Here is a 72,089-nt window from a genome sequence, read left to right as displayed (position 1 = left end):
TACTAAGCACTTACTATAAAAAGAATAAAGTGGTACTTACTAAAAATAAACTACTTCTATATATAGTAAAATAAAGTAGTTTTATTAAATCAACTAGTTCAACTACTAATTAATTAAGCACATTCTAACCGTTATCGCGGAGTGGGTATATCGACAATGACATACCCGATAAAAAATAAGAAGAGGAAGAAGAAGAAAAAAAAAGAGGAGAAGAAGAAAGGAATAGAGAAGGAGATCGAAGAAAAAAATAAAAAAAAGAGCAGAAGAAGGAATAGAGGAGAAGAAGATTCTTCTCCTCTATTCCTTCTTCTTCTCCTCTTTTTTTCTTCTTTTTCATCTTCTTATTTATTTCTCCTCTTGTTCGTATTCTTCTTCTTCTTCTCCTTCTTCCTCTTCTTATTTTCCTTTTTTCTCCCATTTTTCTTCTAAATATGAACATATACATAAATGACTTTGATCATACACAATTTTCCTATACATACAGAATATGAACATATACATAAATTGACAAAGAAAATTCTATGAACAAAAAAATCATAAAAATTCTATGAACAAAAATACAACAGAAAAAAAATCATAAAAATTCTATGAACAAAATTACAACAGAAAAAATCATAAAAATTCTATGAAAAAATTGACATATTCTTTGCATATGAACATACAAACATTTGCATATTCAACAATAATATCACCAAAAAATCTAAACTACACATCTAAATTAATACAACTAAATTACAACAACTAAATTAACTACACATCTAAACTACACATCCAAATTAATACAACTAAATTACAACATCTATATATAGGGGCGCGGCGGCACGGCGGCAGCGGCGACGGTCATTACAGGGAGGAGGAGGAGGGGATCGGCGGGCAGCGCTCACAGGGTGCGCGGCGATGGCGACGAGGAGGCAGGGCCGGCGGCGTCGGGGCAGGGGTGGCGCAGGGCGGCGCGGGACGGCGTCGGGGCGGCACGTCGGAGGCAGGGCGACGACGGCGAGACAAGAGGGCAGCCTCGCAGCGTCGCGGCGGGGGAATGAGGAACTGAACGAAAAATTTACAAGTTCTGCTTATATAGACGAGGCATTGGAACCGGTTCATGGCACCAACCGGGACCAATGCCCCTTTAGTCCCGGTTGGTGCCACCAGCCGGGACCAAAGGTCAGTTTTCAGCAGCCCAAAAGGCGGGAAGCGGCTGCGTTTGGTCCCGGTTCGTGGCACCAACCGGTACCAAAGGGAGGCATTCGTACCGGTTTGTGCCACGAATCGGTTCCAATGCCCCCTTTAGTCCCGGTTGGTGGCACCAACCTGGACCAAAGGCCTCGTTCTGCCTGTGCCCAAATGTTTAGTCCCACCTTGCTAGCTGAGAGGGGCGCGCAGTGGTTTATAAGCCCCACTACCGCACCCCTCTCGAGCTCCTCTCCATTGCAGGCTTTCGGGCCTAATTGACACTGGTATGCCCGATGGGCTTACAGGGCCTTCTGCGGGCCTGAATCCTGGCCCATGGATGGGTTTCTAGTCGTATTCAGACCGTGGAGGCCGAGTAGTTGGCATATTTTTTATTTTTTCCCTGTTTTTTTGTTTTATTTTTTGCTTTATTTATTTTGTTTTGTTTCTACTTACAAAAAAACGTATTTTATTTTATTTTATTTTGTTTCTAATTACTTACTTATTATGTAATTTGGTATTAACGTTTCTAACAAAAAAGTTCTTTATGAAAATTCTTTTTGCTTTTAATGATTTTGAACAGAAAATACTTTGATAATTTTAGTTGCATCAATTTTATATGTAATTTTAGTTTCAATAATACTAGAGGTTGCTTATAATGTTTTGAACAGAAAATACTTTGATAATTTTAGTTTCATAAATTTTATTTATGTTATTAAAGTTTATTTTATTTTATTTTGTTTCTACTTATATATTTTATTAAAGTTTATATCATTTTGTTTCTAATTACTTATTTAATTTAATTTATGATAATTCTTTTTGCTATTAAAGTTTGTAACAAAAAAGTTCTTTATGAAAATTCTATATAATTTTAGTTGAATAAATTCTATATAATTTTAGTTTCAATAATACTAGAGGTTTATAAAATGCAACATTCAAAGCATTTCAACAAAATGGACAATCTGTTTCGAGATATCAGGGTTTCATACGGAAACTCGTTTGTTACAACATGCATTTCAAATGAACTAGGAAAAGGTTGAAAGTTGGCATGGTATCATCATAATAGTTGTGGACGGAAAATCTTCACTTTTTCTTCGCTTGTGTGCTTTTCTTATTGCGCCATAACCATGGATAATCTTCATCGTCTATCAGGATGCTTGGGTCAGCCTTGACTTTAAAGGGAGGAATTTCATGAAACTTTTCATAATCTTTGGACATGTCTGTCTTGCCCTCCACTCCCACGATGTCCCTTTTTCCTGAAAGAACTATGTGGCGCTTTGGCTCATCATATGATGTATTCGCTTCCTTATCTTTTCTTTTTCTCGGTTTGGTAGACATGTCCTTCACATAGATAACCTGTGCCACATCATTGGCTAGGACGAATGGTTCGTCGGTGTACCCAAGATTGTTCAGATCCACTGTTGTCATTCCGTACTGTGGGTCTACCTGTACCCCGCCTCCTGACAGATTGACCCATTTGCAGTTAAACAAAGGGACCTTAAAATCATGTCCATAGTCAAGTTCCCATATGTCCACTATGTAACCATAATATGTGTTCTTTCCCCTCTCGGTTGCTGCATCAAAGCGGACACCGCTGTTTTGGTTGGTGCTCTTTTGATCTTGGGCGATCGTGTAAAATGTATTCCCATTTATCTCGTATCCTTTGTAAGTCAATACAATCGAAGATGGTCCCCTGGAAAACAAGTACAACTCATCACAAACAGTGTTGTCACCTCTGAGACGTGTTTCCAACCAACTGCTGAAAGTCATGATGTGTTCACATGTAATCCAGTCATCACACTGCTCCAGGTGTTTGGAGCACGGACTATTCATCGACATACGGGGTCACTAAGGTAGAGTTCTCTAGAACTGTGTAGTGTGCTTGAGACCAAGAATGCATGTCCCTGCATATTATTGAGTCCGCTCCTAGCGTGCCTTTTCCAGTCAGTCTCCCATCATACTGCGATTTAGGGAGATCTATCTTCTTAAGGCCAGGAATGAAGACAACACAAAACCCAATGACATCCTCTGTTTGATGGCCCATGGAGATGCTTCCTTCTGTCCTAGCATGGTTACGGGCATATTTCTTAAGGACTCCCATGAACCTCTCAAAGGGGAACATATTGTGTAGAAATACGAGGCCCAGAATGAAAATCTCGTCGACTAGATGAACTAGAACGTGTGTCATGATATTGAAGAAGGATGGTGGGAACACCAGCTCGAAACTGACAAGACATTGCACCACATCACTCCTTAGCCTTGGTATGATTTCTGGATTGATCACCTTCTGAGAGATTGCATTGAGGAATGCACATAGCTTCACAATGGCTAATCGGACGTTTTCCGGTAGAAGCCCCCTCAATGCAACCGGAAGCAGTTGCGTCATAAGCACGTGGCAGTCATGAGACTTTAGGTTCTGGAACTTTTTCTCTGGCATATTTATTATTCCCTTTATATTCGACGAGAAGCCAGTCGGGACCTTCATACTGAGCAGGCATTCAAAAAAGATTTCCTTCTCTTCTTTGGTAAGAGCGTAGCTGGCAGGACCTTCATACTGCTTTGGAGGCATGCCGTCTTTTTCGTGCAAATGTTGCAGGTCCTCCCGTGCCTCAGGTGTATCTTTTGTCTTCCCATACACGCCCAAGAATCCTAACAGGTTCACGCAAAGGTTCTTCGTCACATGCATCACGTTGATTGAAGAGCGTACATCTAGCTCTTTCCAGTAGGGTAGGTCCCAAAATATAGATTTCTTCTTCCACATGGGTGCGCATCCCTCAGCGTCATTTGGAACAGCTAGTCCGTCGGGACCCTTTCCAAATAGTACGTGTAAATCAGAGACCATATCAAGTACGTGATCACCGGTACGCATGGCGGGCTTCTTCCGGTGATCTACCTCGCCTTTGAAATGCTTGCCTTTCTTTCGACATTGATGGTTGGTCGGGAGAAATCGACGATGGCCCAGGTACACATTGTTCCTGCATCTGTCCAGGTATATACTTTCGGTGTCAGCTAAACAGTGCGTGCATGCGTGGTATCCCTTGTTTGTCTGTCCTGAAAGGTTACTGAGAGCGGGCCAATCGTTGATGGTTACAAACAGCAACGCATGTAGGTTAAATTCCACCTGTTTGTGCTCATCCCACGCACGTACACCGTTTCCATTCCACAGCTGTAAAAGTTCTTCAACTAGTGGCCTTAGGTACACATCAATGTCATTGCCGGGTTGCTTAGGGCCTTGGATGAGAATTGGCATCATAATGAACTTCCGCTTCATGCACATCCAAGGAGGAAGGTTATACATACATAGAGTCACAGGCCAGGTGTTGTGATTGCTGCTCTGCTCCCCGAAAGGATTAATGCCATCCGCTCTTAAACCAAACCATACGTTCCTTGGGTCACCTGCAAACTGAGCCCAGTACTTTCTCTTGATTTTTTTCCACTGCGGCCCGTCAGCGGGTGCTCTCAACTTCCTATCTTTCTTACGGTCCTCACTGTGCCATCGCATCAACTTGGCATGCTCTTTGTTTCTGAACAGTCGTTTCAACCATGGTATTTTAGGAGCATACCACATCACCTTCGCAGGAACCCTCTTCCTGCAGAGCTCGCCCTCAACATCACCAGGGTCATCTCGTCTGCTCTTATACCGCAATGCACCGCATACCGGGCATGTGTTCAAATCCTTGTACGCACCGCGGTAGAGGATGCAGTCATTAGGGCATGCATGTATCTTCTCCACCTCCAATCCTAGAGGGCATATGACCTTCTTTGTTGCGTATGTACTGTCGGGCAATTCCATATCCTTTGGAAGCTTCTTCTTCAATATTTTCAGTAGCTTCTCAAATCCTTTGTCAGGCACAGCATTCTCTGCCTTCCACTGCAGCAATTCCAGTAGAGTAACGAGCTTTGTGTTGCCATCTTCACAATTGGGGTACAACCCTTTTTTGTGATCCTCAAACATGCGATCGAACTTTAGCTTCTCCTTTTCACTTTCGCACTTTTCCCTTGCATCAACAATGACCCGGCGGAGATCATCATCGGGCACATCGTCTGGTTCCTCTTGATCTTCAGCTTCCTCTTGATCTTCAGCTTCCCCCGTTGCAGCATCACTGTATTCAGGGGGCACATAGTTGTCATCGTCCTCTTCTTCTTCGTTGTCTTCCATCATAACCCCTATTTCTCCGTGCTTCGTCCAAACATTATAGTGTGGCATGAAACCCTTATAAAGCAGGTGGGTATGAAGGATTTTCTTGTCGGAGTAAGACCTCGTATTCCCACAATCAGGGCATGGACAACACATAAAACCATTCTACTTGTTTGCCTCAGCCACTTCGAGAAATTTACGCATGCCCTTAATGTACTTGGAGGTGTGTCTGTCACCGTACATCCATTGCCGGTTCATCTGCATGCATTATATATAATTATGTGTGTCAAAAGCAAGAAAATTAGACGAGTATCTATGTAAAGTAAGATTTTTTTTCTTTCAAAAAGAAGATAAGAACAAGAGGCTCACCACGGTTGTGCTGGCGACGAGATCGGCGCGGGCGATCGACGGCGGTGAAGACGAGGACGGGATGTGATAGACTGCTAAACCTACACAAATCTCAGAAAAAATGGAGCTCCGAGGTCGAGCTTCGAGAGGAGAAAGCTTAACTAATGTGGCTCGGGCATTTCATCGAACACCTCACATGCATAAGAGGTGAGCTAGAGAACCCAAATGCCCTTCCTCGCCGGCCCCCTGGGCTCACGAACCGCTGTCTCGGCCAGTAGCAGCCGCCGACCATGGATTTCTCCCATCCCCGGTCACATCCTTCATGCAAAGAGCATCGCAGAGCAGCCGCCAACAGCGTCGGGTAGCGCATAAATAGGCGGCCCCAGATCCAGGTGAATCCAACCGGCAGAGCGACGCTGGTAGGCACCTTGACGCCGAGGGCACCAGTGAAGACCACCGGTGAGGCACCCCCAGCAGGAAAAGCCACGACCAGCGGCAGCCAACCGAGGGAGAAATGGGAGGTGGAGGGCTCCATGGCAGGAGCCACGACGCCACCTTCGTTGGCGAGCGCACGCAGAAGCACGACGATGACAGAACAGGGGGTGGAGGAGGAGGAAGACGCGGCGCACAGCAGTAGACGGTAATGAGTGGTTGAGGGTGGAAGGCGTCGGAGGCCGGCGAGAAGATGCCAAGCAGGGGGGCGGGGGCGCAGTGCCCAGCCACGAGGCAACTGCGGATGGATCCTCCGCCGACACAGCCACCAGGGGCCGGGCGCGACAGCCGCCCGAGGCGCCGGAAGCCCGCAGCAGCGGCAGACCGGGCGGATCTGAAGGGGGGCGGGGCAGATCTGCAGGTGGGACGCCAGATCCAGCGGGGGCCGACGGAGATGGTTTCCAGGTGGAGAGGGGCCGCGAGACGAGGCGCAGGCGCGCGGGGGATGGATCCCGCCACCACCAGCCGTCGCCAGGCTTTGCCCGACGTCGTTTGCCGGTGGCGGCGGGATGTGGTGGCTGGCGAGCTACCTGTGGCGAGGTTGGTGGGGGCGCCCGCCCGAGTCGCCTTCGAGAAGACGGCGCGGGGGTGGGGGGGCACGAAAGTGTTACATTGGGAACAAAAATTTAAAGTTGGTGTTAGATAGGGAAGAAACATTTTTCCAGTGTTAAATAGGGAAATAAATTTAAAACAGTGTTAAATAAGGAATTCTTTCCTCTTTCATCTGCTGGATACCCACCAAGTGCTAGTAAACAACAACATGCTACACTTAAAATACAGTAATATTTGTGGACAAATTAAAAAAATGGAAGAACAAAGAAATAGATGTAATATTTTCATCAATTACATGCTTAAAATGTAGTATCTGTTTATATATGCATTTTGTTGTTTACACAACAGAGAGAAGCAATGGTTACGCAGTACACTTCTGCACTGAACCATCAAGTATTGGAGGATGATAAAAGGCCAAAATAGAGACTTCACAGTTTCATCACTAGGTGATGGCTTTCGGCAAGAAGCTATTTTTTTTTCTTCAGAAAAATGTTATTAGGAAAACAGAGTAATTGCCACTTACAGAAAAGAGAAAATATTAAACTATCCATCCAATAAACAACCAGCCACACTGAAGCACTGCAACTCCATCAGTAACACTTGCAACATATCCAAGAAATATCTCTCTCCAGAAAATAATAGATTGAATAAAACAGTATTAGAGAACAGAGGTATTATATATTAACCATGGGCTCACGGGTATGAAAGTGGCTCTTAACAAAAGATCATAGCAGTACACGAGTGTGCCATGGATGAGCAGAGCAACCCAACCATGTCCAAGCTTGATGGTTTCTTTTGTAATGAGGATTGGGACATCACTTTTGACAAGCATATCCTCCATGCCCTATCATCGTCCCTCTCGGATCATTGCCCGCTTCTGTTAGCTAACGATGATGGACCAAGACGCCCGAAGACTTTTCGCTTCGAGAACTTCTGGACAAGCATGCCCGGCTTCCAGCAAACCGTCCAGGAGGCTTGGAACGAGCCCTCCACGCACTCTGAAGCATACCAAAGGCTCTTCCACAAGCTAAAGCGCACTACCCAAAGACTACGGGCCTGGAGCAAGACCCTCTTCTCCCTGGACAAAGTCCAGCTACACATGGCCCTGGAGATTATCTTACGCCTTGATGAGGCCCAAGACCTGCGAGAGCTTAGTGCGGAGGAGGCGGACCTTCGGAAAAGACTGAAAAGAAGAGTGGTCGGGCTGGCTGTGTTGGAAAGAGCGAGAAAGAAGCAGAACTCGCGGATATCGAATATCAAAGAGGGGGATGCAAACACCCGTTACTTCCATCTTCGGATCAACGGGAGGCGTCGGAAGAACCTTATCCGTCGACTCAAACATGGAAATGGCTGGGTGACTAGTCATGAGCATAAAAGCAACATTTTCTAGACGCATTTCGCCAACATTATCAAGAAGGGCTCGCCACGCCCAAAAACGATGAACTGGGGCGCCTTCCCTCCTACGGTCCATGACCTCTCCGACCTTGGGGTGCCCATAACAGAGGATGAGGTCATGGATGCTCTCTCTGCCCTTCCTGGAGACAAGGCCCCGGCCGGATGGCTTCACTGGGAAATTCTTCAAGGTTTGTTGGGACACTATCAAAGAGGATGTCATGCTTGTGATTAACAAGTTCTCAGATCTGCATGCGGAAAACTTCCACTGGCTCAACTCGGCGAATATCGCCCTCATCCCCAAGAAGGATGGCGCTGAAGACATCTCGGACTTCAGACCCATCAGCCTGATACATGCTGTTGCAAAGCTCATTGCCAAAGTCCTTGCTACTCGGCTGGCCCGCCACATGAACAATATCGCCTCCATTGTGCAAAGCGCTTTCATTAAAACGAGAAGCATCCACAACAACTTTCTGTACGTTTGGAACTTGGCCAGGAAATTCCATCGCAAAAAACTCCTATGCTCCTCTTCAAGATGGATATTAAGAAGGCTTTCGACTCGGTCAAGTGGGATTACCTTATGGAACTGCTGGCCCACCATGGCTTCCCAAGTCGGTTCAGAGGGTGGGTCCCGGCCCTCCTATCCACGGCCTCCTCCAGAGTTCTGCTAAATGGTATTGCCGGTGATCCAATCAAGCATGGATGTGGCCTTCGGCAGGGTGACCCCCTCTCGCCCCTGCTCTTCGTGCTCCCTATTGACCCGCTGCACCGCATCCTGGAAAAGGCTACCACCCAGGGCCACCTTCATCCGCTTGGCAGCCACTTCACGGGCATTAGAGCTTCACTATATGCCGACAACGCGGCGGTTTTCTATGCCCCTCTCAAGGAGGATGTTAGTTTCATTACCAACACGCTCTCCTCCTTCGGTGAATCAACCGGCCTCGTCACCAACTGTGCGAAGAGCTTGGTTGCCCCTATCCAGTGCGAAGGCCTGGACCTTGACGACATTCTGCAGTATTTCCTGGCATGCCGATCATCCTTCCTAGTCCGCTACTTAGGCCTTCCGCTTGCGATTCGGTGGCTTAAGAGGATCCATTTGCAGCACCACGAAGACAAAGTGGCCGGGAAGCTTGCACCGTGGAGAGGGAGACATGTGGCTATTGCTGGCCGTATGACCTTGGCTAAAGCGGTCCTCACGGCTGTGGCCATCTACCATATCACTCCGCTGGACCTCCCGGTGGAGGTGCTACAGAAGCTAGATAGCCTGCGAAGAGCCTACCTCTGGGAGGGAACGGACTCTGTGTCCGGCGGCAAGTGCAAAATTAACTGGGAGCAAGTTTGCAGACCCAAGCATTTTGGGGGCCTGGGAATTCTCAATCTGAAAAAGTTCGCCACCGCGCTCCGTCTTAGATGGCTTTGGCTGGAGTGGGATGACCCGCCAAGGGTTTGGTGCAGTACAGAGATCCCTTGTGGCAAGGAAGATTGCGACATTTTTGCAGCCGCCACCAAGGTCACTATTGGTGATGGCACAAAAGCCAAATTCTGGGAGTCACCTTGGTTGGATGGCGTCCTCCCCAAAGACATTGCCCCAAAAAATTTTGAGCTATCAAGGAAAAAGTGCATCACTGTTGCCTCGGCCATCAGAGACGATAACTGGGTCAGCTTGATTGATATAAGCGCGGGACTATCTCTGGATCATCTTGAACAATTTTTCGCTCTATGGAGCAAGCTATTGCCCATCAACCTACAGCCTGGTGTCTTGGACACCATCCTATGGAAGCTCTCCAATGATGTGTTAGAGTTGTGTCGAATATAGTGTACAAAGTAGGTTACAATTGGACTTGTAGTTGTATTGTGTTTAGATAGGATATGGAGTCGTGTCCTAGTAGGACACTTGTATCCTAGGCCTCTCATATATAGCGGGGCTAGACACACGATGTAACCTATGCCAACATAATAGCACCGGAACGCAGGGGAAGCCGGCGGCTTGTGCCGGTGTCCAGGGCGACCGGGTGCGGTATTGTAGCGGTGTCATGGGGAGGAGCACCCATAGTCAGGCCCCGGGGATGTAGCCTTATTAGTGAACCTCGTTAACAAATCTCGGTATCGTGCTCGTGTGATTGCTTGGTCCTCGAATGGTCGATGGTATGCCTCGAATTTATTCTAACAAGTGGTATCAGAGCTAGGTTGTCCGGAGGTTGTGGTGTGTTGATCTAGAGGAAAGATTGTTCGAGAGTTGGGCGAGTACGACGGCAGTAGATTGGATCAATCCGATCGGGAGTAACTCGATGGCGGCTGCAAGCGGGTCACGCACGAACCAGGAGGTGTCGCTGGGTCGAGGCGCGGTCGAGCAAACCGCAACAGCAGGAGTTGTCGGTCTCTTGGAGTCGACCAGATCGATTGAGATGCGGCGGCAGGAGCCTGTCAGGTGTGCTTGCGCGAGCAATCCAGCAAGTAGTCGGGCCAACGGGCCAGGAGTACGCACGCATGGGCGGAGGCCCCAAGTGTGTTCCGCTGCACTCATGGGTAGAGTCCAGCAATCCGGGCATGCAGGTGACCTATGCAGGCTGCATTGAAAGGCCCTGATGCGTGGAGCTGCAGTGAAGATTTGTTTTGGAAACAAAAGGAGACCGAGTCTCCATAGTACACGGACAGGCAGGCAAATCAGTCAGCGGCAAAGATCCGTCAAGCGCGTCCATCAGAAGTACTACTTGCGTAGCCGTTGCAAGGCAAAGGCAACTAGCCAGCATTAAAAATTTGTGTCAAGGGAGCTATGTGGAAAGCTTAAATTATTTTTTTACTGGTTCGGTCATACAAAGAACCATGACGCCAATGGATACTTGGTTTGAGGTGGAGAAGTTCAACGGGACAGAAAACCTTGGGTTATGACAGACAAGGGTGGAAAATTTGTTGGCACAACAGAGATGCTTGAAGGCGTTGCTGGAAGTCATGTCAACTGAGATGGAATTACGTAATGGATGGAAATTCGTGAAAGATGATTTGGGAGCCTTGAGCGTGTTGTTGCAGTCGGACAAGTTCGGCTGGGTCGGACTAGATAGTCTGACGGATCGACGTGAGTCGGTTGGTACAGAAGACGGTGGTGGGATCGGCGGCGATGACATAGGACCGTAATGTTGATGGTGACCGACTTCTGGGGTGTGGAAACATGTGGCGTGGGCCTGAAGGCTTGTGTGGCTTCGACAAGACTATGGCGCAGGGTTGATTCAAGGTGGTGTATACACGGAGCTTGAAGTCGATGAGGCACAGGGGTGGATTGATCATCTACCATGAAGTCATGTTGAAGGTGGAGCTGGATTGAGGGGCTACGGTGTAAGGATCCAGAGAATCGAAGCCTATTCAGCGGGAAAAGCGAGTGACATGCAGTTCGGACTGGAGCCCAGTGGTCTGATGGAAGCGTGAAACTCGTCATCGGTCGGTGATGATCGGTGGTACTCTGCAGTGGGGTTGAGTGGTGTGGGTTTGCGACCCTTGAGACTCGACCTGGACAACGGAGGCTCGACGCGGTAATAGCGGCGAGGCGTGCGGTATGCACGAGACATGGAGACGGGCCAGGGCTCTGGTGGTCACACATGTGGTGAGGCAACTGCGAATTTGACTTGGGATGACTACAAGCAATGGTGAAATTCTTTCAAGTTTCAGACAGACGGTCAAGAAAGGAGCGGTGATCTTGAATTCAGGTAACTCTTATGTGTGACACCCAATATGTGAGTTGTCCATTTTCACGCAGGTCAATGACCAGTGTGTGATGGCGTTGGACTGATACTCTGAAAGTTGGGAGCACAAACTAGAGTAACAAGGAACTTAATTTTGCTCGAATGTTGACTGTGGTCATGAAAAGAAGGGACTACAAGTTGCAGGTGGAGTCATATGGGGTCTTTGGAGTAGCAGCGGTACTCATGGGGTAAGCTCAAGGCCAATGTACATGGAAGTTTGACGCATGGACAAATTCAAGGTGGTGGAGAATATTCGCCAAGGTGGAGTTTGTTAGAGTTGTGTCGAATATAGTGTACAAAGTAGGTTACAGTTGGACTTGTAGTTTTATTGTGTTTAGATAGGATATGGAGTCGTGTCTTAGTAGGACACTTGTATCCTAGGCCTCTCATATATAGCGGGGCTAGACACACGATGTAACCTATGCCAACATAATAGCACCGGAACGCAGGGGAAGCCGGCGGCTTGTGCCGGTGTCCAGGGCGACCGGGTGCGGTATTGTAGCGGTGTCATGGGGAGGAGCGCCCATAGTCAGGCCCCGGGGATGTAGCCATATTGATGAACCTCGTTAACAAATCTCGGTATCGTGCTCGTGTGATTGCTTGGTCCTCAAATGATCGATGGTATGCCTCGGATTTATTCTAACATGATGGATGCTACTCCGCCAAGACGGCCTACTTGGCGCAATTCGCTGGCCTTGTTCAGTCCAACTTACAAACTATTGTCTGGAAGGCTTGGGGCCCCCCAAAATGCAATTTTTTTGCATGGTTGGTAACACAAAATAGGATCTGGACGGCGGACCGACTTCAACGCCGTGGGTGGCCAAACTGCGACCGTTGCCCGCTTTGCAACCAAGTTCAAGAATCCGCGGCACACCTCCTGTTCAAGTGTCGCTTCTCCATCCGAGTTTGGAAGGAGGTTCTTGCATGGCTGCACCTTGAGGTTGACATCGCCCTTTGGATGAACTATGCCACTGTGAGATCTTGGTGGGAGGAGGTCCTCGCCAACAACGCGCAACCACGGAAAGCCTTGGCCTCAATCCTCCATCTTGTTAGCTGGGAGATTTGGAAGGAGCGAAATGCACGCGTGTTCAGGACCAAGGCGGCACCGGTCGCAGTGATCGTGCAGATGATTAAGGAGGAGGCTTCTATCTGGGCTCTTGCAGGAGCCAGGCATTTGCGTAACTTGATGCCGCGAGAGTAGACCTTTGCCCCTTTTCCGCTTTTGCGGGGCTGTGTTGTAACAAACTCTTCTCCTTATTCAATGAAAATGGCAAATGTTTTTCCTCGTCTCAAAAAAAAGTAGTGTATATTTGAACGTTTACTTAGAAACAGAACATACTCCCTCTCTTCCTAAATATAGGTCTTTAGAGATTCCAACGCGGACCACATACAGAGCAAAAAAGAGTGAATCTACACTCTACAATATGTCTATATACATCCATATGTGGTCCTTATTAAAATCTCTAGAAAGACTTATTATTTAGGAACGGAGGGAGTAATATGCATAAATATACAGGCACAGAAGTTGTTCTTGATGGACGATTACAACAGTACATAGCTATTTCTTCTAGGGATAGCATGACATAGGCACAAAAGTGGTATTTGCTAAACCTTTGAACTTCATAGTGTTACACGAGCAGCAAGCTTGTGAAGGAGTACCCTAACTGGAACGCTTTTTAATATCGATGTACATGGTCCATAGGCCAGGTGTTGCTTCATTGGACAGTGTCCATGGATCTGCAAGGCTTAGTGGCAGCTGTTTGATTCTCAGATGGCAAGGAATGTATGTCATCTTTGTGCACCAGACTGAACACTTGACTGTAATTTATTTTCCATGTGGTCGACGGCTGTCTCTGGGTACTGTGGTGTGCGCTTTTATACTATACTAAAGGAGCTAACAATGTATTGTTCTATTATTTTTGGTGTGCACAGGCTGCAACACGGTGTCTCCAGTTTAGCTGATTTTGTGACAGTGTATGCGGCGGATCCAAACTATGGTGTCCATGGCTCGATCATGACTTAACTGGTGGTTATCTCTGTGGACAGTAAGTGTTGCAGCGTTGTTAACAATGTGTGTTCTGCAGCCAGCCGTGTAACCGAGAGCAGAAATGCTGATTCAGTGAGCTTTCGTCAGCATTCCTGACCCTTACGCAGACAAATGAAGTATCATCAAGTGAGGCATGTACGCTCTCTAGTGTGCTGAGAGGGGATCCTCCTCATGGAGTTAATATGACCATCTGAGAAAACTTGGAAATAAGTTGTTTGTCTAGTCATTTGAAAGAGATGAAGCATTCTGCTGAAACTTGAGTTGATGTTGTTGCCTGGCTATTCACAATGAATTCATTTATACGCCCTGTAAATGCCAAGCAACAGTGATGATGTGGTTTCTAGCCCATGAGTGGCGTTTGGTGCGTTGAGGCGTTTCTACCTGACACTGATGGAGAGTGCAACTGGAAGCAGGAGTCGAACCGTGTGCCTCGGGGGGAATAGTTGCAGCGTCCAATTATCATGCTAGGGCTTTGGAAGCCCTTCACCATGTAACTTGTTACCTACATGGTCCGGCGATCAAGGTACGGGGGTGCTCTCTTCTTTCATCAGGTGCATGCATGATGCTACGACGACGTGTGGTTTTGGTAAACAGTCGTACCAGTGTGGTCATGGTGACTACTCCCTCCGTTCCCAAATACTTGTCTTTCTAGGCATTTTAAATGGACTCAACATACGGATGTATGTAGACATATTTTAAAGTGTAGATTCACTCATTTTGCGCCGTATGTAGTCACCTGTTGAAATCTCTAGAAAGACAAGTATTTAGGAACGGAGGGAGTACATTTTACCCCCCTCTGAGAGGGAGCACCCTTCCTCTTTCCTATCATATCTATGTCTCTACTCCCACTCCTTGCTAGTGCCCTTGTGGCATTCGCTAACATTGGGCTAGAAGTATTCATGAAACCTCCCATTCCTAATTGTACACCTAGGCGTAACTCATCGAGCAACGCAAAAGAGTGTGTGTCTCAGTCCTCGCTCGATGTATAGTTATGTAGGAGGAGCGTTTTGAAATAATATATAGTCTAGAGATAGAAGCAAAGGTGGTGGGTGTAATGCAATATGATTGCCACTCATCAATAAAAGATACACATCAAATCACACGAGATTTGAGATTATCCACGGCTGTGACAAGTATAATTACGATCACAAGGGTGAGAACAGATGTTCGAGTTACTTTCACTTCTCGGCCATAAAAATAATATTTACATTAAAGAACATGATTTAATTTACAAGTTATGTGACTCAAGTTAGTCGAATCTTTTTTTTCCTATGAATTAATGAGCTTTATTGATAAAAGTAATTAAGGTTACAATCACACTAAAAAGTTTCAACAAGGAAGGAGTTTTCCATGTAGTTGATAAAGCTTCCCCTCAGCTCATCAACTACATGGAGAACTCCATCAATACTAGTTCTTGATAAATCAGTAGATTCCACAACTTAGGGGCTGTTTGGATTGTGACTATCTTTGCCATATGTTTCCATTTGATTTTTGCCACACTTGCTACACTTGCCTTAGTTGAGTTGCTTAAATTGTTAGCCACACTTTGGCTTGCCTAAGGGAATCTTGCCACACTTTTTATGTCTATGACAATGTGGGGTTTACTGCTCATAAAAAAAATCATTGCCTTAGATATGGCTAAAACCAAACACCTACCTAACTTGGTCAAACTTGCCTAAGATTAGGTGTGGCAAAGTGTTGCAAGTTGTGGTTGGGAACCAAACGGCTACTTAATAACCTGTTGGGCGTCGCTCTCGACATGGACCTGTTGAAGCCCTCTTTTTACTACTAGCCTGTACGTGTCAATGGTTCAATCACTGTTTCTAAAAACAAAATAATTTATATCTAATGCATTATGACGAGTCTGGTCCTTTGATAAAATTATTCAAAAGTAATTATACCCGAAGCGTTCTACATGCTCTCTTAAACATTTTTCTTCTCCGGGGCGGCGATGCTGACGTCTTTTGATTTACATCAGCGACTTCTCGGTACTTCTTCTACAAGCTCCTAGGTTTCAACAAGTTTGCTCCGCTGAAACGGAGACCCAGAAGCGGCAACGAGCTAATGGATGCAGGAAGAAGACTTCGACATCCACAAGGATCTGGATGTATTTTTCACTTTCTGTGAGGGTGCTTTAGAAGAGTCCGTGCTACTTAATTTATGGTCTTCGGCCTTTTCGCGGCCCCATAAAACCAGTCATCATGTAATTTCCATCTAATTAATTACATCTAATTATTGGAGCCTCTTTTAGAAAAAATAACATTTGAATTACCAATCCTGACATGTTAGGACTATGGAAGCCCTTCACCAAGTAACTTAATACCGTGATGAATTGGTGATGAAGGTGTCGGGGTGCTCTCTTCTTTCATCAGGTGGATACATGATCCTACGATGAAGCGGGGTTTTGGTAAAGAGCCGTCCAAGTGTGATCTTTGTGACTACATCAGCCACCCTTTGGAGAGGAAGCACCCTTTCTCTCTGCTCTCCTATCTATGTCTCCACTCCCACTTCTTGCTAGTGCCCTTGTGGCATTTGCTATCATTTGGCTAAAAATATTCATAAAACCTCCCATCCCTAATCATACACTTGGACGTAACTCATCAAGCAATGCAAAAGAGTGCGAGAGAGATAGTGTGTCTCATTCCTGACTTGATGTATAGTTGTGTAGGAAGAATGTTTTAAGACAATATATAGTCTAGAGAACAAGCAAATGTGGTGGGTGGAATGCAATATGAAATGCAACTCATCAATAAAAGATACACATCACATCGCATTAGATTTGAGATTACCCCCAGTAGTGAGAGCATTTACGGTCGGGCTCCCCAAACCTCACATATACGCCCGGGCGGACGGTTTGGTCACTGACCGGCCAAAAAAGTGTGACTCGGACGGACGCTTCATACATGCACTAAACACCCGGGCTGACTGACACCCTCATATCCAGCCCAAATCTAGAGCAGATACGGTGAGCCCCGGGTGCGTCCGCCATGTCGGATTGGGCCCACACTAGCCCACCCCGACTCCACATGCATTTGTCAGATCGAGCATTGGTGGATGATGATCTTGCAGAACATATGATCGCAACAAGAGAGCTGAGTGCAAAGTAATGGTTGCTTACAATGTTTGATTCACAGCCACATGCCACCCTCATAAGATTGGTAGTTACTTTGTGGGCCATTTGGACTATGAGAAGGAAAGCAATACATGAAGAAATTTACCAAACTCCTTTGGCGACACATTAGTTCATTGATCAATATATTGCTGGGTTGAAAAGCATTAAACGTCCATCAGTTGCGGTAGTTCATGCACCACCATGTGTCAATTGAGCACGCTTAGGCATGGATTCCTCCTCCGAGTGGGGTGGCAAAGATCAATGTTGATGGAGGGTTGCGCGCAAATGGCATTGTTGGAGCATCTTCTGTTGTCTGCCATAATTATATGGGAGTGTTCCTAGGTTCCTTAGCAATGGTTTTCCCAGATATCGATGATCCCGCATGCCTTGAAGCTCTAGCATGTCGAGAAGCTCTAGCTCCGGCTCATGATCTTATGTTGGACAAAGTGGTTATCTCATGTGCTTGCAAGCCGGTAGTGGAGGAAATCAAGAATGAAACTAGTACAAGACAAGTAATCAGTCCTCGTGTCGCTCACTCCCTAGGGCGACATGGGCGGCGGCGCAGTCCCCTTCCATCGCTCCCCCTCCTCACTCCCCTCCCCTCGCCGTCGCGCGGGGGGGGGGGGGGGCTCCACGGGGCGAAGCCCGCGCGGACCCGGCGGCAGCGGGACCTCTTCTTCCCGTGCCGTCTCTCGCGAGGGGGAGCTCGCAGCGGAGGGCGATGGATGGCGGGCGGCGGCCTCGGTCCGGGCTCCGGCATGGCTTGGGCGTGGACGGCATGCGTGCGCGCGGTGGCGCTTGGTTCCGGATGTGTGCGTGGAGCACGGTTTGACAGCCGGGCGCGGCAACGGCGGGCGTGGCGGTTGTGCTGCTCTGGAGCATGAGGTGCGCTGCAGGTGGAGGAGCTGCTCGTCTGCACTGCTGCTCTGTTCGTGCGGCTCCGATCTAGATCTAGTGTGAACTAGCTCTTCGATCTGGGAGCTGCACTTCGCGTTGTGACTTTGGTGGTGGTGGTCGCGGTGGTGCTGCGGTGGTGGACGGCGGCTACGGCCAGGGGGTGGTGAGTGTATCTGGTCATGATGGATCATGGGATCCCGTGGCCGGAGTGAGATCGGCCTCGGGAGGTGGTGGTCGATGGGCAGCGATCGATGGTTGCATGTGGTCATCTCCAGGAGAAATCCTTTGCTCCAGTCCTCTCCGGAGCCGGTGACGGCAGCGCCCGCGGGAGACGTGGTCTTTCTTGGAAGCTTCGCAGGCGAGGTGTGCTCCTCCTCCGCACGGCTTTGGCTCCGGAGGGAAACCTCAGATCTATTGGATCGGGAGATGGAGGCCTCTTCGCGTCTTTCTCTTCCTTGGGGGCATTGTCTCAGAGCCGGCCACGACTGGGAGACCGGTGGAAGGCGGCATCTTCGCCGTGGATGGGTGACATCTTTGCTGCGTGATTTGCTGAGGCGGGGTGCTGGTTTCTGTTTGGCAGCGATGATGGCGTCGCGAGGAGCTTGGGTCGCGTCGTGGACTTCGGTAGTCGGCTCTTCCCGGCGTGTCTGAGGTGCTCTTCCGTGGTTTGCGGAGGCACGTTCGGCGCAAGTCCTGCATATTTCCCTTGCGATGCTCGTCGTCAAAGTCGGAGTTGTCGGTCGCTTGCGCGTGTGGCCATCTGTTGGCATGTGCCGCCATGGTTTCTGCAGCTGTTTGTGTGTGGCTTCGATGATGGAGCTCTACGGTGAAGTCGGAGTCGCCTGTTCGAGGCAACCAGTGATGGCGATGACGCTTGCGACTCCTCGGCGGATGCCTTTCTTCTTTGCAGCTTCATGTTCTATGTCGATGGCCAGGTTGGCCGGAGGTACCCATGTCATATGGGTTGGGTTGTATCGGTTTTAGCCTGGTTTTCCGTTAATTAACCAGGCAATTCTTTTTTTCTTAATCAATGAAAATGGCAAGTTTGTTGCCCCGTTTCATAAAAAAGATAGAAATAGTCGCAGGTATGGCGAAAGTACATTTCTACACCCAGGAGCAAATGCTCCTGGTGTGAACAGTAACATCAAAAAAATAGAAAAATTATTCAAAAAATTCTGGAATTTTTTTGTGACATACTTCCACAAATGTTTGTTGTGCGTGCAAAATTTCATTGCGAAATCACATTTGTGGAAGGCATGCCGAAAAAAACAAAATCAAAGCTCCAAAATGCTTTTGTAAGTAACAATTTCAGAGCATGGATTTTGTTTTTTTACCATACCTTCCACCAATGTAATTTTGCGACGAAATTTTGCATGCACAACAAACATTTATGAAAGTATGTCACAAAAAAAATTCAGAATTTTTTAAATTATTTTTAAATTTATTTGATGTTACTGTTCACACCAGGGGCATTTGCTCCTGGGTGTAGAAACTCCACGTCCCTATGGTTCTATTATTCGTGAAATCCAACAGGGTCGACATCAGTTTGCAAGTTGCGATTTCATTCATGAAGGTATGGCGAGGAATTCGGATGCTCATTTTTTGGCCAAATTTTCGGGTTTTTAGACCAAGGTCGCCACTTGTGGCTAAGTGCTCCGCGACCCCTTTGTGTATCCCTATGAACCGATTGGTTAATGAAAAAAGTTGGCCTTCCCGCTCAAAAACAAAAAAAGCTCCCCTAAGGCGGCGCCTTGCTCTGGTTGGTTGCCAAGTTCAAAGTGGATGGCAACGCGAAAGATTTCTAGTCCGGAGCTTAAATGTTACTATAAATAGTAAAATAGAAAATAAGATCTAATACGTATTTTTACAACAAAAATTGCTTAGTTTTCTGCTTGTGTGCAAATGCTTCGTGACGAAATCACATTCCTGGAGTTAAGCAGAAATAAGCAAATTTGCAAATATTTCTTCATGGAAATTTGCATGTGCATAAAACATTGAGTGCATTCAACAATATTTATTGCCACAAAAATCAGAGTTTTTTTAGTAATCTTTACTATTTTTCGAGAGCAGAAACTGCACGTTCCATCACAACGGTGCATCACGGCACTAAGACTCTATAGCATGAGAGCAACATTAACATACAATCAAAGTAACCTACGCGATGCATCAAACAACTCAAATGTTCATGCGAGAGAAGAAAATGGCATCATCATCATCATCATCCTTCCTTCCATTTTGACATTCCAATATTCCGACGGTATAGTCCACAGTAACATATGATGCAGTTTCTATTGGACAGGGAAAGAAAGCAGAGCAACAAACAACCACCCCGTAGAAGAAGGCCCGAGCGGCAAAGATACACAGGGGGCTAACGTCAGGCTATCTAGTTATAGACCATGTACTTTGGCGTGGCACTGAACTTTTGGTAACCCTTAATGACCTTGTTGACTGCATCAAGGAAATCCTTCTCCGTGACGGTCTTCCTGCGCGCACGGATGGCATACATTCCCGCCTCTGTGCAGACGCTCCGGATATCAGCACCTGTTGCAACACACAGAGTCATACATGGATACATGAGAAGACTGTTGCTCATGACACACGAGGCATGGATGGGATCAGATCATCTGAGACTCGTGTCATGCCAGAGTACTAGACTCTTACCAGTGGAGTTGGGGCAGAGGCGGGCCAGCAGCTCAAACCGGATGTCCCGCTCGCAGTTCATCGCACGGGTGTGGATCTTGAAGATCTGGGTGCGGCCCTCCAGGTCTGGCAAGCCAAACTCAACCTTCCTGTCCAGCCGCCCTGGACGCAGCAGTGCCGGGTCCAATGTATCAGGCCTGTTGGTAGCCATGAGGACCTTGATGTTTCCTCTCGCATCAAACCCATCGAGCTGATTAACAATCTCGAGCATGGTGCGCTGGACCTCATTGTCACCCCCAGCGCCGTCGTCAAACCGAGCACCACCAATGGCATCAACCTCGTCAAAGAAGACAATGCATGCCTTCTTTGACCGAGCCATCTGGAAGAGCTCACGAACCATCCGTGCCCCTTCACCAACATACTTCTGCACCAACTCACTTCCTATCACACGGATAAAACATGCATCGGTCCGATTGGCCACTGCCCTGGCAAGAAGAGTCTTTCCAGTTCCTGGAGGACCATAGCAAAGTACTCCCTTTGGAGGATCAATACCCAGCTTGACGAACTTCTCGGGGTGAAGCATAGGAAGCTCCACAACCTCCCGCATCTTCTCAATCTGCTCCTTGCAGCCACCAACATCATTATATGTTACATCCGGCTTTTCTTCAACTGTCATCATTGTAACACTTGGATCAATCTTGGGCGGCAAAGGAATTTGGATCTGGTATTTGTTTCGATCAACCCTGCATAATACACAGGAGTAGAATCAACATATATAATGCAACTCATTCAAGAACAAGTAAAGCACAATAAGATGCTTTATGCAACAAACTTTGGTGATCCTATATATGAACCGATAGGAATAGAACAAGCGCAAAGCACAACAATAGTACATAACACCAGTTACAAATCACATTTCTAGTAGGCGATAGCCACAGCTCAATTGAAGGGTTATATTAAGATGCTTCTTTGGAAGTAGTACCCAGTCCACTATTGCACATCAGTGATGTGGCTTAGCACTCAAAAGTCAAAACTATTGTTATCAACAACTTAACTCTAGATTTCCGTTAAAAAGGAGTTCGCCATTACAGCTACACTCTAACTGCAAGTGTTGACACAAAGCATAACAGGTACAAAAAGCTTTTTGAGATCATCCAAATGGAAGATGTTATGTACTCATTGGAGATAACAGACAACTTACCCAACTCTCATTCCTTCCTCGATATCAGTTGGGGAAACTTTGTCACCTAAGCCGACCACAAACTGCAATATCCCCCAAAATCAACATCATCAATATTCAACCTCCAGAAGATATGATTGGGCTAAAATGGTACAGTGCTGACATACCTTTGCAATTTGTTTGACGTTGATGACATATTTGGCATCATCAGTATTTGGACTTATGATCTTCGTGCATCGAGCGACCTTCACACCAGAATTTAATTGACTATTAATTCACCGTGGAGGGTATGATAAAGCACCAAGGTGACAACAAAACCGCTAATTCTATGCATTCTGCAGAAGGTTAAGGCGGACATCATGCTAATTCACCTGCAGTGGTTGCTCCTCCTGCATCATCTGTTTATCTGACACAAGATCCCACTGGCTTGGTGGAGCCAACCCAGTATCAGACTCCTTTATCCCTGAAATCAAATCAAACGTGAAATGAGCTAGATAGAACACAACAAGGTGGGATCGCACAGGCACTTAGAACTGATAATCAAGTACAGCCACCAATCAGACTAGCCAAAACTGGTGAGAACTTGGGAATGCAGCTGCATATGTTTGAGCATCCTGATCCTAGACCCAGGATTAAGGGGTGGTCAGAGGACACATGGATGTGCACGTACCGCACAGGTCATTGATCTTCTTGGCCATCTCCTTTATCTCCTTCTCGACCTTCTTGATGCTGTTCGAGTACGGCCCAAGCCCCTGTAAGAGCAGGAAGCCATCCATCCAAAATTAGAAAATTCCACCCAAATCGAGACGCTGCAATTCAGCAACACGGTATATGCCTCGCTGTAGACCACGAGAATCGAAACCAAACATTCTTCTCCCCTGTCAAAAACCCTAATTCCCGACGCACAAATCGTAACGACACAAACTACGCGGCCAGCAGTTTCCCCCAAATACACACGACAACAGAAGTTGAAAGCCCTAGATGGCTAGATCTACGCGGCGCACGACTCCCTAGCCCCCAGAACAAGCCCGGGCGGCGGAGAGCTCCGGCCGAGACGCGCCGGGCGGATCGATCCGGTGCGGGGGGGAGGGAGGCGCTTACGTAGGTCTTGAGGAGGGCGATGTCGTCCTCGTCGAGCGGCCTCGGGTTCTTCTCGTTCAGGAAGTCGTCCTCCGGCTCCGGCGCCATGGCTCCTGCACCTCCTCCGGCGACGGCGACGGCGACGGCGAGCGGCTGCGCTGCGGAGGCGGGGTCTGGCGGCGAGAGCGAGCGAGATGTGTCTCCGTCTGGTGCCTGCTCCTGTATATATGACTCGTTTTTCCTTTCTCCTCCGATCAGAATCTCTTTCCTCTTAGGCAAGCCACGCTCACGTGCCCGTACGATGCGAATCGGACGGCTCGGAAATTTTGGCCTCCCAGTCGGACCGCTGCATCGGCTCGTAGGCGAACCGGTTTGCTCTCTCCGTGCATATTCGAGTTCCGGATGACTTACTGGCTCGTCACACTGCGCTGAGGTGAGCTACCAATTTCCTTACAAAAAAATATCGTGATTTCACGCCATGTTTATGTTTGTGGCTCACTTTTATAGTAGATGAAAATACAGAAGTGGGCATGGTTTCATGCGCACTCACATGAATAGTGGATTAAAAAAAACACTAGGAAAGAATTGAAATCTTGGGATATCAAACTTGGTCGACCACTCTACTCATGTATGAAATTTCTAGAAGGAATGACACCGGGGTATTCTCCAGTGAAGAAAATTAGGATCCCTTCAAACAGTAGCGGTTTTTGAATATAGCTTTGATTTTTCATTTTTGCCCAGAATGCCACGGGTGTCATTATCTTGTGAAGCTTCATACTCCCTCCGTTCGGAATTACTTGTCGCAGAAACGGATGTATCTAGACGTATTTTAATTCTAGATACATCCATTTCCGAGACAAGTAATTCCAAACGGAGAGAGTACATACAAGAGTAGAATGGTCGACCATGTATGCTACAAAAAAAAGAGTTTTATTTCCTAATATTTTCTTCAAATTTACTACTACATTCATAGTGGCGACTCACGGTCTCACACCCAGTTTGGCTGATAACTGCAAAGACAATAAAATCCATGTAGCAGTAAGATTCTTCCCACCTTACAGCCGCCGGGCGTCGACCTCATTTGGCATTCCGATCATGCGTTATCGTCAGGTTGCCACTACATGTCGTCGTTACAACTTAGTACAAGGAACTACAGCTAAAGAAGAAAAACTAGTCTTCGGTGGCGTAGTACTGCGGGGCGAGCTCGGCCAGCCACAGCGGGTCGATCCGGGTGAGGTTCTTGACGTAGTTCTGCGTCGTCCGGACCAGCTCGTTGAAGATGACGCAGTCCGGCTTGGTCCGGAACAGCACCGATGAAGGGTGCATCTGCACGCTCTGCCCCGTCGCGAGAGCCCTGCCAAAACCAACAACGCACCAAGCCATGAGCTCTTGAGAGATTGAATTATCTAGCATACATCTCATTGGAACTTCCAAGTGTGTCGGAGAGATCGTGACAGAGTTCTCGGGTTACAGTCACAGATAAACCGCACGCTGAATGAAATCGGAGCAGTACCTGAATGATCCATCTGGCTGTCGCATTGCTGCGTTCAGGAAGAAGGCAGCGGTGAGGCACCTCCGGAACTGGACCATGTCGTCTCCACATGATGACAGGTTAAGCCCCATTTGTTGGACATGACCCTGGATTTGGCTGCACCACACAGAACGTCTCCATGTCAGCTCGCTGTGTCATCTGAAATTGCTACTTAACTGGAAACACTTCCCAGATTTTTGAAGACTATATGTATTTGGTTTAGCTATTACTAAATATGTGCTCATGGTCCAAGAATGAATGGCAATAGAAATTCAACAGAAAGAATTGCCTGCAGATATTTCGACTGCTGACGCTACAAATACATGGCATGCTCGAGCTGATTGCAGCACTGTTAAACAACGTTCTAAAAGGCCATTGTGCTCAAGCTGGGTGCAATTTTTTTTAATTAAAATTCGTTAGCAGGGGTCTCTAACTCGAAACCTCTTGTTCTAATAACATGAGCTTACGCGGTTGACAAAAGGCAAACAGTGCGTATACTCACAATTCAACAGTTTCAGAATTACAATCACCCAATGCCCACGGCAGCTATAGTATTTTCCATTTCATCATTTAAGAGAATGCATCCAATCTGGTCCAACAATTTAAGCCTTCAATAATAGTGTAAGAACTAACCTGTGAACATCACGAGCATGTCTTAAAGATCGATAATTGATGAAGTTTTCGAAGCACCATCTGTTCAAAGCCTTTTCCATTGTCTTTTCTTTAGCATTTGCGTTTTTGCTCTTTTCCAAGCATTCTGCGGCAGCTCGATATACATTCACCAAAGTTATATGGTCTCCTTCAGAGCTTTCAAAACTCTTCCTAGCAGCTCTTGCCTGAAAATGGGTTGAGGTAAAAGGATCAATGAATAAACACACTTGTAATTCCTCAAGAAAGAGACAAGTGCACTATTAATTGGTGGTAACAGGGGAAGAGCCCAACCAAATACAATTTGAACCTAAGAATTCCTCTTTGGCGTGCAAATGGGAAATCATAAGTTAGAGGCTAAAGGTACCATTTTGGTGGTAGCCTAAAGGTACTTCAATAAAACAGTATATGATTCCACCACATAACTCTGAAAATGATTCAATCACCATTACAAAATTCTTCGGCACCAATAAATTTTGCACTCTGGGGACTTAATAATAGAAGCAATGAATGCTAGTCTTTCTAGCCACAGGGGAAACCCAAGTCCATAGAGATAAATGAGAGCAAGTGTTGCAGGAAAAATGTAAACACAAGTTTCTCAGAAGTTAAATACTGATAACTACATGAACACTCAATGAGATTTAGGCTGTGTTTTAGGAAAATATATTCTTGGCAATTAATCAATGATCGCCAGTTCATCAAGAACCTGGAAAGCATGCAGTGTCACGCACCAGGGTGGTAACTCCATTTATAAAAGTAAACTAAATCCGAGACCCACTACATAAGATGGTAACTACTCATGGCTGGACCCAAAGTCCATTCCCCCAATTTTATTCAAAACTTTCTAGCATTTTCAACTTCAAACAACATGTGATCACGAATATTATTCAAATCGATACAAAATAATCCGAAACAAAACAAATGCCATCAGTATACTGTTCATCCAGGGCAGGAAAACGGGTAACGATCCAGTTCCTGCTGGGTTTTCAACCCTCCCTGCCTCCGTGGTCTGGCATTATGTCTTAAAAATACATCCAATGGTCTTATAACTAAATAATGTCCAGTAAGAACCTATTGTGGAACATACATCAAACAAGTTTCTGGGGACTCATGAGAATACCTCTTCCAACTTCTCACGTGGGGTGAAGAAAATTGACTCCACTGAAAGCATAGAAACAACAATCAACATTTCTTCCAAGCACTTGAATTCACTCGACACAATCAATGCCTTGGAGTACATGGGATCTAAAGGCAGCCTAGCCATCTGTTTACCCACTGGATCTGACAGCTTATAATCATCAGTCAAAGCTCCTAGTAAAATCAATTGCTCCAATGATTTCAAAATGGACGTCCTGCAGTATGTTTGGCACAATTAGCAAAACTTGATGTCCATACAAAGCAACTTGCTATTCAGCTTATACTAGAGATTTCTGCAAAGCTTATAAAGAATAATGTTGAAGTTTCCAGTGAATGCATTCATCATAAGGTTCGTAACAACTTAACAAGTCCAGACAGAAGTTTGCTTTAGCAGAAAATTTTAAGCAGGCTGGGATCATTATCACAACAACAACAACAACAACAAAGCCTTTAGTCCCAAACAAGTTGGGGTAGGCTAGAGGTGAAACCCATAAGATCTCGCAACCAACTCATGGCTCTGGCACATGGATAGCAAGCTTCCACGCACCCCTGTCCATAGCTAGCTCTTTGGTGATACTCCAATCCTTCAGGTCTCTCTTAACGGACTCCTCCCATGTCAAATTCGGTCTACCCCGCCCTCTCTTGACATTCTCCGCACGCTTTAGCCGTCCGCTATGCACTGGAGCTTCTGGAGGCCTGCGCTGAATATGCCCAAACCATCTCAGACGATGTTGGACAAGCTTCTCCTCAATTGGTGCTACCCCAACTCTATCTCGTATATCATCATTCCGGACTCGATCCTTCCTCGTGTGGCCACACATCCATCTCAACATACGCATCTCCGCCACACCTAACTGTTGAACATGTCGCCTTTTAGTCGGCCAACACTCCGCGCCATACAACATTGCGGGTCGAACCGCCGTCCTGTAGAACTTGCCTTTTAGCTTTTGTGGCACTCTCTTGTCACAGAGAATGCCAGAAGCTTGGCGCCACTTCATCCATCCGGCTTTGATTCGATGGTTCACATCTTCATCAATACCCCCATCCTCCTGCAACATTGACCCCAAATACCGAAAGGTGTCCTTCCGAGGTACCACCTGGCCATCAAGGCTAACCTCCTCCTCCTCACACCTAGTAGTACTGAAACCGCACATCATGTACTCGGTTTTAGTTCTACTAAGCCTAAACCCTTTCGATTCCAAGGTTTGTCTCCATAACTCTAACTTCCTATTTACCCCCGTCCGACTATCGTCAACTAGCACCACATCATCCGCAAAGAGCATACACCATGGGATATCTCCTTGTATATCCCTTGTGACCTCATCCATCACCAATGCAAAAAGATAAGGGCTCAAAGCTGACCCCTGATGCAGTCCTATCTTAATCGGGAAGTCATCGGTGTCGACATCACTTGTTCGAACACTTGTCACAACATTATCGTACATGTCCTTGATGAGGGTAATGTACTTTGCTGGGACTTTGTGTTTCTCCAAGGCCCACCACATGACATTCCGCGGTATCTTATCATAGGCCTTCTCCAAGTCAATGAACACCATATGCAAGTCCTTCTTTTGCTCCCTATATCTCTCCATAAGTTGTCGTACCAAGAAAATGGCTTCCATGGTCGACCTCCCAGGCATGAAACCAAACTGATTTTTGGTCACGCTTGTCATTCTTCTTAAGCGGTGCTCAATGACTCTCTCCCATAGCTTCATTGTATGGCTCATCAGCTTAATTCCACGGTAATTAGTACAACTCTGAACATCCCCCTTGTTCTTGAAGATTGGTACTAATATACTCCGTCTCCATTCTTCTGGCATCTTGTTTGCCCGAAAAATGAGGTTGAAAAGCTTGGTTAGCCATACTATCGCTATGTCCCCGAGACCTTTCCACACCTCAATGGGGATACAATCAGGGCCCATCGCCTTGCCTCCTTTCATCCTTTTTAAAGCCTCCTTCACCTCAGACTCCTGGATTCGCCGCACAAAACGCATGCTGGTCTCATCAAAGGAGTCGTCCAGTTCAATGGTAGAACTCTCATTCTCCCCATTGAACAGCTTGTCGAAGTACTCCCGCCATCTATGCTTAATCTCCTCGTCCTTCACCAAGAGTTGGCCTGCTCCGTCCTTGATGCATTTGACTTGGCCAATATCCCTCGTCTTCCTCTCTCGGATCTTAGCCATCTTATAGATGTCCCTTTCACCTTCCTTCGTGCCTAACCGTTGGTAGAGGTCCTCATATGCCCGACCCCTTGCTTCACCAACAGCTCGCTTTGCGGCCTTCTTCGCCATCTTGTACTTCTCTATGTTGTCTGCACTCCTATCCAGGTATAGGCGTCTGAAGCAATCTTTCTTCTCTTTAATCGCCTTCTGGACATCATCATTCCACCACCAGGTATCCTTATCTTCGCTTCTCCTTCCCCTGGACACTCCAAACTCCTCCGAGGCCACCTTACGAATGCAAGTCGCCATCTTCATCCACACATTGTCCGCATCCCCTCCTTCCTCCCAAGGGCCCTCCTTAATGACCCTCTCCTTGAACACCTGAGCTACCTCCCCCTTGAGCTTCCACCACTTCGTTCTAGCGACTTTGGCACGCTTATCCCGCTGGACACGAATCCGAAAGCGGAAGTCAGCAACCACCAGCTTATGCTGGGGTACAACACTCTCTCCAGGTATCACCTTACAGTCTAGGCACGCACGCCTATCTTCTCTTCTCGAGAGGATGAAATCAATCTGGCTAGAGTGTTGGCCACTACTAAAAGTCACCAGATGTGATTCTCTCTTTCTAAAGAGGGTGTTAGCTACAATCATGTTGTAGGCTAGAGCAAAGCTTAAGACATCTTCTCCTTCTTGATTCCTGATGCCATAGCCAAAGCCCCCATGCGCCCCTTCAAAACCTGTGTTAGATGTACCCACGTGGCCATTGAGGTCTCCTCCTATGAAGAGCTTCTCACCAATCGGTACACTCCTAACCATGTCTTCCAGGCCTTCCCAGAACTCCCTCTTGGTGTTCTCATTGTGGCCTACTTGCGGGGCATACGCGCTGATAACATTGAGAACCAAGTCCTCAACTACCAGCTTGACCAGGATAATCCGGTCCCCACGTCTCTTGACGTCTACCACTCCATACTTGAGGCTCTTGTTGATCAAGATGCCTACGCCATTTCTGTTTGCAGCCGTCCCCGTGTACCACAGCTTGAAGCCGGTATCCTCCACCTCCTTCGCCTTCTGTCCTCTCCATTTGGTTTCTTGGACGCAAAGGATATCAACACCTCTCCTCACCGCTGCATCAACTAGCTCCCGAAGCTTCCCTGTCAGAGACCCTACGTTCCAGCTACCTAAGCAAATCCTCCTAGGCTCGGCTAGCTTCCTTACCCTTCGCACCCGTCGAGTCAAATGCGAAGACCCTTGCTCATTTTCCACTACACCCGGGCGCCGATGTAGCGCGCCACTAAGGATGCGACGACCCGATCCTCGCTCACTTGCCACCGTATCCGGATCAAGATACGGCGCGCCACTTGGGGGGTGACGGCCCGGCCCTTGCCCACTTTCCACCACACCCGGGTTCCGATGTGGCGCGTCGCTGAGAGGGTTACGCCCCAACGAAAATCTTTTGGGTTTCATCTCCATAAGAGTGGCTGAGTTTTTACGTTGGCTCGCCAAGCCTATCACAACCCTCCTCCTTTACCCGGGCTTGGGACCGGCTATGTTGAGACAACATAGGCGGGGATCATTATCACGAATAACGAAATATTTCAAATACAGTATTACAAGTGAAATTACTAGTGTGTATCTTCTCAGTGCTATGATATTTGAGTTATGCATAGGCAGCAATTGTCTAACATATAATTAAGCACAGCAGAACACATGAAACAAAACATCAAGCTCACACATTGCCAGATAAATTTCATGAGTAATTTTGAGTTTATCGTTTGCCATGTTGATTGCACTTTTTGCATGATACGTCAGTGACTTCACTATACTGTAATCAGATAGGGGGCAAAATTTTGTTTTACACATGAGCAGGAATAAGAAAACAGAAGTACGAAAACTCACCTTGATGGTTTCTCCATAAAATCGAAACCTATGATGTCATCAATCCCAAGAGCTTTGAGTTGTAGTACAACATTTGCGAGGTTACATCGTTTAATCTCAGGAATAGTCGATTCCGCCAGTTTATCGAACTCACATTCTTGGAACAACCGAAAGCACTTCCCTGGCCCCTCACGTCCAGCACGGCCACTGAGGGTAGAATAAAAAGGTAAGAGAAAGCACACAAAAATTATATTTGCTTGAAAATTTCTACCTCCTTTGAAGAGCCTGTGCTTTAGAGACAGGAATGATGATTAGGGACTCCATTCCAGTTACAGGATTGTAGGCGCGTGCTTTGACCATACCAGGATCAATAACATATTTAATACCAGGTATTGTTACAGAAGTCTCTGCGATATTCGTTGCTAGAACTACCTGACAGACAAACTGGACATTAGCAAAATGCTCCAAGCCTTGCATAATGCATACTACACAGTCATGTTTAGTGAAAGGAAATTATGGAAAATGGTAATAAGAAAATGCATTGCTCAATGAACCTTTCAAAAGGTCGAATTTGGAGATGAAGATGCAACATCTGTTGCATGGTGCAGGAATACAGGAAAACATAGGGCGAGAAATCAAGGCTACCTAAAAAAGTAATAGGCTGTTGGCTACACACCACCACCAAGTGTGACAAAACCAGCTCAAGCAAAAATGAGCCTCGGCTCACAGAACCTATAAACAAGTCACTAAGCATCACGGTACAGTAAAAGGTAGGCCAGAGGCCTCGCAAAAAAAGGTAGGACCAGAGAAATGAGATGGAAAGCAGGAAAAAAGGTAGGGAGGGTCCAAAAAAAATAGCGGCAGAAAGGGGGGAATGGGGGTAGTAAGTGCCTGTCAAAAGCCAACAGCACAAAAAACACGGACAATAAAAAAGCCTACTCCCAATGTGGCTTGTGCAACCAGGAGTTGTAGGCTGTAGGCACTCCGCCAACGTTGCGTCTCCACCTTCATGCCCATAGTGACTGCGCATAGATCATGGTTTTCTTGTGCCAAACGAACCAAATTAGCAGAGCAACCATGGAATCCAGGTCCTTGCACCACTGCTTCGGAGCCTGCTTGTGTTTGGCCAGCCACCAATCTGCTAAAGTGTCCACAGCCAAGGCCGGCTCAATGGGCATAATTTGTTTCCATGTCTAGCAGACAACTAATTAACTGCCCCCTCAACCCTCTTTTTTTGCAACTGCAGACTAATATAATGTGTGTGTTTTATTAGCAATAACATAAGTAGTTGTGTACAGAAGTGTAACTCTCAACCAAACGTAAGTAACAGAGCACTACAACAGATATAAAGAGCAGCAACTAAAGTATTTGTCATATAAATATGTTGGAAGTGGAAGAAAGGAAAAGTAAGCATTGAAAGAGCATAAAGGTTCACCTTCCGGGCTCCAGAAGGTGCTGGCTTAAATGCATTCATTTGCTGTTCTGATGGAAGAGACGAGTAGATAGGTGTAATCCATATCTTGCTACTATCTGCTGGAAGTTGACGAGCACGCTCTTGAATAAGCCTCTCTAGGGATTCAATCTCCTCTTGACCAGTTAAAAATGCAAGAATGTCTCCAGGTCCTTCCTCCAAATGGATCTAAGAAAGCAAACATCCAAACATGAAGTTCATAATCAAAGAGGGCTGGCTACATTAAGTCACAGTTGAAACAATAGGCTCTGCTAATTAGAAGATACTACTAAATTTAGGCCCAGACAAGATACATTCTCTTATCCTGGTTTCTGAAGGAAGCCTTTTTCTTTCAAAAACGCTTTTTAAGTTTATACATAGACTCCAATTTTCTTTCCTCCTCCCCAATCCATCCACATCTTCCATGCAAATAGGGTGATGCTCACCTGAAAGATCGTAACTAGTGTAGCATCTAGATAATCCGACTCAGGCTGATAAGTATACAGTGTGTCGACGGGGTATTGCCGTCCTTGAATATGTACAGCTTTAGCGCCACCAAAATAATCAGAAAAACACTTCGCATCCAGACTGGCAGACATAATAATCAGCTTTAGAGGTGCAATCTTTATTCCCTGGCATGCCTTCAGGGTAGAAGATTGAGAGTGATCTGGTCTGTCAGAAATCTTTCCATTTTTATTCACATGAAGAGATCGGGAATGCTGCACTTTTTTCAACAAACCCAGCAATACATCAGTATGGACAGTTCTTTCGTGGGCCTCGTCAACAACTATAACACTATACTTAGACAAGAGTGGATCCAAAAGGGCTTCCCTGAAAATGAAAAGCAATTCTTCTATTACAAAAGTGAAAGCAATTCTTCTATCACAAAAGTAAATTCACAGATCAGACAAAAAAAGAGATAGAAAGAGATGAACCCACACATTTAGCCATCTATAACATGGCAAGATACAGCTGAAACAATGAATTGGTCAACAGTTTTTCAATAGAAACATCTCAAAAACAAAGAACACAACAATAAAAGTTACAGTGTGGGGAAATAATGCAATATACAACTCCGAAGCAAATAAAATGATATATGGACTTTCTTTTGTGAGCGAAATAGACTATGTTGCCAGTCTCAGGTCCATGCACATGTAGGGATGACTACTGTCACAAATGACTGAAATAGAGAGAAAGCTTGAATATAATACTGGTAGATCTAGAACATCACCCATCTCGAGAAAGATAAAATAGAAGTGTGTGTTCTACCTATTTTTTTTCCCTTCATTCCTCCGATTTTTTAACTCATAAATGATTTATCCATATATCATTCGAACAGCATTACAAGGACATAGCCATCATGCTGGTAAGTGCTACTACATACATAATAAGAGAATTGCATGATGTAACCCTTCAAAAATTGAAACTGTTACAGTATATGTGGATTGCACTAGCCCTTTCCATCAGTTCGGACTTTTGGTTGCATTGGCTAGTGCATGAGGCTTAACATGGTATCGGAGCTAAGGTCTTGAGTTCAAGTCCTGGTTTGCGCAATTTATCTAAAAATTGCAGTTGCCCCCCTTTGTGTCCACGTATAGGCCTCTTGAGTCATACGTGAGTTTCGCACGCCGTCGCTCTCTTCCGGTTGCACGTGTTGACTTGTCTTCCCCGTCACACATGAGAGGGGGGGTGTAACAGTATATGTGGATTGCACTAGCCCTTTCCATCAGTTCGGACTTTTGGTTGCATTGGCTAGTGCATGAAGCTTAACAGAAACAATTCTCTATAGGAGCATACAGCATTAAATCAACAGTTACGCAAAACACTACAGAAAAGAATCAAACAGCAGGCAACAAAGTGGGTAGAATATCAGATAGACACAGGGAGCTAGCATAAAACAGAATAATACTCCCTCCATCCCAAAATTCTTGTCTTAGATTTGTCCACATACGGATGTATCTATTCACATTTTAGTGTTAGATACATCTGCATCTAGATAAATCTAAGACAAGAATTTTGAGACGGAGGGAGTAGATCATAAATAATCAAACAATAGACAATATGGTTGAGAAAATTACCTTAGAAGCAAACCATCGGTCATGTACTTAATCCTTGTTGCATTAGATGTGGAATCATCAAATCTTATAGAGTATCCAACCTTTCTGCCCAACTGATCATTGCATTCCTCGGCGACACGCTTTGCTACTGTCACAGCTGCAACTCTTCGAGGCTGAGTGATGCCAATCACTTTTCCATCCTGACAAAACCCACCATCATACAAAAACTGTGGCAACTCTGCGTAACAAAACAAAAGAAAGAGTATGATTTTGTAACAAAATACTTGACAGCCATATGGTTATTCTTCAATAAATGATAAAGAATGCTCCTCAAAAGAAACCACATAAGCAAATGTAGTCCGTGCTGGTCAAGCAATTCATAATAATAATTTCCGTAAGATAAAAACACTACGACACAAAGAAAAAAAAAGAGGTTTTCAAGCATAGGGACCTCATTTCGTGTTTATGAAATATTCCTTCAGTCACACTCTTACTCTTATATCATGTCGTATGAGTTAAATTTGAACTAAAACCACGCCATTTATTTCTGAACGGAGGCAGTACCAGACTAACAAGTAACAACATCAATTCCATAAATGGACAAACAATAATCCCATTCATCACAGAGCTGCAGTCTTTCAGAAATTGCTTGACCCAAGAAACAATGAGCAATGGGAGGGGAAAAGAGTGCAGTGAAACACTTACGAGTCGTTTTGCCACTACCGGTCTCGCCGACAACAATCAGCGTGTCATTCTTCCTCACCTCATCGACAAGTCTTTTCTCCACTGCAACCACAATCACCAAGTCATGCAACAAATTTATTGATAACTATATGATTTTTCTTCAATAACTGCTGAACAATGCTCATCAACAACAACAAATAGTATCTCTTGACTAAAGACAAAAAATAAAACTAGGGCGCAAGGGAATCAAACATTTGGCATGCAAACTAACCTGACGCGATGGGAAGCGACTTCCTCTGCTGACGAATCAGCTGCTTCCTCCTGTTCAACCCAACAAAAGCATATGCTCAGTACCCCGAGCAAATAAATCAAACAAACAAAACAAAATCGCGGCGAGGGTAGTGGCACCTTGCGTTATGCTGCTGCTTCTGCGGAGAAGCACCGGAGGAGAAGGACGGCATCTCGGGTGCTGGTGCAGACGCCCGGGCCCTGAAGCTCGCCACGGCTGGCATGCAGTGCTAGCTCGCCGGAATTTTTTTTCTGCGCCGGCGATAGGGAGGAACGGTAGGGCCTCGGCAGTGGCAAATCTAGGATTTTGAAACAAGGTGGTCCACCCTAAAAAAAGTTACAATAAATATGACATGCCAAAAACACAACAGAAATTGACCGATATGATCTTACAAACATATGGAAAATTCTCAAATAAGTCTTGATTTTGCATTAAGAAGAGCCTAAATGCCTTGAAAAGTTCAAAGAAGACTATGTGCATGTGTTCATTCTTCCACATTTGATACACATAGGTAATCATGTGGTCCTAATTGACACTCTGTTCTTCAATATGACAATGACATTTATTGATCGAAAAAGTGAGAACAATGTGCCAATTGTTTGACCCAAACTGAAACAATTCAGTAGTAATAACATTTCTGAAAACTACAGCTCAAGATGCCACATGGATACAGAAAATGGATCCAAACTGAACCAATTCAGTAGTAAGTAGTAACGTTCCTGGATAGAATTCAGTAGTGATACGTTACAGTTTACAGAGGAGCACAGCAAGCCTAAATTCGTAACGAGAAGTAATGGCAGGTGGCAGCACGACGAGCACCGAGTAATGAGTAAACAGAAATTGGGGAGCAGGCGGAAATCTCGTCGTACCTCAAATCGGGCTGGGCGGCTGGCTGCGTGCCTCCTGCGGGTGCGCAACGGGCGCCGGGCGTCGACTGCCGAGTGCGGTCTGGGCGGGGCGGCCGCGGGCTGCCGGCTGGGCGTGGCGGCGCAGGCAGGGGCGGGGCGGGTAGAGTCGACGGCGAGCCACGGAACCAGGCGGCGTGTTAGGGCGGGTAGAATCGACTGCTCGGGCTTTGGAGCTGGAGTAGGGGGGGGGGGGGGGGGGGGGCACGGTCCGTCGAGCGCCGCCAACGAGGAACACCGCCAACCCACGGGGGCGAGAAGGAACCGCCGGTCGAGCGGGCAGAGAAGGCAGGCGGCGGGGTGAGGGGACGGAGATGGCTTGCGGCGGCGCGAGGGGAAGCGGGACGAGACGGCGACGGGAGGCGGCGGGACAAGAGCGCACGAATGGGCCAATGAAACTGAAGCCCAACTAGCTAGCTGGCCCGTCTGATGCAAACCTTTTCTTGCGCCCCTCCCATTCCATAAAAAAATCTCACCCCTCCCATTCCATAAAAAAAAAGAACATCCCTTCCCGAACATCCCTTCCCCTCGTGCACGTCTCCTCTCTGTTGGGTCTCTGAGTGGCGGTGGCGTGCGTCGAGATGGGCATGCATTTGACCCGTGAAGATGGCGAGAGGTGGCGGCCAAGAACAGAGGCGGAGCTGGCTACAAGGAATAGCGGGGTTGGTTTTGGATAACGGGAAGCACAGGTTGTCGTGTTTCCTCCTTCGCATGACTCTATCTCCCCTAACCAAAAAGCTCTTTACTGGCGAATCAATCTATGGTTGGATGGTTAGAGGGACTATGGTATCTCCAGAGTTCGTAAATTTCAAGATGACATGCCGGCTCAGTTTCTCGGAGGTGCTCATAGGGGTAGGGTGTGCGTATATACGTTCATAGAGGTGAGTGTATGCGCGTATGTATGAGCGCTTACGTCTGTACTGATGTTCAAAAAAAAGCTCTTTACTATGGACATAGTTTTTTAACAAGACATAATAGTTTTTCTTTTTGCGGGGAAGACATGATAGTTCTTTGAGAGAAATATTTAAGAAATGACTGTTTACTAGTACCTTATAGCTTTGAAGGTCAATTTAGAATGAGTTCTCGATTGAGAGAAAGGCCTCGAGTCTTACTAGTTACTAACTCCGTCCTAGTTTATTGGTCTTTTTCTTATTTTGTGCTAAATTTTGATCTTAGATTTAACTAAAAAAATGTTAATACATGTAACAAAAATAATACCACTGAAAAGTGAAACTATGTTCAAATATGAATCCAAGAATATAATTTTTGATGACATACATTATTATTTTCTTTGTTAGATCTACGGTTAAAATTTGGCACAAAATAGGATTAATAAACCAGGATGAAGGTAGTAGGACCACTAGATGACCCATTATGCCATTGACGCAAATTCCAACTATGGGTAGGAAGTTAAGTAAGTTATATCTTTACCTAATAATAAAGCACTGATTGCTTCTGTCTGCTCATCGTCGCAGCATTTTTACAAAAAAGTTCTTGTACTTTTTGATAATTGAACCAGCAGTCCCTTTTTTTGAGGGAAATGCCATCATGGCGGTTTATATTTCATGTGAGAATAAAGATACATCGTTTGTTAAAACATCCACTAAGAAACCCAGGGGCTCCGATTTCCAAACAGTTGTTCGAGACACCTCCGAGTTCTTAGTTAGCAGATCCGCCGCCATATTGGCTTCCCGAGGGCAATGGCTAAAAACTATAGAGATAAAATTACTAGATAAGAAAGTGCATTCTTCATATATTGCCGCTGCTGGTCCTAATGAATTCCCGCCACTCAGCATGATCTCGATTACCTCCAGACAGTCCGCTTCGACATAGATCAGCAGTCCCTTTTCAAGTGAGAAAACATTTCGTTTTCGAATTTTGTGAGAGAAACCCTGTAGTTTCGGGTATTCAACCCGTGGTCCTTTTTAAAGAGAGAAAAAAATCTAGCCCTTCCTTCAATGCGTGCCCTCCCTCGCCTCCTGATCCCCGCCAGGAGGCGCCCGACCCCGTGCGGCGCTCGATCCAGTGTCGCGCTGGCCTCCAACCGGCGTCGTCTATTGCAGCACCCTACGTCGTCGTTCCGCCTCAACTCCTCCTCTCCTCCGCGCGCCCGAGCTCCTCGCGGTGCATCGCCTGGGAGGGCTTGCACTCACCACTAGACCAGAGCCACCACTACTCAGTTGGTGTTGCACTCACCAGCGACTTTGTCGTCCCCTCTGCACCGCCCTCCACCTCAACTCCTGTCAGGACCAGAATCCCAATCAAGAGGTTTTGAGCAAGAACTAGGCTGAATTCAGACGAAAATTGAGAGAATCGAGCTAGGGTTTCTCTTGCATGAAGGGAAAGGTAGTTTAGCACGCCACCGACGGCTAGGGTTTACACCTAATAATTTTTTACATGCCCCAAATGAGAGAGAGAGAGATGGCTTATATAGCCATTACAGTTGTTGGAAAGTGAAAAGGAAGCAAAAGCAGAGCACATGGTCTTGTCGGACGATGAATAGCCCTTCTAGCGCCACCTAAGCCGTTGGATGATCAATCAAGGGAGGATAGCAGCGAATCTTCACTGAACCGTTATATTCTACTAATGACCACATGATGCGAGATGGATGGTTGTAGAATCATATGGCACGCACGAGCAGGGGATGTTCAGACTTGGGCTTGACAATGCCCCCCAATTGAGCTGGAGCTTGTCCTCAAGCTCTAAATGCAGGAAAAACTTTCTGAATGAAAGCTGAATCTTCCCATGTTGCTTCTTCTTGAGGCAGATTTACCCATTTCACCAACCATCTGACAACAGGAATACTGATATTACCTTGCTTCCTAGGGATGAGCTTTCTTTCCAGAATTGCTTCAGGCTCCATCCTGATCATGCCATCATTTCCTACCAAAGGAAGTGTTGAGGAGGGCACCACCTTTGGGCCAATATGCTTCTTAAGCTGGCTGACATGGAAGGTGTCATGCAACTGGCAGTCCTCAGGCAGAAGCAATTTGTAGGCATGATTCCCAATTTTATCCATAATTCTGAATGGTCCATAAAACTTGGAGTGGAGTTTGATGTGCCTGTGTAAGCTGAGAGATGTATGTCTATGAGGTTGTATTTTCAGATAAACCATGTCGCCAATCACAAATTCTCTTTCCTTCCTTTTTCTGTCAGCAAAGAATTTCATTCTAGCTTGTGCTTTTAAGAGGTTTTGCTTTATCACTTCCACTGCTAATTCCATGTTTTGCAACAAATCTTCATTATCATCACAAATAGTATCTGGCAGAGCTGATTCAGCTATCATAGGAGGAGGAAATCATAAAGATCTTGGAAAGGAGTCATTTCCGGTGATGTATGGAATGAAGTGTTATACCACCACTCAGCTAGAGCTAGCCATCCATGCCATTTTCTTGGTTGTTTAAAGCACATGCATCTCAAATAATTTTCCAAGCACTGATTTACACTTTCAGTTTGGCCATCTGACTGTGTGTGGTAACTAGTGCTCATGTGCAATTTGATTTTCAGTGTTTTGAACAACTTTTGCCAGAGATTGTTGGTGAAAATTCTATCTCTGACAGTTACAATTACTAGTGGCATTCCATTCAATCTGAACACATTGTCAGAGAAGGCTCTTGCTATAGACTGCACTGTTATGGGGTGTTTCATGGCAATGAAATGAGCATATATAGTGAATCTGTCAACTACCACCAAAATCAGGTTCTTGTTTTCTGATGTAGGCAATCCTTCCACAAAATCCATGCTGATATGAGCCCATGCAAAATCTGGCACATGAAGTGGCTCTAACAGACCAGGGTAAGGTGTATGTTCAGCTTTGTTCAGTTGGCATACTGGACAATTTTTCACAAATGTGATCACATCTTGTTTCATGCCCTGCCAATGGAATACTAACTTCACTCTGTGATAAGTGGCTCTTTCTCCAGAGTGGCCCCCAACTCAGAATTGTGAAATGTTGAAAGGATTTCTTGTCTCAGATTGGTGCTTTTTCCCACTACAATCTTGTTGTGAAATCTCAATATGCCATTTTTAAGGAATAAGCATTGTTACTGGTCTTATCCAGAGAGCATTCAACAATAAGTTCCTTGACTTTTTCATCTTGATGATAGCTGATGATCACTTCTTTGACCCAAGTAGGGGAAGCAGCAGTTGTAGTAAGTGCAGATACTGCATGTTTTACTCTGGACAATGCATCAGCAGCCCTATTTTCCTTGCCCTTTTTGTACTCAATTGTAAAGTTGTAGCCCAGCAATTTTAACAACAACTTGTGTTGAACGCCCTCAGTAATTTTCTACTCTTGAATGTACTTTAAACTTTCTTGATATGTTCTGATAATCAAGGAAGTGGCAGAGAGGTAATGTCTCCACTTTTTCACAGCTTCAATGATAGCTAGGGCATCTTTGTCATAGGTGCTCATTGCAGTAGCCTTAGGGCCAATACTCTTGCTGAAATAAGCAAGTGGTCTGCCCTCTTGCATTAACACAACTCCCAAGCCATAGCCACAAGCATCAGCTTCCAAAATGAATGGTTTAGTGAAATCAGGCAGGGCCAACACAGGGGTATGAGTGAGTTTTTGCTTTAATGTTTCAAATGCTTGTTGTTGGTCCTGTGTCCAAGCAAAAGCATCTTTCTTTAAACAGTCAAAGAGGGTGAAAGGATCGATATGGTTGACTAGAGGGGGGTGAATAGGCAACTAACAATTTTTAGCTTTTCTTTAGCAATTTAAACTTTGCATCAAAGTAGGTTGTCTAGATATGCAACTAGATGAGCAACCTATATGATGCAACACGAATAGGAACACAAGCAAGCAAGATATATGAAACAAATAAGCTACACAAGTAAAGGCACGAGATAACCAAGAGTGGAGACGGTGGAGACGAGGATGTGTTGCCGAAGTTCCTTCCCTTTGAGAGGAAGTACGTCTCCGTTGGAGCGATGTGGAGGCACAATGCTCCCCAAGAAGCCACTAGGGCCACTGTAATCTCCTCACGCCCTCACACAATGCAAGATGCTGTGATTCCACTATTGGTGCCCTTGGAGGTGGCGACCGAACCTTTACAAACGAGGTTGGGGCAATCTCCACAACTCAATTGGAGGCTCCCAACGACACCACGAAGCTTCACCACAATGGACTATGGCTTCGCGGTGACCTCAACCGTCTAGGATGCTCAAACACCCAAGAGTACAAGATCCGCAAGGGATTAGTAGGGGGGAATCAAATATCTCTTGGTGGAAGTGTAGATCGGGGCCTTCTTAACCACTCCCGAGCAAATCAACAAGTTTGGTTGGCTAGGGAGTGAGATCGGGCAAAAATGGAGCTTGGAGCAATAATGGAGCTTTAATGGTGGAAGAGGTGAGTCAACGGGGAAGAAGGAGACCCTTTATATAGTGTGTGGAAAAGATCCAACCTTTACCCACCAACCAGCCCGCGGCCAGCGGTACTGCCGCGCCTGGCCAGCAGTACTACCGCAAGGCCGCGCGGTACTACTGTTTGCAACCAAGCGGTACTACCGCACGGTAGTGCGGTACAACCGTACCGTCCCACGGTACTGCCGCGACCCCAGCACAGAAACAGACGCAAGCTAGGGGCGGTACTTCCGCACACGCGGTACTACCGTGCCCCCCATGCGGTACTACCGCAAGGCAAAAGTCCCAGCCAGGGGGAAGGGGAACTTCCGTGCCTACTTCCGCAAATAAACGGAAGTAGCAAAAACCTGACACAGTAGTACTGCCGAGGGGTGGTACTACTGCCTGACCGCATAGCGCGGTACTACCGCACGGCGAAAGCGGTACTACCGCGGCAGGTGCGAATGTAAAAAATTACATCCGCTCCTACTACCGCAAGGGGCAGCACTAGCCTGGTGGGCAGCGGTAGTGCGGCTCCAAGGGAGCGGTACTACCGTGAGCACCAGCGGTACTACCGCGCCACCGCGCGGTACTACCGTGGATGCCTACGGTACTACCGTTGATCCAGGAGCAGTACTACCGCAACCACAACAGCAGCTAGTCAAAGGAGGCAGGAAAAACGGAGGAAGCTCCAAGGAAGGAGGGGATAAAAGGAGACATGTACGTGATGATTCCACCCAAACCTTTCCAACGCGGACCCCCTCTTAATAGTACGGCTTTCCTACGACTCAAATCCACCAAAAAGAAATGTAGAAAAGACGCCGTCTTCGTCAGTCTTCGAGGGGCACCCAATCGTCTTGTGCCTAGCAAAGAAGTGTCTGGAAAACTCATGGCACACGATTAGTCCGCAAATGCGTTGTCATCAATCATCAAAACACTTAGGGATAAATATGTCCTTCAGCTTCTTGGCCCATGACGGCTCAGAGGAAGAAGTGGTGGACCTAGCAGCACGGTCCTCAGCAGCAGTCTCAGCAGCAGCAGCCTCCCCTTCACCAGCAGCCCTCCTAGCAGAAGATGCCTCAGCACGGGTAGTGGTGTTGGCCCAGTTGGGCTTGACGCGGAGGCTGATGGACTCATGGCGAATCCAGTCTGGAGCAAAGAACTCATCACCTGGATACGTCTTCTCCCAAGTGGTGGAGAGCAGCAGAAACAGGTACGGTCCATAGATAGGTACCTTGCGAGTGAACACCGCAAACCGAAGCTCACACCACATGATGTGTGAGACATCAAGTGGCTGAGTCTGAGAAGTACGTGCTTCTACACACAAGAGCAACATGTCCACTAGATATGCATGAACCTTGTCCTTGTCTCCAATGCGTGGGAACAGAGTGTTGCGGAAGATGCGATGCATGATATCCAGAAAGGAGTTCAACACCCAAGATGACTTGCCATTGGGGAGTACCTTCTCAACAAGGAAGGGCTGAAGCTGGTTCTTGTTGGCAGACTCAGAGTTGGCATGGGGGCGAACACCAACGGGGGTGTGAAGCCCGTCATCAGGAATGTGCAGCAGATCCATGAACTCTTTCCATGTAGCTGACAGCTGACGGCCATTGGTCATCCAGGTCATCCTCCTCTCCTCCCCGGGATGAAAGTACACTGAGGCAAAGAACTGACAGATAAGCTCAGGGTCATAGTCAAGGTGAAAGGAGATCACCGGCTCAATAGCAAACTGCTCCACTAAGTCTAGAGCCTCTCCAAAATAGTCACGAAACTTGTCTTTCCGCAGGTGATGCATGTCTATCCACTTGACATCCACGAAGGTATTCTGCTTGTTCTTGATCACATCCAGATAGATGAGAGCCTGTTGCTTGGTCCAGAACAACTCGGTGCCTCTGAGTATAGCCCAAGGATTCACATAGGGATTGATCTTCCGGCGCTCGACATACTCAGTGGTTGAAATCTCGTACATACCCTTAGCCGGTTCCTTTTGCTTGCTGGCAGTAGTCTTGACATTGCGCTTGGGGGCATTGGAGCCCTCTAGGGCTTCATCTTGGGGGTTGCGCAGACACTTGGAGCCAGTGTCACGACTGGGATTGGAACAGCGAGAGCCACCACCTGAGACACAGAACGCAAAAACACCCACAACAGCCAAGAGAGATTAATGCAAAGACCACAACAAAGCAAGTGAAACAAGTAGAAAGCACACATGATAAATGCCTAGAGAGAGATTTGATCCCTACAGTAGTACTGCCAAGAGTTGCGGAGCTAAGAGAGTAGTATGGCTCTTAGACGCGGTAGTACCGTGCAAGTTCACGATAGTACCGGGTGTAGGAGCGGTAGTACGACCTTAGCGCCACGGCCGGCGCGGTAGTACCGCATCTGCGGAGCGGTAGTACCGCACGGTATGGTAGTACCGCACCTGACGGGCGGTAGTACCGCACATCGGGCACGGTAGTACCGCACCGCGTCAGATCTGAACTGGTTCAAATCTGAGAAAGCCCGCGAAACCACGGTGGTACTACGGTTGGACAAAGCTACCACAAGACAGCATATCAAGTATGTTTCCTACGCATCACGACTCTCCTACATCCTACTCTTGCATAGATTTGGCCTAAAATCTCAAGAACGACAAGTTTCTCCCCAAAATCCTAGAAGCAAGAGAACAACGAAGAAAAAGAGGGATTTGGGGAAAAACCTTGGTCCATGGCAAGAGGAAGTGGTGGGGAACAATCCCACCGGTCGAAATCCGAGGAGAGTGGCCGGAGATGGAGATCCTGCGAGGGCCTCCGGCGCCGTTCTTGAGAGGGAGAGACGTGGAGAGAGAGACAATGAATGGGTATGGGGAGTTGGAACTCCCCTGCCCGAGTCATAACCCCCATGCACCCTTGACGGCGCGGTAGTACCGTGCCCAGACACGGTAGTACCGCACGGTGTGGTACTTCCGAAGTACCGCACCAGAGCGGTAGTACCATGCTGTGGTGCGGTAGTACCGTGCCTCCCAAAGCGGTAGTACCGCGCCCAGACGCGGTAGTACCGTGGGCTCAAGAAGATGCACGTTTCGAGCGCGAAAAACTGGATCTTTGCACAAACCACTCCGAGCCAACACGACACCACAAGACCACGCAACACACAAAACCAGAAAGGCACACGACAAACGAACCAACCACGAGACACCACCTCTCCAAAAGAGAGGGCGGTGGCCGTAGCCACCTATGTTTGAGTCAATTGGTATGGCACCGCGAAGAATTATCCTTGGGTCCATGACCAAAACTCGTCTTTGAAGCACAAGTACCATCAAACATGGCTAATGTGAAAGACTTGATTGATTTATGCATAATGGGGGGAGGGAGAGTTCATTGAGAGAACATCACTCCCCCTATGTCCATGCCTACATCTAAATAGGACAACACGTTGAGTATGGTGGGGTGTGCAAGGGTTCAAGCAACATTGCTCGAATCGATGATATTTAGCTCATGCCTTAACTCGCGAAATCTTGCTTCATCCAAGGGCTTCGTGAAGATATCTGCAAGGTTATCATGAGTGTTGACGTAGTTGAGCTCGATCTCTCCTCGCCTAATGTGATCCCGGATGAAGTGATACCGGATCTCAATATGCTTCGTCTTGAAGTGTTGCACCGGGTTGAGAGAGATCTTGATGGCACTTTCATTGTCACACCAAAGAGGCACTTTGTCACAAGTGACACCATAATCCTTTAAAGTTTGCCTCATCCATAAGAGTTGTGCACAACAACTACCGGCCGCCACATACTCCGCTTCGGTGGACGAGAGAGACACACAACTTTGCTTTTTGGAAGACCAACTTACCAAAGAGCAACCAAGGAATTGGCACCCTCCGGAAGTGGACTTCCTATCCACTTTGTCTCCCGCCCAATCGGAATCCGAGTACCCTACAAGCTTGAAGTTTGATCCTCTTGGGTACCATAAGCCAAAGTTTGGGGTATGAGCCAAATATCGAAAGATTCGTTTGACCGCCACATAGTGACTTTCCTTAGGTGCGGCTTGAAACCGTGCACAAATTCCCACACTCAACATGATGTCCGGTCTAGATGCACAAAGGTAAAGCAAGGATCCAATCATGGAACGATATACCTTTTGATCCACCACTTTACCATTGGGATCTAAGTCAAGTTGGCACTTGGTGGGCATTGGAGTGGAAGCCGGCTTGACGTCACTTAGCTTGAATCTCTTGAGCATGTCTTGAGTGTATTTGGATTGATTGATGAAGGTTCCTTCTCTTCTTTGCTTCACTTCGAACCCTAGAAAGAACTTCAACTCTCCCATGGAGGACATCTCGAACTTTGAGGTCATGAGAGCGGCAAATTCCTCATTGAAAGCTTTGTTAGGAGAACCAAAGATAATATCATCAACATATAATTGGCACACAAACAACTCCCCTTTGACCTTCTTAGTAAAAAGAGTGGGGTCGATTAGCCCAACTTCAAAACCACGGTCTTGTAACAACTCGGTAAGGTGGTCATACCACGCACGTGGGGCTTGTTTAAGGCCATAGAGTGCCTTATCGAGTTGATACACATGATCGGGAAAGTAGGGATCCTCGAACCCGGGGGGTTGCTTGACGTAAACCAATTCATTAATGGGACCATTAAGAAAAGCACTCTTCACATCCATTTGTTGTAACTTAAAGTTATGATGAGAAGCATATGCAATCAACATGCGAATGGATTCAAGACGAGCAACGGGAGCAAAGGTTTCACCGTAGTCGATACCCTCGACTTGGGAGTAGCCTTGTGCTACCAAACGAGCCTTGTTGCGAATGATAATCCCATGGGCATCTTGCTTGTTCTTGAATATCCACTTGGTTCCAATGACATTGTGGTTCCCCGTTGGCCTTGGCACCAATCTCCACACTTTGTTGCGCTCGAAGTTGTTGAGTTCTTCGTGCATGGCATTGAGCCAATCCGGATCTTCTAGCGCCTCATAGACCTTGTGGGGTTCCACACAAGAGACAAACGCGTGATGCTCACAATAATTTGCTAATTGTCTACGAGTGCTTACCCCCTTTCTTAAGCTTCCAAGCACATTCGTCATGAGATGATCCTTGGTGGAGAGCTTGGAAGCAACCTTGGCGGCACGACGCTCTAATTCCTCCTCGGTGGTGAGTTGAGGAGCGGTTACTTGATCATCTTGAGCGCCGTCATGAACTTGTTCTTGATCTTGAACTTGCTCGGGGGAGAGAACTTGACCTTGGGCATCACTTGGTGTGTCCACACCGTCTTGAGTATGATCTTGCCCTTGGTCTTGTTCATGAGGTTGAGGGCCTTCACTTTGTTCTTCGGAAGCGTGTGGGCCTTGGGTTGGTGATGGCTCCACTTGAGTGGAGCATTGTCCTTCTCCTTCGGCCACAAGGGGTTCCTCAATGGGTAGGATGAAACCAACACCCATTCTTCTTATGGCTTGAGGAGGAATTTCATCACCTACATCACAAGTGCCACTTTGCTCCACTTGGGAGCCGTTATTCTCATCAAACTCCACGTTACACGTCTCCTCAATAAGTCCCGTGGATTTATTGAGGACACGGTAAGCATGAGAGTTTGTAGCATAACCAACAAATATGCCCTCATAAGCTCTAGCCTCAAATTTAGACAACCGAACACCTTTCTTGAGAATGAAACACTTACACCCGAATACCCGGAAGTACTTGAGGTTGGGCTTGTTACCGGTGAGTATTTCATATGGAGTCTTGTTCAAGCCCTTGCGGAGGTAGAGCCGATTTGATGCATGACACGCGGTGTTGATGGCTTCGGCCCAAAAGTTGTACGGAGACTTGAACTCCGCCATCATGGTCCTTGCCGCATCCATCAACGTCCGGTTCTTCCTCTCCGCAACACCGTTTTGTTGAGGGGTGTAGGGTGCGGAATATTGATGCTTGATTCCCTCGTCACTAAGAAACTCATCCAAGGTGTAGTTCTTGAACTCGGTGCCGTTGTCACTTCTTATTGTCAAGATCTTTGCATTGTGTTGACGTTGTGCTTCATTTGCAAAGTCAATGACGGTTTGTTGGGTCTCGCTCTTCCTCTTGAAGAAATACACCCACGTGTACCTTGAGTAGTCATCCACAATCACCAAGCAATACTTCCTACCTCCAAGACTATCGAAGGATGGAGGCCCAAAGAGATCCATGTGAAGGAGCTCCAAAGGCCTCTTTGAATAAATGATAGTCGTGGGAGGGTGAGCCTTCTCATGTAGCTTTCCTTCGATACAGGCACTGCAAGCACGATCTTTAGCAAAACTAACATTCGTTAGTCCACGGACATGGTCCCCCTTGAGGAGACTTTGCAAAGATCTCATATTGACATGGGCTAAACGGCGATGCCAAAGCCATCCCACATCAACTTTAGCCATTAGGCATGTCGCGGTCTTAGTGGGTCGCTCCGAAAAGTTAATCACATATAGACCGTTCTCGACATGCCCAACAAAGGCTACTTTAAGAGTCTTGCTCCACAAGAGGGCCACGGTATCGATATCAAAGAAAGTGGCAAAGCCCATGATAGCAAGTTGACGAACGGAAAGTAAATTGTATGCAAGGGACTCAACAAGCATGACCTTCTCGATCGTGAGATCATGAGAGATGACCACCTTGCCAAGTCCCAATACCTTAGAAGATGAGGCGTCACCCCACTCGACATTGGTGGGCATAGATGGAACCTTGTGCACGTCCACCACCAAGTCCTTGCTTCCGGTCATATGATTTGTAGCTCCGCTATCGAGCAACCATGATCCCCACCGGAAGCAAACACCTACAAGAGATCAATGCTTGGTTTTAGGTACCCATTTTGTAATGGGTCCTTTGATGTTAGTAACAAGGGTTTTTGGAACCCAAATAGACCATTCAATGTATTCATGAAGAGAACCAACAAATTTGGCATAAACATGCCCATCACTAGCACGGCATAACACATAAGAAGGGTTAAAATCGCCGGCTTTGTTGAGAGGGATGGCATTGCCCTTCTTGACATTGTTCTTCTTCTTCTCCTCAGGGGCACTCTCTCCCTCCCTCACAAAGGTTTGCATGAGGGGAGGAGGTCGTTTGGTCTTGTCATTCTTCTTCTTGTTCTTGGAGTCGGGCACGTACCCAACCCCTTCCTTGGCCACACCTCCCTTTTGGTTGATCAAGAGATCGTTGAGGTTCTTCTTGCCTTGTATGCAAGTCGCAAGACCTCTCTCAAGTTGCTCCTTCAACTTCGCATTTTCCTCAACAAGATGTATATGCTCACAACACGGGTTAGTAGCATTTGCATTATCAATTAAAACCATATGAGGAAAAGTTGCTTTCTCCTTAGTTAGCTTCACTTGGAGTTGATCATGAGACTCCTTGAGACTAGCGTGAATACCCTTCAAGGCCTTGTGGGCCTTGTCAAGTATATCAAACTCCTCTTTGAGTCTAGCAAGATCAACCCCGAGTTTGGCCTTCTCGGAATTTAGCACACGAGAAACAATGAGGGCATGATCATAATCTTTCTTTAACTTAGCATGATCAACGTTGTGTGACTCCTCAAGAGCCAAACGAAGACCACGCTCTTCCTCAAGAGCATTGGAAAGATCCGAAATCTCATCGGCATAGTCACGACTATGCCCTTCCATCTTAGAGATGGTGTCTTCGTGAGCCTCGATCATGTCATTGGCCTCACCCAGTTGTTCCAAGAGAGCAACAAAGTGCTTCTTGGATTTTCCCTTGAGTTTGCCCATAAAGGCCTCAAACTCGTTAGCCTCCACATTAGCTCCCTCAAGTTCATTAATGCTATCCGTTGGGGAAGGATGATTAATGATGGTAGTTTTGATGTTGGAGGTTACCTTGTTGGTGGCTTTAGCCATGAGGCACTTGGCGGTGATGCTCTCGTTGGGTGAGTCGAAGAGAGACACCCGTGACGTTGTTGCAATGGCAACGGAGGCCATGGCAACCGACTCATCATCTTCATCATCATCATCATCCTCATTGTACTCTTCTTGCACAACCAAAGCCTTGGGAGGAGTCTTCTTGGTGAAGTTGTTCTTGTTGGGGAACGACTTGGCCTTGTCCTTTCGGATGAGTTTGCCACCATTGTCTTCCCTCTTCTCATACGGGCATTCCGCAACGAAATGACTCACGTTGCCGCAATTGTAGCAAGTCCTTACACGTTGCTTGCCCCTTGTGCCACTCGAGTTGTTTTTGCTAAAATTGGGCCTCGAGTTTTTCTTGCTCCAAAATTGCCTTGAAGCAAGTGCCATGTGTTCATGATATGCATACTTCGTATCTTCGGGGTTGCTCTCCTCTTCTTCCTCTTCTTCTTCTTCCACGGTGAGCTTGGCCTTCAATGCAAGGTTAGGCTTCTTTGCCCGTTGAGAACGGAGCACCGCATTGTCGGCGGTCTTGTCCAAAATGTTCATGGCCACAAACTCATCCAACACTTCGCTTGAGGTCAAAGTGTGGAAGTCCGGTCTTTGACGAATGACGGAAGACATGGCCTTGTGGTAGGGCATCATTGCCTTGAGGAATTTGCGCTTGATCCAATTGTCATCCGTGTCCTTGCTCCCGTGATCTCGTAGTGAGACCGCGAGTTTGGTTACTCTCCGATAAAGCTCACGAGGTTCTTCATCTTCCTTCATTGCAAACTCATCGGCCTCATCTTGTACCACTTCATAGTTGGAGCGTTGAATGCTTGCGCTTCCCCGGTAGAGAGACACGACACAATGCCATGCATCTTTGGCCAAGGCGAAGGGACGAAGATGAGGTAGGTCTTCGGGTGGAATTGCATCTTGAATGATGAAGAGAGCATTCTCATTGAATTGATTGTCCGCGGCTTCTCGAGGAGTGAAGTTGCTTGGATCATGTGGATAGAAACCTTCTTCAATGATTCTCCAAAGGTTAGTGTTCACATGATTTAAATGACGTTTAAAGCGGTAAACCCAAGAATCAAAATCCTCATTTTTCACAATCTTAGGGGGAGGACCGGCATGATTCAAATGAGTGGAAGGAACCGGTCCACCATAAACAAGTGGTGGTTCCACATGGGCAAAGATGCCGGTGCCATTCTTGCCACTAGAAGAAGGAGCCTTTTCACTACTAGCTTCCCCCTTGTCGGGGATAGCATCCGACACCTTGATGGCGGGATCACCCACTTTCAACGGTGCGGTGGATAGTTTAAGCCCCTCAAGAAATTTAGTAAACATGCTTTCAACTTCGGTCGTCATGGAGGTTTTCAATGTCTCCAAGGCCACATTGAACTCCTCACGAGAGACCGAAGTTCCCCCATCGCCCGTAGACGAGATAGGATTCACACCGGAGTGTTCCTCCGCACCGTCTACGGTATCAACCATACTCTTTGGACGGTAAAGTCCTTAATAAAGAGACGAGGCTCTGATACCAATTGAAAGGATCGATATGGTTGACTAGAGGGGGGGTGAATAGGCAACTAACAATTTTTAGCTTTTCTTTAGCAATTTAAACTTTGCATCAAAGTAGGTTGTCTAGATATGCAACTAGATGAGCAACCTATATGATGCAACACGAATAGGAACACAAGCAAGCAAGATATATGAAACAAATAAGCTACACAAGTAAAGGCACGAGATAACCAAGAGTGGAGACGGTGGAGACGAGGATGTGTTGCCGAAGTTCCTTCCCTTTGAGAGGAAGTACGTCTCCGTTGGAGCGGTGTGGAGGCACAATGCTCCCCAAGAAGCCACTAGGGCCACCGTAATCTCCTCACGCCCTCACACAATGCGAGATGCCGTGATTCCACTATTGGTGCCCTTGGAGGCGGCGACCGAACCTTTACAAACGAGGTTGGGGCAATCTCCACAACTCAATTGGAGGCTCCCAACGACACCACGAAGCTTCACCACAATGGACTATGGCTTCGCGGTGACCTCAACCGTCTAGGATGCTCAAACACCCAAGAGTAACAAGATCCGCAAGGGATTAGTAGGGGGAATCAAATATCTCTTGGTGGAAGTGTAGATCGGGGCCTTCTCAACCACTCCCGAGCAAATCAACAAGTTTGGTTGGCTAGGGAGTGAGATCGGGCGAAAATGGAGCTTGGAGCAATAATGGAGCTTTAATGGTGGAAGAGGTGAGTCAACGGGGAAGAAGGAGACCCTTTATATAGTGTGTGGAAAAGATCCAACCGTTACCCACCAACCAGCCCGCGGCCAGCGGTACTACCGCGCCTGGCCAGCGGTACTACCGCAAGGCCGCGCGGTACTACTGCTTGCAACCAAGCGGTACTACCGCACGGCAGTGCGGTACTACCGTACCGTCCCACGGTACTGCCGCGACCCCAGCACAGAAACAGACGCAAGCTGGGGGCGGTACTTCCGCACGCGCGGTACTACCGCGCCCCCATGCGGTACTACCGCAAGGCAAAAGTCCCAGCCAGGGGGAAGGGGAACTTCCGTGCCTACTTCCGCAAATAAACGGAAGTAGCAAAAACCCGACACAGTAGTACTGCCGAGGGGTGGTACTACTGCCTGACCGCATAGCGCGATACTACCGCACGGCGAAAGCGGTACTACCACGGCAGGTGCGAATGTAAAAAATTACATCCGCTCCTACTACCGCAAGGGGCAGCACTAGCCTGGTGGGCAGCGGTAGTGCGGCTCCAGGGGAGCGGTACTACCGTGAGCACCAGCGGTACTACCGCGCCACCGCGCGGTACTACCGTGGATGCCTATGGTACTACCGTTGATCCAGGAGCAGTACTACCGCAACCACAACAGCAGCCAGTCAAAGGAGGCAGGAAAAACGGAGGAAGCTCCAAGGAAGAAGGAGGGGATAAAAGGAGACATGTACGTGATGATTCCACCCAAACCTTTCCAACGCGGACCCCCTCTTAATAGTACGGCTTTCCTACGACTCAAATCCACCAAAAAGAAACATAGAAAAGACACCGTCTTCGTCAGTCTTCGAGGGGCACCCAATCGTCTTGTGCCTAGCAAAGAAGTGTCTGGAAAACTCATGGCACACGATTAGTCCGCAAATGCGTTGTCATCAATCACCAAAATACTTAGGGATAAATATGTCCTTACAGAGGGGCCTGCAAATTATTCCATACCCTTGTATGAATCTTCTGTAATATCCACTGAGTCCAAGAAAGCTTCTCAACTCTGTGACAGTAGTGGGAGTAGGCCATGCTTTAATAGCTTCAATCTTGGAAGGGTCAGTAGAAACTCCCGCAGAGTTAATGACATGACCCAAATATTCAATTTCCTTCTCGCCAAAATAACATTTTTCCAGCTTAGCATACAGTTTGTTTGCTTGCAAAATATCAAACACCTACTTGAGATGATCCAGATGCTCCTCCATGGAGAAACTAAAGACTAAAATGTCATCAAAGAAGACCACCACAAATTTATGGAGACCAAATAGAAAATTCATCAAGGCCTGGAATGTAGGAGGTCCATTAGTAAGTCCAAAAGTTATTACTAGGAATTCAAACAATCCCATGTGAGTGGCAAATGCAGTTTTAGGGATATCCTCCTCAACCATTCTGATCTGATGATAGCGATTTATAAGGTCAATATTTGAAAATATCTTTGCTCCTTTAAGCTGGTCCAATAGATCTTCAATTACAGGTATAGGATATTTGTTTTTAATGGTAATAGCATCCAGCTTTCTGTAGTCAGTACAGAGCCTCCATGACCCATCTTTCTTCTTGACCAGGAGTACAGGAGAGGAGAAAGGACTAGTGTTGGGCCTGATAATTCCATTTCTGAGCAACTCCAAAATGATTTTCTCCAGAATTTCTTTTTGGTGTTGAGGAATTCTGTAGGGGTCTTTGGTTCACCATGTTGGCTCCATCCACTAAAGGAATTCTGTGATCACAGGGCCTGCTTGGTGGAAGCTCAGTAGGTTCTTGAAATAACTTTTCATATTGGTCTAGAAGTGGTTGTAGTTCAGCAGGGATTTCTTGGGTAGCTACTACAATTTCAGGGCCACAAGTAGTGAATAAGAAAAATCCACAAACAGCTTGCTCCACTAATTTTTCAGTGTTGTCAATAGCTTCTGTAAGTGCATCTAGTGCCACCCCTAGTTGGTTTTGGAGTATTGACGACAAACCTGGTTGAGGGACTAATGTGTTTGTGAGAATTGCTGGATAACACAGGTAGAAGTCCCTCATTGATTCGGTTTTCCTAGCAGAGATGACCCCTAAAACTGTATGAAGACATTGAAGTCAAAGGTGGTATGTGAAGACATTCACATTGAAGACTATGAAAAGAGAAGACATCGCGTGAAGACTATGGAGCGCGAAGACTTAGTTGTTTTGTCGTTCTTTTTCTTCTTTGTTGAGTCATAGGAACCACCGTACTGTTAAGTGGGGTCCAAGTAAACCAGTCAGAATGACTGAAGTGATGCTTAACCAAAATCCTATGTCTTCGAGCGAAGACAATGAGAGCAAATCTTATCCAGAGCTGGATAAGTCAGCTTTGCTTGTAGCCCAAGTAAAGTTGCCGTGTGTGTTTGAAATCTGACCGTTGGAACACGTGTCAGTTCCTTAGTGACCTAGGGTCATTTCAGACAAATCAGGTCGGGTTGCCTAGTGGCTATAAATAGCCCACCCCCTACACCATAAATTGGTTGGCGCACGACTTTTGTCGTTTGAGAGCAACCCACCTCGAAGCCTTTGAAAGAGAAATCCTTGCGAGGACAAAGCCCTAAACACCCAGAGCCAAAGAGTGTTAGGCATCACTTAAGTCTTCTTGTCTGTGTGATCTGAAGACTTATTACACTTGAGGACTGTGAATCCTCCAGTCGGTTAGGCGTCGCGTTCTGAGCATCCAAGAGTCATTGTGGATCGCCGATGAACGAAGTCTGTGAAGGTTTGGAAGTCTACCTTGAAGACTTATCGGAGTAATTGGGCGAGGACTGGGTGTCCTTAGCTCAAGGGGAATAAGGTGAAGACGCGGTCTTCTGAGTTAAATCTCAGCCTCCCTAACCAGACGTACAGTTGTCACAGCAACTGGAACTGGTCCAACAAACCATTGTCTTCAACGAGCCACTGGTTCTATCCTTCCCATCTCTTTCTTTGCAGATTGGTCCTTGTGAAGTCATTGCTTGTTTGCATTATCTATTTGTCTTCACTGTGTGACTGCTTGTTCTGATTGGCTTCATACTATCTTCCATCCTAATCTTTACTGCCTAGCTGCTATTAGTCTTTGTGCTTTCATTTCATTGAATACTTGACTATGGCTTGCTTAGTGTAGTCTACCTTCCGCTGCATGGTAATAGGTTTATTTCTATCGTTTGTCTTCGAAACTTCCATGTTTTGAAGACTTTCATAAAAATCGCCTATTCACCCCCCCTCTAGTCGATCACTAGCACTTTCAATTGGTATCAGAGCAAGGTACTCCCTTGTTCTGTGTGATTTAGTTAAACCACCTGGAGTTTTAGCTATGTCGACTGCAGGGATAATCAAAGTCTCCCCTGCGTGCCCAGTCTTCGATGGAACTGAATATCCCTACTGGAAGAATAAGATGCGCATGCATCTGGAAGCCATTGATGTCGACCTCTGGTATGTCATCAAGAATGGCATCCCCAAGGCTGGTGAAGGTGTCACCGCTGCTGATGTCAAGAAGTTCGTTCAAATGGATTCCACTGCCAAGAACATCATCTGTGGTGATCTGACCAAAGGACAGTATGGCCGTGTGAGTGCTTTGGAAACATCCAAGCTAGTCTGGGACTGGCTCTCCAAGGTCAACGATGGCGTCTCAACACAAAGAGATCAAAGAATCAGTGTCCTTCGCAACCTCTTCAACCGCTTCAAGAGAAATGACAATGAGAATGTTCAACTCGCGTTTGATCGACTCACTGGCATCACAAATGAGCTTCAAGCCCTCGGCGTTACTGAGATCACCAAGCATGAAGTCGTCAAGACACTCCTGAGATCACTTGGCAGCTCGTTTGACACCCTAGCCCTGATGATTCAAGAACGCCCTGACTTCAAGACACTTGATCCGTCTGACATACTTGAAAGGCTCAACACACATGAGTTTCAGCTTTCTGAGAAAAGAGACATCTACGGTCCCAACTATGGGCGAACTTGTTCTTTGAAGGCAAAAGTTGTTTCCTCATCTGAAGAAGAACCTGATTGCAGTTCTGATGATCCTAAAGACATTGGAAAGGAGCTTGCTATGCTTGTGAAGAAGTTCCAGAAATTCACCAAGAGGAAAGGCTTCAGAAAGTCCTCACGATCCAGCTCAAGGAATGATGAAGCTTCTGCTCATGACTATAAGAAGAGAACATGCCACAAGTGCAAGAAACCTGGTCACTACATCTTTGAGTGTGTGAAGTGGGACAATGAGAACAAGAAGAAGAAGAAGAAGAAGAGCAAGGAATATGATTCTGACGACAAGAAGAAGAAGAAATACTCAAAGTCTTCTTCCAAGTCTTCATCAAAGTCTTCATCACACAAGAAGAGCTCATTTGGCAAGGCTCGTGCATTTGTTGGCAAGGAAATGGATTCAGAGGAGGAGTCTGCTTCTGAGGAGGCGGAGGTGGAGTCTGAGGAGGAGTCTGATTCTGGCGTTGCAAGTCTGGCTACAGCCTACGTTGCCAAGTCCATCTTCAACATTGAAGACAATGACTTGACGCTGATGCTAATGACAAGGACAACTCCGCTCCCACCTACTGCTTCATGGCACGCGGTGCCAAGGTAAACTCATGCACTACTCACTATCAAGCGTCCAGTGAAGATGACTCTGATTGTGGTTCCAAACCCAGCTACAAAACACTTGCTAAAATTGCAACTGAACAACAGAAAGCTATGGAACATATTCAAAAACTGTTAGACAAGCGATGACCTATTAGACGCTAAAATGACTCGATCTCAGTCCTTAATTGAAGACATAAAAAATCTTCATGTTAAGTATGAGGAACTTGAAAGTCGTCATGAAACACTCTCAACAACTCATGAAAAGCTTTCCTATGATTATCTTCAAAGGAAGCAAGATCTTGAGAAATTGAGAGCGGCTCATGAAGATCTTCAAAAGGAAAATGAGTCACTTCGCGCCAAACAGATCAGTTCCGCTCAGGAAGGATTTGAACCACCATGTCTGAAATGCATTGAGCGTGACAACGCTACTTCTGTTGCGGGATGTTCTACTGCTGCTACTGTTGCAATATCTTCAACTGTTGATGTGGTAACTAACCCCTCTGCTGAGGATGCCACTACTATTGCTGATGAAAATGCTAGGTTGAAGACATTACTTGAAACAGGGATGTACAAAAGTCTCAAAGGGCATCATACACTATGTGATGTCCTCAAAAGGCAGATCCCAAACCAAAACCCTAGGAAAGAGGGTGTTGGGTTCGAAAGGAAAATGAATGCTGATGGCTCTTACTGGAAACCTGAGCAGTACCCCAAAACCACATGGGTTGCTGCAAAGGAACCTTCAGTGGATCCATCCACCCTATCTGGCTTCACTTGTGCTAATCCCATTGTTATTGATGAATCCTTTGATGCAAACTATAAACTGTTTTTAAAAATCAGAATGGTGAAGTGTTTGCCAGGTATATTGGTACTAACTACAGGAATGGGCCACCTATGAAGAAAGTCTGGGTGCCGAAAAAGTGTCTGGAAAGTCTTCCTGTGTATATCGTCATGACACCACAAGTGAAGAAGACAAACCCCAGACCACGTGCTTCATATGGTCCAAAGGCTTCATATAGACAGAGGACTCACCTGAGTCGCACAAACGCAAATGTTTTGCAGGGAAACCATACTCAGGCCGATGAATATGAGCGCGTCTCATCAAACCGCCATGTTCGTAAGACCAAGAACTACTCTGCTTATTCTTATGAGTACTATTGTCCACCTGCAAGACTATTTGCTAGGGCTCCAAAGCCAAAGTTCTCAGATGCTGCACTTAGACTCATTGCTTCGAAGCCACCCTTGAAGATGTGGGTGGCTAAGAAAGCTTAACCTTTTTTTTGCAGGGAAGGGTCTCCAGCCGAAAATCAAATGCGTCTGAAGCTATTGCTGGGGACCTTAAACATCTTGTAGGGCGCAAGATCAAATGCCCAAGTGGTCTTATTATGTATTTTGTTCATGAGTCACTTGCTACTTGCCCTATCAGTCCTAACCTCGATCTAAGCTTTCATAATCCACTTGCTCGTCAAATGTTTATGCTTCACAATTCTCTTCGTGAAGCCTATCCCCCTAACAGCACTATAGGGTATGACACCAGCTGCTTCAGAATGGATTATTGATAGTGGATGTACTAACCACATGACTGGCAAGCGAAGTCTTCTCATGGACTGCAACCTTACGTCCATCTAACAAGAGTCACATCACATTTGCTGATACTGGTAAAAGCAAGGTATTGGGTCTAGGTAGAGTTGCAATCTCAAGGGATCAGCACATGGATAAAGTGATGCTTGTTGAATCCCTTGGTTTCAACTTAATGTCTGTCTCAATGCTTTGCGATTTAAACATGATTGTGATATTTGGAAAATATTGTTGCCTTATTCTAATGGAATCTGACAAGTCTCTAGTCTTTGAAGGGTATCGGAAAGATGATTTGTACATGGTAGATTTCTCAGCAGGACCACAGCTTGACGTATGTCTTCTTGCAAAAGCTTTAGAATGTTGGCTCTGGCATCAGAGGCTAGGGCATGCTGGCATGAGGAATTTGCACATTCTTGCAAAGAAGAAGCATATCATAGGCATCGAGGGCGTCAAGTTCAAGAAGGATCACTTATGCGGTGCCTGCGAAGCTGGAAAGATGACGAGGGCCAAGCATCCCTCGAAGATAATCATGACAACGACTCAACCCTTCGAACTGCTACACATGGACCTCTTTGGTCCCACTCACTACTCAACTCTTACTACTACTTCTTGTCTCTATGGCTTCGTCATTGTTGATGATTATTCAAGATATACATGGGTGCACATAATCCTCTACAAGACTGAAGTGCAGGATGTCTTCATACGCTTCGCCAATTGAGCCATGAACAACTATGGCGTCAAGATCAAGCACATCAGAAGTGACAATGGCACTGAATTCAAGAACACCGGCCTCAACACTTATCTTGATACTTTGGGCATCACTCATGAGTTCTCAGCTCCGTACACGCCGTAGCAGAATGGCATCGTGGAACGCAAGAACAGAACACTCATTGAGATGGCCCGGACGATGCTCGATGAATACAAGACTCCAAGAAAGTTCTGGCTTGAAGCCATTGATACTGCATGCCATATCATCAACCGTATTTATCTTCACAAGCTTCTGAACAAAACATCTTATGAGCTCCTCACTGGTAAGAAGCCAAATGTCAGTTACTTCAGAGTATTTGGTGCCAGGTGCTGGATCAAGGATCCACATCACACTTCAAAATTTGCACCGAAAGCACATGAAGGTTTTATGCTTGGATACGGAAAGGATTCTCACTCCTACAGAGTTTTCAACCTCTTTCACTATAAAGTGGTTGAAACTGTGGACGTGCGGTTCGATGAGACTAACGGCTCGCAAAGAGAGCACGTGCCAAATGTGCTAGATGAAGTTCCATCCAGTGAATCTATCAAGCTTATGGGAACTGGAGAAATCATACCGTCTGAAGCACAGCCCGAAGAGGAACTCATCATCTCTGCACTTGATCAACCTGAAGACAATGCTCAGCCTGAAGATAATCCTTCTAACGATGACAATGATCAGCAAGAGCAAAATCTTCGTCCTGTTCATCCTCGTGTTGCAAATGAAGTACAAATTGAGAAAATAATTAATAGCATCAATGCACCTGGTCCACTCACTCGTTCAAGGGCAACACAACTAGCAAATTTCTGTGGGCACTTCGCATTCATCTCAATATCTGAACCCAAGAAAGTTGATGAAGCCTTCATGGAACCGAAATGGATTCAAGCTATGCAAGAAGAGCTTCAACAATTTGAGCTGAATAATGTATGGGAACTGGTCAAGCGTCCTGATCCTGTAAGCACAATATCATAGGCACTAAATGGATATATCGCAACAAGCAAGATGAGCATGGTCAAGTTGTCAGAAACAAGGCTCGTCTCGTTGCTCAAGGATACACTCAAGTTGAGGGAATTGACTTCGATGAAACATTTGCTCCTGTGGCTAGGCTTGAAGCTATACACATACCGCTGGCCTATGCAAATCATCATAACATTCTTCTGTATCAAATGGATGTGAAGAGTGCCTTTCTCAATGGCAAGATTGAAGAAGAAGTGTATGTTGCACAACCGCCTGGCTTTGAAGATCCAAAGCATCCTGACATGGTTTATAAGCTCAACAAGGCACTGTATGGCCTCAAACAAGCCCCTCGTGCTTGGTATGACACACTCAAGGACTTCCTGAAGAGCAAAGGCTTCAAACCTGGTTCCCTGGATCCCATGCTCTTCACGAAGATATATGATGGTGAACTGTTTGTGTGCAAAATATATGTGGATGACATTATCTTCGACTGCACTAATCAGAAATACAGTGATGAGTTTGGATACATGATGCAAGAGCAATATCAGATGTCCATGATGGCTGAGTTGAAGTTCTTCCTTGGTCTTCAAATACGACAACAATGCAACGACATCTTCATATCTCAAGAGAAATACCTCAAAGATTGCCTGAAGAAGTTTGGAATGCAAGATTGCAAAGGTTACACGACACCAATGCCAGCTAAACACCATCTGGGTCCCGACGACAATGGTAAAGAGTTTGATCAAAAGGTATACCGCTCCATGATTGGTTCTTTGCTTTATTTATGTGCATCTAGGCCAGATATCATGCTTAGTGTTTGCATGTGTGCCCGATTCCAAGCGGCACCAAAGGAATCGCATCACTTAGAGGTGAAGCGAATTCTTCGATATTTGGCTCACACCCCAACACTAGGATTATGGTATCCCAAGGGCTCAGAGTTTGATCTAGTTGGATTCTCGGATGCTGATTATGTTGGTGACAAGGTGGATCGCAAGTCTACATCAGGAACATGCCATTTTCTAGGACGATCACTTGTATGTTGGTCTTCAAAGAAGCAGAACTGTGTATCTATCTCCACTGTTGAATCTGAATACATTGCTGCTGGGTCTTGCTGCGCTCAGCTTCTATGGATGAAGCAAACACTCAAAGACCATGGCATTCATCTGAAGCAAGTGCCACTCTACTACGACAACGAAAGCGCCATCAAGATTACCAACAACCCAGTTCAGCACTCGAAGACAAAGCACATTGAAATTCGTCATCACTTTCTCAGAGATCATGTCATGAAGGAAGATATTGATATCATACATGTCAACACTGAAGAGCAACTGGCAGATATCTTCACAAAGCCCTTGGATGAGAAAAGGTTTTGCAAGTTACGGTGTGAGCTAATCTTGGATCCTCAAATGTCCTGTGATCAGGCACACATCCTAACACTTATGCATGTTGATGACTTAGATGTGCAACACACGAAGTAAAGTATATCTTCAATCAATGAAGACTTACATTCTGAGTGTGAATACATTAACGTGGAATTTGACTTCGGAGCGCCACGATAATTGTGCGCCGTGTCTGGGTCTAATACTTCCTATACGATGGGTAACGCCACCACCAAATTCTTCCTTTAGAAGTGTTTTTCTCATGGCATTACTTTTGCAAAGTCTTCACACTTGATTTGTCTTGAACATTGATTTGCTTTCTATGATTATATTCACTATGATGATTGATGTTTCTGATATATCATACTAGTGTTTTGTCCTCTACAACATTTCACTTATAGCTACGTCTTCCTTGCTTGAATCTTTTGAAGTAAGTGAATGTGATCAGACCCTAATCTCTCTATGCTTTCTATCTTCAAACTCTTCCTGTCCAATAATCATATGCATTTCTCTTGAAACTGTCGATGGTCTTCTCTTGCGTCCTAGCAGCAGAAGATACAGAGACAAAACCATTAAGTCCGTTTTCAATGCTAATTCCTTCACCTGAAACCCCGAAGAAGTGGGGAATGACCACCCGACCAATCCAGGCGTGCGTGGGAACATGGAACAACCCTCCGATAATGTCGCATGATGGTTCACGTGTCCTCCAGATGTGAGCATCGCCAGGGGCACCTGTGTAATAACACTCAATGCCGCTCCCTGTCCCTATAAATACACGCCTCACCACAGTCATTATTCCTTTCATTACACTCTCCAGGCACAAACCCTAGACCACCACTAGCCCTGCGACGACGCGGCGCGAAAGTGCTTAGCTGCCGTGACCTCACCGACGCCGTCTTCATGCCGGCCCGCCTGGACACGTCTTCTTCGCGTCCCGTAGGTGTCCTCTGTCGCCAAGTTAGGGCAACGGAGATCGAACTGCCTTCAGCCCCTCCTCTCTCCCACTGCCGTCTAGCAGTTCTTCGTGTGTAAATAAAACTTCCCTTTTACGGCCCCTTTGATCCTATAGATCAATCATTTCTACCACAGCCAGTTTATGTTCACAAACTTGGATCTATCTAGTTCTGCATCTCATACTGTGCCTAGCATCTTACTTATGCATCTAAAACTAGTTAGATTCCTCACATGTACCTATTCTGGATTCGTACAAATCTGTAACCAACTTCAAACACATAAGTGAATGTCTTCGCGTTGTGAGGTCAATGTCCTTCAAACTGATTTATCTTCAAATCTTCTAAGAATGCATATGACCTCTTCCCCTTCTCGCATCTTTACTGTTGTCACAGGTACATGTCCGTGGGAGAATCCCTTGGTTCTCATAGTCTGCATTCATTTGCAGAATTCTTACAGCATCATATCAACTCTCCCGAAGCCAGTTCTTGTCTGACCAAGAAGCCTTTGTCAGTGTTGAAGCCATACAGTTTGAACTTCATGGCTTCGCAAAAGTTAGTGAGGAAGGGCGGCAGACAGCGCCGGGAAACATCAAAGGATTTGCCAGCTGATCTGCATGAACTATACAAAACTGATCCTGAAGAAACCTATAATGAACGCAAAACTCGAATCCAATGGTTTCGAAGATATTGGGCCAAGCAACGGTTTAAGTACAGACTCGTCACCAAAGAGTATGCTGAGAAGAATGCTATCAAGCGTCCCTGGGGAGATATTTTCTATAAAAATCTTCAACCCAAGACTAGAACTGAAGCCATTGCTCAGGGTTTCTTACCTTGCATGGTCCGTGGACCTCAACCTACTAATGCTCATCCCACATCTCTGCTATGGTGTCGGGATGACAATCTATTCAAGCGCAACTTTCAGTTTGCCAAGAACTCGACCAAGGAGAACAAGAAATCTTGGGGATTAGAATTCAATCCTGGCCCCTCCGTGCCTCGTGCCGATGGCACGCGCGAAGCTGAACCAAATCTGGTTGGGCCCTTCTATGACTTAGAAGGTCTCATCACTCATATCAGGGTTCAAGGGGCAGATGTGGATCGACCTGCAGATGACGCTGACTCTGATGAAGCGCCTACACCTCCGAAGCCGAAGAAGCAGAAGAAACCCAAGGCTCTGAAGCCTTCCCCTCCACCAAAAGCTTCACGAGTGAAGCCCTTGGCCACCGCTCCACCTGCACCAAGTGTGCGGTCTGAAGATCTCTCTCACGTCTCCAAGACCGAGATGAAGAAGAAGAAGCCTATGCACTCCTCCAGTCCTGCTCTGACCCCTGCTGCCATTCTGAGAAATGAGGCCATTGATCTGTCAAGTGACGACGATCTTACCAATGACGCTCTTGAGCTGTTGATTAAGAGCAAGCAGCAGGCGGAAATATTCAATGATCTTCCCCTCTTCGATGTTGAGATTCTGAACAAGTTCATCGATGACTGGTTTGACAATCCAGAACTCAGTTTTGACGATCTACAACTTCCAATTGGCCTCAGCGTCTCCTTCAATAGCGCCATTGCTTCTGAGTTAGCTCTTGCTCAGAAAATTGTTGAGCTGAAGCACAAGATTGATTTTGAAAAGGCTCAGTTCAAGAAGCATATGGCCAGGCTCAGTGTGAAGGATGTGCAGAACTTCAAGATCATGCTACATGAGCTCAAGGAAGCATTTCTCAAGAAACGTGACGAAGCCCAAGGTTCTCGTGAGCGCATGAAGAATCTTGCTGCCAAATGTGTTCAAGGCTACAATGAAGCTGAAAAGCACAAGGCCTTGGGATGACCAGTCATCGAGCCCAGAATGGCTGCCAAGAAGAAGAAGAAGCCAGCTGTGGCAGAACCAGAAGAATCAAGGCAGGAAGAACCTCACATTGTCTTCCCAGCCAGTATGGCAGGCTTGAAGCCTAAGGTCCCCACAGTGGCTTCAAAATTCAAGAAAACTAGAGCAGCTGAAGCTGAAGCCAGAAAAAGGAAAAATCTTGAAGCATCTGATGACGCACCCTCAAAAGAAGAAGCGCAAAACCAAGAAAGCTCGGGCTGCTCCCACAGAGCCCCTTTTGTCGAACCCATCTCTGTTGCTCATCCTGAATCCACACAATAAGAAAGACGTATGATAGTTCAAGAGCCTGCTTCCACAGAGGCTCCTGAAACGGAAGATATTCCAGCTGTTGACCCCACCGCAGCTGAAGACATTGGTCACCACGGCAATGTAGCAGATGATGAAGTCCTTCCTCAGATTGAACAAAATGTGGTATCATCGCCTGTGCTCACGCACAGCGAGCTCATCAGCATTGGTCGTCCTCTGACGCCAATTGCTCAGGATGCATCGTGGGCTGATCACCCACAACAACAAGACACCCCAAGTACTCCCCAACCACAAGTCACCTCACCAGTGCAAGATGACGATGACTTTGAGGCCCAGCCAACTCCATCTCCACAGGCGTCACCAGCGTTACACAGGCTTCGCAAAGTACCAAGGTTTGATGGCCTGGCTTATTAGGGATGATAGACTACTCATATCAATAAGGAATTCCTTCTTTTCCGGGAGCCCGTTCGGACAGAACTCCAAAGTTAAGCGTGCTCTACTTGGAGTAGTGTCAGGATGGGTGACCGACCGGGAAGTTGCTCCCGGGTGTGCACGAGTGAGGACAAAGTGCGCAGAAAAGACTAGTATTGATCTGTGGGGCCAGTCTAGATCTCGCCAGGAGTAACGACCACCGGCGGGTGTGTCCGGGGCGTTACAAGTTGGTATCAGAGCCGACCCTCACGGTTACACGGATGTTTGCAGACATGTGCGCGGTCATGTTGTTCATGACGTTTGTGACCCGTTGTGGCACACGACATGGTACATGTACCGGACTAGATGCACAGACGTATGTGCCAAGAGGGAACGTTCATGTGGCCCGACGAGGACGTCGGTTCCTCTGAGTGGGGTGTATGTGATGGCCTGGCTTATTAGGGATGATAGACTACTCATATCAATAAGGAATTCCTTCTTTTCCGGGAGCCCATTCAGACAGAACTCCAAAGTTAAGCGTGCTCAGCTTGGAGTAGTGTCAGGATGGGTGACCGACCGGGAAGTTGCTCCCGGGTGCGCACGAGTGAGGACAAAGTGCGTAGAAAAGAATAGTATTGATCTGTGGGGCCAGTCTAGATCCCGCCAGGAGTAACAACCACCGGTGGGTGTGTCCGGGGCGTTACACAAGGCCCCAAGTCACTCTTCTGAGCCTTCCAGAAGGAGAAGTGCACCACCGATCTGTTGCACGTCAAGTGTTCCCAGAAGCCACTCCAACTATGAACGTCTCTGAGTCTGAAGCCAAAACGGCTGAAGATATTTCGGCTACATCAGCCGATGATAAAGAAGAACCAAGAGTTGAAGAAGAACAAGTTGCAACTTCCCCAGTCCACCAAGATGCTGTTCTGGAGGAAAATGTGTCCAACCCTCCAGCCACACAAGTGGAGGTTGAAGCTAACGTCACCACCACCAACAACACTACTGACGACACTGATGTCGTCATGTCCGAAGCCAATAATGAAGCACCTGAAGCCAATGCTGCAGCAAACGTGATCATTCCTCCTGAAGCTATTGTGCCACTTGCAGCCCATGTCAACGAAAATGCCAATGCTCCTGTACCCCCTCCAAGACCTCATACTGTTGAGCTGGCATTTGATCATGGTCAACCTGTTATGGTCTGATGGCCCATTCTGGTTCCTCCACCTGCTGCGGGTCCACAATTTTACTATCATGTCGAGCACAAGCCTCAAGTCCAGAAGCCCAAGCCAAGACTTCCAAGATTCCCAAGCATTGCAACCTCACCTGGGGTCTTCAATGTCAATGGCTTCGTGGCACATAACACCTTCTTCAACAGCGCCAAGAACCCATATTCCAAACCTCGCATTTCATCGGACCAGTTCTGGAGCTATCAGCAGTGCAGCTACTATTCATGCGTCTTATATAATCAAGAGCGCACATTTCCACATATGCGTCTCGACACTGAAGCTATAGCTGGCCTGCCCTGTCTAGAAGAAGCGTTGGATTGCTTCAGAGACGCCGGACTCCTGCAATTTGTCACCGACAAGGAACACTGGAATGAAGAGCTTCTATTACAGTTTTATGCAACTCTTCACATCCGCGGCTCCAACAGGGATCCAAAGACTTGGGTCCTTGAGTGGATGACATGCAATGTCCATCATGAAGCCAAAGCTCTTGATATCATTGAGCTAACTGGCCCGTCCACTCCAGGAAATCTGTTTGAACCTGGTTGTAGGCTTCACCATGATGCTTTGGAGAGCATTTTTCAGAAGCCCGAGCCCAACATGAGCCAGATGCTCAGTATGATGAAGCCTTTGCCTCCAGATGCTGAATATCCTCAAGCGTTCTTTGTTGAAGACCTTGAGTATCTGCCATGCACCATCTATCACATCATACGGCGAACTCTCTGACCTATCAAAGGACATTCTCCAGCTGCAAAACTTGAAGGTACAATGAAGACATTGGTCTTCTATATTCTCAATGGCAAGAGCTTCAATGCACAAGATTTCTTCATTCGTCAACTAGCAGCATCAGGCTCAGACATCTTTGGACTGAAGTTCTATGCTCCATGGGTCATGCGCCTCATCAATCTTCACTCTACAATCAACTATCAGCCCTGTGCACGAAACCATCTTGTCTTTTTTCCAGAGGTCGATCTGTCTGTTGATGCCATTTACCCTGACCCTGCAAAGGAGCCGCTATGTCTTCACAATGCAGACCATTATGTGCCCAATGCTATCACTCGTGTTTATCCCTTGGCAAGCAATACTCGTGCCCCTCTTCAAGCTAACACAGAAAGCACTATTGCTCAAAGGCCTCGAAAGCGCTCTCGTGGTCTAAATGACCGAGAACTTCTTGTCGCACTTCATCAAAAGCAAGATAAGCATCATGACTGGCTGAAGCGTCAAATGCATAGTCTCTTGGTGGATGTCAATCGCATTCGTAATCTTGCCACCAAGAACGCATTTGTCTCCCATGAAGCCTGTCGGCGATCTTGGAAGAGTCTGACACTTCTGTGCTCTGAAGATGATTTAAGAGCGGATGGCTTCACTGAGAAATATAAGTTTGATTCAACGCCTCCAAGGAATGCAGTTCTGCGACGAACTCCATCTCTTGAAGACTCTGAATACTCCTCTTCAGCGGCTACTGTAAATGCCAGAGTCATCGAGGATGAAGATGATGTGACTTCTCCAACATCTGCATCGCCACATACCGACACTGCGTCGAGTTCTTCTGCACCGCCAAATGCCAACGACGACCCTGCTGCTTCACCTACTCCCTCTGGGAACGAGTAGAAGCTCTATGTCTTCAAACCTTTTTGGTCCTTACTGACAAAAGGGGGAGAAGCATATGAGTTGATAGTCTTCAAGCGGGTCCATATGGGTGGTTGCTTTACTTTTTGCTACTTTTGCCAAGTGCTTACAACTCTCGCTTTTTGATACATTTGGTTCTTTGAGTTGTAACACTTAAACTCGATGGTCGTCTGCTACTTATTTGCTACTAGTAAACGTGCACGCGCAATGCGCGTCTTCGTCTCAAACAATATAGATTCAACAAAAATATAAGGCATGGCAGTTGATAATATTATTATCCCTAGTCTTTTCCACACAGTAGAATGATTGTCCAGTAGCATAGACAAAACATTCGTGGGTACAGAATTTTCAATATAACTATTACATAGAAGATGTAAAAGTAGGTTAAAATATGAACATTGTTTAAACATTATAATAAATCTGAATTTTAGCCTCTTACGAATTAATACCAACCTTGAAACTGTGCCAACCCAGAATAAGAAAACTTTGTTATTTCATAACTTGAAGCAGTGCAAGATCTGAATAATTTTCTTGCATTTGGCAAAACTTAGACACAATAGAAACTCAGTTCTATAATAACCATTTTCACATCCGCAAAACATACCGATTCCAACCATGCACATGTAAGACAAAGGGGAGATATCAAATACAAGGTCTCAAAGAGGATTTGCAAACATGCAATAATGAATATTAGTATCCCATTTTTACCTTGGTATACATAAATTTATTCACACAATTTGCATATAAATGCAAACTATCTAATCACTGGGAATGAGGGTGGGCCGAGTATACGTTCCTCAATCTGAATAGGAAACAATCAGAATCATGAGCAATCTCCAAGCTCGCATCGTTGCTCCTCCACACTCTAGAACTTACCCCTACTTGTGCTCCAAAATGTTCTTCAACTTACTGTTGCGAGTTCTCAATGAAATTATTCCTACAATGGACTGAAACGCACAACCTGAAGCAAACACATGTGTGATATGGCTAGTTTCCAACCGAATTCATTCTGCACACTTTTATTCGTAGTGATCATAAAAAAGAACATCTCTTCAAGCTGACATGGTCCAAACCGAAAAGGAGAAAGTATTGACGGGGACTGACTTTAAAAGGCAAACAGAGCACCTTACCAAAATAAACACTATCAAGTGACACCTTACTAAATACAAAACAACATCTCAAAAGAACCAAACACCTTGTAAAGCAAAGAGTTTTTTTATGGTGAAAAGCAAACAAACATCACTCTGCAATGAGAACTACAACTATATCCATTTCAATTAAGACCTTTGTAGTGTACCATTTTATCTCGCTACAAAAAAGGTGTACCAATTAAAGGCACATAATCCAAACAAGAAACTGAAAATGTTCTGCACTTTTACATATTTATCCACGATTCTTTTAACATCAAGAATGTAACTAAATGCAGAATATGCAGAGTAATAGTCTTCAAGATCTACATGAAGAAATATTGTGCTATATACACAATCTATTTTGTATTTTCATAATACTGTCAAGAGATGGACTGTACAGAAGTAGCAACACTTCCCTAATGAAATCATAAATTAGTAGGATCCCTTGCTAATCATAATTGATGAAAAGCAATACAAAGAAATATACATCTATTGGGGGGCCTAGAATAGCCAAATGCACGTCTAAAGTGCTGCATTACAGAAATCTGCAAAATAAAAACCATGTTGTTTACCTGACTAGAGTTAATCTTCTATATCCTCATAATTGTAAAGATAGTTGGAACAACATGGAGAAACGACTTCATTATATATTCTTAATAGTAAATTAAGCACCAGATATAACAATGTAAACATTAATCCATGTTGTTTATCTGATTCAAGCAAATCTTTCTATCAACCCTATATCTAGAGATTATAGTACTGCGAGAACAGCATATACAAAAGCTATGATACATTTAGTACAGAAGATATGTAACCTGGTCGATTGTTGCCTTGTTGGGGACATGATTATAATATATAACTGACTAATTATGCGCTGAGTGATCGTATTCTGATATGCTTAAGGGCTAACATGCATACCTCTGACATACTTTCTTCTCTAGTCCGTCATCAAGTTCAACTTCCTGCAAAAAGGAGTTGGGTTCGGAAAAGCAGCTAGATATTTAATTTGAACAAAGAGAAGATATCAACAAGGCTACAAAAATGAATAAATCAATTTGATAGATCAGAAGGAGCAGAAGGAGGGATCTAACATCGTTGCCAAAAGCATTGTTGAATCCATCAGCAACATCTTGCGCTCCCCCCTTGCTATCACCATCTCCTTGAGAGAAACAAGACCATAACCTGAAGGGAAAGTCCATCCCTTGAATGACGACCCCACCCTACAAAGAAAACTTTCCACAATTATGAATCACACCAGAAGCACATTAGTTCCTCTATTGAACAGTAATATCATAAGGACATTCCGATCTGGGTCACTTGTTGTACATTATGGTCAGACTACAATTATGACAAGATGATCAATAATGTGTAACAAAATTCTCTCTTTAATAAACATGATGAAAATAGGTTGTGCGTGTGTATGCTGCTGTATGGTCTGTTACGGAGGACGATGACAGCTTCGGTGGGGCCGGTGGCGACAACATGTAAAAAGGGAAAAATATATCAAATTTAGATATAAGATGCACTTTGCATTGCAATAACAAAGAGTTTTTTCTGCTATCCCCATCTGCATGTGATTTAAAATGTCAGGGTTATATATCAACATATGTACATATTGCCCGTCTTCAGTAGCAGAAGACAAGAGGGGTACCACATCAGCGATGACGATGTCAATTTCTTTGACGAAGTTCTCCCGTCTCTTCTCGTACTCGGCAGTGGTCTGAAACAAACAGAGCACCAACAAAAAAGGGTTAGACAAATTAAAACGCAATTTCATTTTTTCTTCTTCTGAAAATCATAGGAGGATAAGATAAGAATAAGTTGAAAGCATTCATGATTCATCCATGTCGATCCCACGGACCTTGGCGATCATGCTGACGCCCATCTCCATGGCGAGCTTGGCGATGAAGAGGTCATTGGTGAGGAGGGGCTCCCTGGACCCTCTGAAGCCCAGCAGCCAACGGAGCAGCGGCGAGAGCTCCATCTCCGTGAAGCGCTGCATGATGTCGCCCGTGATGCAGCCGCCCTCCACGGTCGTGGCGAGGTCCGACGGTAGGCTGGAGATCTTCCTCTCGCCTGTGCCAGCACGAACATCGCCTCCCCCGGTAAACGCCCCACTCGCCGCCGCCGTCCCCTGTTTCATCATCCCCGCCGTCGCTGCTGATGTTACCACCGCCGCCGTTGTTGTCGTTGTTGCCGGGGAGGGCGAGGGGGGGTGGGGAGGCGGCGGCGGGGAATGGCAAGGCGGAGGTGGAGCGGTAGGGAGCGGAGGAGGGAGAGGCGGGAGGAGGAGGAAGGGGCGAGAGGTCGTGCGGGAGGAGGAGGATAGGAGCAACCGACGCGAGAGCGTGGGGTTTTTGTTTTTCTTCGAGCTCGGGGATGGATGACGGGGGTCGATCATGGGATTAGTGGGCCGAGCTAACCGTGGTTTGATGTTAAACATTGGGATGATTTGGATCGTTAGATCCTTTAATTGAATGGATGAGATGAATTGGTTCTCTGCCCTCTCGTGCTTTTATAGGGGTAGTAGATTCTATGATGCGATGATAAACTCCGCATGTGCGATGATGGTCATTTTGCAGACGTCCATTTTTCATTATGCATGTCATTATCTTCGCTATATCAAATCATGCATGATGAATTGTCATCATAAGTTGAAGAGGATCTCCACAAGTACAACCTGCCATGTGCATTTGCATTCCAAAAGCAAATTACTTATATGCACATCTTCAGGGGGAGCCTTTGCCACTTATGAAGACAATACCCTATCCTTTACAATCTCACATATTTTATTCCTCGTTGAAAACTTCAACCAGTTTGTCATCAATCATCAAAATGGGGGAGATTGTAAGTGCATCTAGTGCCACCCCTAGTTGGTTTTGGAGTATTGACGACAAACCTGGTTGAGGGACTAATGTGTTTGTGAGAATTGCAGGATAACACAGGTAGAAGTCCCTCATTGCTTCGGTTTTCCTACCAGAGATGACCCCTAAAAATGTATGAAGACATTAAAGTCAAAGGTGGTATGTGAAGACATTCACATTGAAGACTATGACAAGAGAAGACATCGCGTGAAGACTATGGAGCACAAAGACTTAGTTGTTTCGTCATTCTTTTTCTTCTTTGTTGAGTCATAGGAACCACCGTACTGTTAAGTGGGGTCCAAGTAAACCAGTCAGAATGACTGAAGTGATGCTTAACCAAAATCCTATGTCTTCGAGCGAAGACAATGAGAGCAAATCTTATCCAGAGCTAGATAAGTCAGCTTTGCTTGTAGCCCAAGTAAAGTTGCCGTGTGTGTTTGAAATCTGACTGTTGGAACACGTGTCAATTCCTTAGTGACCCAGGGTCATTTCAGATAAATCAGGCCGGGTTGCCTAGTGGCTATAAATAGCCCACCCCTACACCATAAATTGGTTGGCTGCTCAGAGTTAGCGCACAGCTTTTGTTGTTTGAGAGCAACCCACCTCAAAGCCTTTCAGAGAGAAATCCTTGCGAGGACAAAGCCCTAAACACCCAGAGCCAAAGAGTGTTAGGCATCACTTAAGTCTTCTTGTCTGTGTGATCTGAAGACTTATTACACTTGAGGACTGTGAATCCTCCAGCCGGTTAGGCGTCGCGTTCTGAGCATCCAAGAGTCATTGTGGATCGCCGGTGAACGAAGTCTGTTAAGGTTTGGAAGTCTACCTTGAAGACTTATCTGAGTAATTGGGCGAGGACTGGGTGTCCTTAGCTCAAGGGGAATAAGGTGAAGATGCGGTCTTCTGAGTTGAATCTCAGCCTCCCTAACCAAACACACAGTTGTCACAACAACTGGAACTGGTCCAACAAATCATTGTCTTCAACGAGCCACTGGTTCTATCCTTTCCATCTCTTTATTTGCAGATTGGTCCTTGTGAATTCATTGCTTGTTTGCATTTTCTATATGTCTTCACTGTGTGACTGCTTGTTCTGATTGGCTTCATACTATCTTCCATCCTGATCTTTACTGCCTAGCTGCTATTAGTCTTTGTGCTTTCATTTCATTGAATACTTGACTATGGCTTGCTTAGTGTAGTCTACCTTCCGCTGCATGGTAATAGGTTTATTTCTATCGTTTGTCTTTGAAACTTCCATGTTTTGAAGACTTTCATAAAAATCGCCTATTCACCCCCTCTAGTCGATCACTAGCACTTTCAGCTTCAGTAACATGAGTGAGAGGTACAGTTTCATCCACAAAAGTAATAAACTGCCCAGGAGTAGCAGATATCTTCATTTCCATTTTAACAAAATCCATCTGGATGGGGCTATATTTCCTCAACCAATCCACCCCTAAGATTATGTCATAGCTTTTTAACTTCAACACTCTAAAATTGCCAGTAAAGGCATGGCCTTGTATTTCATATTGACAATTCTTTGCTTGAATTCACTCCAGAGTATGCCTCCACTTGCAATAAGCAC

General features: G+C 46.1%; 2 protein-coding genes across 3 annotated transcripts; both read right to left on the bottom strand.

Moving 5' to 3' along the window:
- Window positions 1-20,080: 20,080 nt before the first annotated feature.
- On the bottom strand, window positions 20,081-23,015 carry LOC123149811 (26S proteasome regulatory subunit 7A). Its single transcript, XM_044569549.1, has 7 exons — window positions 22,801-23,015; window positions 22,370-22,451; window positions 22,071-22,162; window positions 21,867-21,944; window positions 21,721-21,782; window positions 20,541-21,262; window positions 20,081-20,420 (listed from the first exon to the last, which is right to left on the bottom strand). The coding sequence occupies exons 1-7, from the start codon at window positions 22,885-22,887 to the stop codon at window positions 20,263-20,265; spliced, it is 1,281 nt and encodes a 426-aa protein (XP_044425484.1). The 5' UTR covers window positions 22,888-23,015; the 3' UTR covers window positions 20,081-20,262.
- Window positions 23,016-23,688: 673 nt separating this feature from the next.
- LOC123150349 (pre-mRNA-splicing factor ATP-dependent RNA helicase DEAH10) lies at window positions 23,689-35,896 on the bottom strand. Of its 2 annotated transcripts, none has more exons than XM_044570215.1 (13): window positions 35,482-35,896; window positions 34,732-34,938; window positions 34,595-34,644; window positions 34,345-34,425; window positions 33,661-33,877; window positions 32,029-32,413; window positions 31,568-31,771; window positions 30,404-30,564; window positions 30,154-30,339; window positions 26,079-26,310; window positions 24,944-25,146; window positions 24,293-24,427; window positions 23,689-24,133 (listed from the first exon to the last, which is right to left on the bottom strand). In XM_044570215.1, exons 2-13 carry the CDS (start codon window positions 34,833-34,835, stop codon window positions 23,950-23,952), a joined length of 2,142 nt encoding a protein of 713 aa, XP_044426150.1. In that variant the 5' UTR covers window positions 34,836-34,938; window positions 35,482-35,896; the 3' UTR covers window positions 23,689-23,949. The 2 variants fall into 2 exon arrangements, with proteins under 2 accessions (XP_044426150.1, XP_044426151.1); XM_044570216.1 differs by having other exon boundaries at window positions 34,732-34,910.
- Between the last annotated feature and the right edge of the window lie 36,193 nt (window positions 35,897-72,089).

The sequence above is a fragment of the Triticum aestivum genome, chromosome 7A, assembly GCF_018294505.1.
Source record: "Triticum aestivum cultivar Chinese Spring chromosome 7A, IWGSC CS RefSeq v2.1, whole genome shotgun sequence".
Lineage (NCBI taxonomy): Eukaryota > Viridiplantae > Streptophyta > Magnoliopsida > Poales > Poaceae > Triticum > Triticum aestivum.
This window is presented reverse-complemented; position numbering and strand designations above follow the sequence as displayed.

Coding starts and splice junctions, on each gene's coding strand:
- LOC123149811 (XM_044569549.1), bottom strand. CDS start 22,887: ATGGCGCCGGAGCCGGAGGACGACTTCCTGAACGAGAAGAACCCGAGG. Junction 22,452..22,800: donor TCGCCCTCCTCAAGACCTAC/GTAAGCGCCTCC, acceptor CTGCTCTTACAG/GGGCTTGGGCCGTACTCGAA. Junction 20,421..20,540: donor CCTCTGCCCCAACTCCACTG/GTAAGAGTCTAG, acceptor GTGTTGCAACAG/GTGCTGATATCCGGAGCGTC.
- LOC123150349 (XM_044570215.1), bottom strand. CDS start 34,835: ATGCCAGCCGTGGCGAGCTTCAGGGCCCGGGCGTCTGCACCAGCACCC. Junction 34,426..34,594: donor GTCGCTTCCCATCGCGTCAG/GTTAGTTTGCAT, acceptor TTGTGGTTGCAG/TGGAGAAAAGACTTGTCGAT. Junction 26,311..30,153: donor TTTATGGAGAAACCATCAAG/GTGAGTTTTCGT, acceptor AACATACTGCAG/GACGTCCATTTTGAAATCAT.